Raw genomic sequence first — 72,089 nt, 5'->3', positions numbered from 1 at the left:
CCCAGCTGATACGGGGGTGCCAGGGAATCTTAACCTCCTTAGCAGTAATCCAGAGTCAGGCTTGGTACAGAAATCCACAACTTAGAGTGGTAATACTGTGCCCAAGTGAGTTTTATGCAGGTGCTGCTGCAGATCTCTGTGGTATGTTTTTAGGGTCTAAAAGCTTAAAAAAAAAAAAAAAAAAAAAACTACACCAGGGAGGTTAAGGTGTTGGGACATTCTAACTTTTAAGCATTAGTATACTTTATGTACACCAGGGATGCACTTTAAACTCAGGATCTCTCTATAGAGTTGCTGTTAAAGTTACACCCATACTAACTTAGAAACAAGTAGATAAATACTTGCTCTACTTGCATAACAGATGTATTACACTGTCCACATTAGGATTCCTTTATAAAAAATTCTCAGGAATCCTATTCTAGAACAGTTTCCGATCTTGGTTACCTTTGAATGAAGCTAATCCTGTCATAACATTTCCTCACTCTTTTCTCCTCTTGTTAATTGTGTATTTGTTACCCACCCTCCTCCCAGAGTCTTTAGACACTCACTGAGGAAGTGCACAGTTTTATGTCAGAATGAGGGGGGAATAAATGGAAGGGGAATATATTATGAGCTTTTAGGTTCCTGGCATCAAAGTTGTGTGAATGGAAGCAGTTTATCCAGCAAAAAAAAAAAAATCTATTTTTGGCTTCGACCCTTTAGTGAATTTGAACCCCAATAACTTAATGACCGTCTGTAGCAGGTTTGAGGCCTCTGCCATTAACAGTGTAAGACTATCAGCAGTTTCAATATTCCCCTTGAAAATCAATTGGCTGTTGTAGGCTCCACCCACTTTTCTGATTATTAATCCCAGTCACACAGTGAACAACTGTCAAGTTTGAGAACCCTTCCATTAACAGTCTAAGGCCTCTTGCACACTGCAAGCAATTCAGATTCAGATTCCGCTTTTTAATCAGTTTTTACCTCCGATTCAGATTCAGATTTGCAGTGTGCAAGGAGCAAACTGCAAATCTGAATCTGAATCGGAAGTAAAAACAGATTAAAAAGCGGAATCTGAATCTGAATTGCTTGCAGTGTGCAAGAGGCCTAAGAAGGGCTGCAGTTTTAAAAAAGTTTTTCTCCGCCCACTGTTTCTAACCTTGGTACAGTCACCCAATGACCAGGTTTATGAGTTTGGGGGTCGTTGGCATCAGTTACATTTTTCCATTGACGTTAATTAAATCTGATTGGCTGTTTGTGGCCCACCCCCTTCTCAGAATTTAAACCCCAGTCTCCCAGTGACCAACTGTACCAGATTTGAGGCCTCTGCCATTAAGAGTAACAATGGTAGCAATGTAAAAATTCCCTTTGAAAATCAATAGGTGAATTCTGATTGGCTGTCGGCTCCACCCACTACCCTGAATATTAATCCCAGTCACCCAGTGACCAACTGTCAAGTTTGAGAACCCTGCCATTAACAATGTGAGGCACCCTGCACACTACAAATCCGTTTTGCGATTCCGATTTTCCCTGAATGCAATCAGAAAAACTGAGGGGAAAAAAAAAAAAAAAAGTTGGTGCTGCCCACTTTCTAACCTTGACATGCAGTCACTCAATTACCAAGTTTGAGCCTTCGGGTCCTTGATATCAGTAATTTGTATATTCCCATTGAAATTAAACAAATCTGATTGGCTGTTTGTGGCTCCACCCCCTTTCTGAATTTGAAACCCAGTCACCAACTGTACCAGGTTTGAGGCCTCTGCTATTAACAGTGTAAAAATGGCAGCAGTTTAAATATTCCCCTTGATAAACAAACATGTGAATTTTTAGGCCCAAGTTGTGGCTTTTTGCTAGGTTTACAGTGGGCGTTCCTTTCCCTGTTATAGAGAGATGATCAATGAAATGCAAATACTTCCAAAATTATGCACAATTTTTAACAAATCTATGCAGCTTGAAAAGGACCAATCAATTTAACCCTGGGTTTAAATTGGTCAATTTTCAAACTGCATACATTTGCAATATTTACAGTATGCTTTACTGTCACTGGTAATGTGCACAATTCACAGTAACACTGCATGCAGCACGTTGGGATGCCACACGTGGCATTGGATTTGCAATGTAGAAAGCCATGGTACAATACAGCCGTTATACCACACTAATCCAAATGTTAAAGAACAAATCCGAGCAAGATAAAAACAAATCTACTTACCCGAGTCTTCCTCCAGCCCCTTGCAGCCGTCCTGTGCCCTTGCTGCAGCTCTGCCGGTGGCCCGTAGGTCCCCTCCAGGTAAAGGCACAGGACGGCTGGCAAGGGCACAGGACGGCTGCAAGGGGCTAGAGGAAGCCCCGGGTGAGTAGCTTTGTTTTTCCATCGGAAATCGAAATCGCGATCACCAAGATCACAATTTCAGAATCGTGAAAGCGGCGAATATCGCGATCACGTCATTTCCACATGAGGAAGTTTGAAGAAGCGCCTTCAAACTTTACCAAAGTCCCAGTGCGTGCGGCCCGCAGCGTTGGACATACCTTCCGTCCTCTATCGCCCTCTGCCGCCTCTTGTGCTTGGCAAAACTTCGGGTTCCTGTATGTCACATGACATACAGGAAGTATGCCGTGCATTAGTGCCTGCAGGAGGTGAAGTGGATAGATGGGCATTGCTGGACTCGTGCTTGAAGCTATGTCCAGAACTGATGTAGCTTGGGGGACAGAGGAGGCACAGATAGAGACAGCGTGGGCACAGAGAGAGAGAGACACACACAGAGGGGCCACAGAGAGAAACAGAGCGGGCACAGAGACACAAAGGAGGCAAGAGAGAGACCCAGAGGAGGCATGAAGAGGCAAAGGGGACACAAAGACGGGGACAGAGGGGGAACAGACAGGCACAAAGGGGGGGAACAAAGCTTGATTTGAAGGAAATCGTGAATCGAATAGAAATCGTAATTTTGGACAGAAATCGCTCAATTCAATTTTTTCCTAAAATCGTTCAGGCCTAGAACACATACCTGCAGGGGGGCCGCCATATTTCCTCTGGCCATTGACTTGTACGAGATGAATGTTACAGTTCTCCATCCACTGCAGCAGCAAGATTTTATTCTCTAGATTCACTGCGCCGGCCCTGGCCTGCGACATGGAGAGAGGGGGGGAAAGAAATGGGAGAAGTTTATTAAACTCCTATAATAAATAGGAATAATAAACCCATAGTGAGTCCATGCAGAGATTTAAAATGTAAAACCGCACAAGTTTCCAGTGTGGTGTAGTGTAAGGGCCGGTTTCCACTAGAGCGGAAACCAGGCCGGATTCAGAGAGTTTCCCTGCAGTTAAACTCTGCCATAGGAAACTATGGTGCCACCGGCCGAATTGCTGTCAGTTTCCGTGCGGGAGGCTGCGAATGCCATAGCCATGCATGGCTTCTGGGATTCGTCAGCATTCCCACTGTCCAGGAAGTGCCACCGCGCGTCTCACATCCGCGCGCGGTGGCAAGTGAAAACGGCCCTAAACCCAGCTTATGGAGCATTTAAAGAGAACCCGAGGTGGGTTTGAAGATTATTATCTGCATACAGAGGCTGGATCTGCCTATACAGTCCAGCCTCTGTTGCTATCCCAAACCCCCCTAAGGTCCCCCTGCACTCTGCAATCCCTCATAAATCACAGTCACGCTGCTGACACACAGCTTGTCAGAGCTGGCTGTGTTTATCTCTATAGTGTCAGTCTGCTGCTCTCCCCGCCTCCTGCAGAACTCCAGTCCCCGCCTGCATCCCTTCCCTCCCTGCTGATTGGAGGGAAGGGACGGGGGCAGGGACCGGAGCTATGCAGGAGGCGGGGGAGCAGCTGAGACTGACACTACAGATGTTAACACAGCCTCACTGCACGGCTGTGATTTATGAGGGATTGCAGAGTGCAGGGGGACCTTAGTGGGGTTTGGGATAGCAACAGAGGCTGGGCTGTATAGGCAGATCCAGCCTCTGTATGCAGATAACATTCTTTAAACACACCTCGGGTTCTCTTTAAAGAGCCCGAGGTGGGAAATATACAGTGGTTTGCAAAAGTATTCAGCCCCTTGAAGTTTTCCACATTTTGTCATATTACTGCCACAAACATGAATCAATTTTATTGGAGTTCCACGTGAAAGACTAATACAAAGTGGTGTACATGTAAGAGGTGGAATGAAAATCATACACGATTCCAAACATTTAAAAGAATAAATAGCTAAGTGAGGTGTGCGTAATTATTCAGCCCCCTGAGGCAATACTGGAACCAGACTTCTCATAGGCTGCACTTTGTAGAACCACCTTTTGCTGCAATTACAGCTGCCAGTCTTTTAGGGTATGTCTCTACCAGCTTTGCACATCTAGAGACTGAAATCCTTACCCATTCTTTGCAAAACAGCTCCAGCTCTGTCAGATTAGATGGACAGCGTTTGTGAACAGCAGTTTTCAGATCTTGCCATAGATTCTCGATTGGATTTAGATCTGGACTTTGAATGGGCCATTCTAACACAGATATGTTTTAAACTATTCCATTGTTGCCCTGGCTTTATGTTTAGGGTCATTGTCCTGCTGGAAGGTGAACCTCCGCCCCAGTCTCAAGTCTTTTGCAGACTCCAAGAGTCCAGCAGAGCAGCTGTATTTGTACTGACATTCGATTACACACAGGTGCACTCGAGTCATAGTGCAGTGGCGGGAAAGATCAGCATTGTGGGGACACAGAGGCATGTTATGTGGCAGAGAACATGCCTCTTTGCACCATCTGCGACACCCGTGGAAGACTACAGTTTAGATATAAGCAGCACATATCAGTTAGGGCTTGTTCCCACTCAGGCATTTTCAGCACTTTGCTGATCGCCAGCATACAACAAAGCGCTGTAACTAATGTATCCCTATGGGACGATTCTCACTGCAGCATTTGCAGTGAGATTGCGATGAGATTCTCCGTCTATTGAACAGGAACCAAACAAATTACTTAATTTTGCGTTGCAAAGTTTGCGATCCACGTGTGAACCAGCCCCGATCACTTCAGCACCACTTGCAATATATATATTCAATACCATATATGCAATATGACACCAGGCACTACAACACAGAATAAGTGCCTGCCTTGTCCTACTTTTCCCTAGTAAGTAGCAGATGTGAACTTGAGACTATTTTTTTCTCCACTGGAACCAGACTTCTCATAGGCTGCACCAGAATCTTTACACATAGCTAAAAATCAAGTATAAGTGAGCAACCACTGTTTTTAAACAGTATGGGCTTTCCTTGTCATTGGCGCAAACAGTAGATTCTGGTGTCCGGTTGTGGCCACTAAATGTAGCAATCCCCCCCCCCCCCTCCTTATTGACTGCTTGTGGCAGTCTTGTGTACCCCTTAAAAATTGCAACAATACTCCAGTAAACAATGCCAGAGGATGTCAATTGCTTTCTCACTCAGCAGCAGAGCATTTAGCATCGGCTATACGATGAACAAAAAAAAAAAAAAAAAAAAAAAAAAAAAAAAAAAAGTACCCATAGACCTGACTATTATGGGCAGATTTGACGGACAAATTTATCTCTAATTCGAATCTGATTAGACATAAATTTGTCTGTTAATTCTTCCCATACACTACAGGACGATTCTCGATTTCAGCATAAAATCTTCAGGGAATCGGCCGAGTCCACGCCGCCGCCCCTACACCCCCCCCCCCCCCCCCCCGTGTGCATTTATACGTTATCTGTCCTGTAGCAGCCTCCGTGCACTGTCCATAATCCTCCAGGCAGCTCTCCATACATGCCACTGGCGCATATCAGACACTATGCACTAGTAGTGTGTACGGAGAGCCGCCCGGATGTTACAGACACCGCACAGAGGCTGCTACAGGACAGATAACGTCTAAATACACACAGTGCACATTTATACATTGCAATGGTAGCGGCGGGGGTTTCGTCACCTCATCGCTCGTTCACACCCAACCAACTTCAGCCTAATGGCCCATACACACGGGCTACAACTGTCGCCACAACCACGTGGCATGCGCATTGCGGCGACAGGTCACCCGTGTGTATGACGCATGCCCCAAACCGTCACTACTTAGAGCTGTCGCCAGGTGATTAACTTGGTCAATCGCCGGTAACAGCCGTCGCTGCAACTGTCGCTAGTCCGCCATGTGTAGGGGGGGGGGGGGGGGAGGGGGGTGTTTGGGACCTTTGGCAACAGCTTCTGCAGAACCTGTGTCCCTCTGTGCGCCGTGTGTACAGAGGGTCCTGGCGACGAGCGGTCGCTGGGTTTTTTTTTGTTTGTGCGACTTGCAACATTTGTGCCTCGTGAGTACAAGGCTTAACATGCGCAATCGACCACGCAACCAAGTTCCAACCCAAAATTGGTCGGTCATGCACTTGGCAGTTTCACTTTTCATCCAAATGCGATTATAATAACCAAATTGGATGGTCGATTGGCCGCCAAGTCACCTGATGTATGGCCACCTTATGCATATGAATTAAGCTTTAAAGGCAAACACAGATGGTTTTACCCCTTCCATGTATTATGAGGGTACACAAATCTTGAGCATTATGAAACTACTGTGTAGGAAGACACAAACAACATGGAAGAGGTAAGTGAATGTGTGTAAAAAAAAAAAAAAAAAAAAAAAAAAACGCATCTGCCCCACATTACTTTTAAAATATGCGTTCAATTGAAGAAGCATCAATTTTTCTAAAACGATTGCAAGATTAGAAAAATCTCACCACCACATCATATAATATTGACATATCACAATTATTAAGGGGTGGGGGTTGTTTAACAAGCAACAAATACATACATACATACATGCAATCTTCTTTGGCTTGAACACAGTGATCAGCCTCAGCAGACCAGTCACGTTAGACACAGATGAATAAACCTCAAACTTCATCAAAACTTCCGCACGTGCTACACATCCTGCGATGCAGGCAGAGCACACATACCAGCTCGCAGCCCTGACATGTAGTAGAATCACTCCTGCAAATCTAAATATACTTCAACCCGTTCTTCTCAACGCCACAAATCTGGCCCAGACTATAAATGCAGCAGGAGTTTTACCTTGTAATTAGCAGCGATGGGGCTCTCCATTTGTTGACGATGAACTTCTGCTGCAGCACTCCAGACAGACAAATTACTAATATGCTGTGTCGGGCTCGGCTCCCATATACAGGCATCATCCAATCACAGCACAGCTCATAGTACCGCCTACTTGGAGCTGGACAGAACAGCCAATGGGCTGCGTGCTGTCAGCAGGTGGGTTTGGCCTTCAAATATTGGATAGTGGTTTAAAAAAGAACTAAAAGTGATCGGGTGGTGAAAACAGGAGTGAAAAATGTCTTCACAAATTTGTTCCGAGGTTTAAGAGTACTGTAAAAAAAAAAAAAAAAAAAAAAAAAAAATGTTTAAAGGAGTTCTGTGGAGGCTATAAAAAACAAAAAAGTAACACTGAGGCCTGGAACCCACTGTAAAACGCAATCGCAAGCGCTAGCATTTTGTATGAGCAGTTTGTAAGCGGTTAAGGCCCGGTTCACATTAGCGGTCGCCGTCCGGAATCGCCGTACCGGAGCCGGACCGCATGCAGAACGGACGGAACGGACGCACGGCATAGCAATGAAAGCCTATGCGTCCGTTCACATGCGTCCGTTTCGTCCGGATCCGGACTCCGGCATAAGACCCAACATGCGCTATTTTTTGGTCCGGCTCCTCCGGCAGCCGTATCTGGAGCGGAGCCGGACTGCACCATCCGGCCAATACAAACCAATGAGAACCGGAGAGCGCACAACACACTGGCTAAAAATCCGGATGTTCTACCCCACTTCCTATGCGTATTGAAGCGGCGATTTTGGATGGGGACACATGGGCAAGCATTTTGGAGTGGAGCAGCAGTGATTTTAAACGTGCTGGAGATGTTGGCAGTATGTCGGAGGTGGAGGTGAGTGCTAAACAGCGGAGGGCCTGATTCCACAGGTCCACCTTCTGCTGACCTCCCAGACCCCAACATTTTTATTCTATTTCTACTATCTTTTGCCAAACGGATCCGGATCGCATCCTGATGAACACCTGATGCAACCTGACCGGATCCGGATCGGATCCGGATCAGAACCGTACGGTTCCGATCCGGTCCGGATCCGGTCAGGTCATCCGGTCCGTTTGGCAGAGAACCGCAAGTGTGAACCGGGCCTAAATGAGCGTTTTAGGGAGCGATTTTAAAAAATGTATCAATTTGCCAGCGGTTGTGTAGCGATTAGCGTTTTAAAGTCTGATTGGTCCTTTCAATTAATTTTAATTTTGTTACAGTGTGCAGTAACTTGAGAACGCTAGCAAAATCACTCCGTGCAGGTTTTGCTGAGCGATTACGCCAGCGATGATATACTTTACATTGAAACGCTAACGCTCCCAAAATGCTGCATGTCCTGTGCTTGCGATTTTCTGAATCGCAATCGCTCCAGTTGAAGTTGCTCTATCTATTAACAGTAGATGAGCATTTTTACAAAACGCTAGCATTTTCAAACGCTCCAAAAATGCTCTGAAAATCGCCCTTGTGGGTTCCAGCCCTTAGGCCCCTTTTACACTTAATCAGTTGGTGTGCGTTAGTGTGCGTTAGTATGCATTAGTGTGCGTTGGTACGCGTTTTTTTGCATAGCAGTGCATTGGGAAGAAGATTTCAGTTAAAACGCGTTAAGTGTAAAAGAGGCCATAGGAAAACGGGCATTACTTTGAAAATCAGTTTTCTGTCAGGCACCTTTCTCACTTAAAGCGGTTTTTAATTGAAATCTTCTTCCCAATACACTGCTATGGAAAAAACGCGCACTTACGCATACCAACTGATTAAGTGTAAACGGGGCCTAAGGCCTCGTTCACATCTGCTGCTCTGAGAAACGTGTGAAAGCGCGTGGTAAAAATCGCTTGTGCGCGCTTTAGTGCGCTTTTCTGTGCGTTGCGCTGCGCTTCTTTAAAGCACATTTTGCTTATTGCAGCAGTAGCAGTTGTCAATAAAGCTTTGTTTTTCTATGTAAATGTATTTTTTTTCCAAATAGGGGTAAAAAACCCCATGCACTTCTATGTGCTTTTATGCGCTTAAAAAGCACACCCATTCACTTGCACTGATGTGCGCTTTACAGCTCAACACACAGAAATGCATGCAACCCTACGTTTTTGTAACATAGATGTGAACCAGCTACATTTACTTACATGGGAAAATCAATACCTTGCTGAACGCACAGGGCACTGCGCTGTGAAAAGCGCACAGAAACGGCCCTGATGTGAACAAGGCCTTACCTGGGGCTTCTATTGGCCCCCTGCAGCTGTCATGTCCCACGCCGTCCTCCGTTCCCTTCTGCCGGTTCCGGTCTAATTATGCTGCCACGCACGGGAGCGAGCACACGCGCGGTCGCATTTTAGTTATTTAGTTACTGTCAACAGGAGCTTTTTGCACAGGCGCAGTATAAGAAAACTTAGTACTGTGTCTGCGCAGTAAGCTCCTGATGATGCGCGTGGGAGCGAGCAGTATTCATCTAGTTAGACAAATAATTAGACTGGACCGGTGGCAGGGAACGGAGAATCGTAGGAGGACGACGCGGGACATGACAGCTGCAGGGGGCCGATAGAAGCCCCAGGTAAGTGTTCGTTTTTTGTTTTTATTAGCCTCCACAGAACCCCTTTAAAGAGACCCCGAGGTGGGTTCTAAGAATCCTAATAGCAGACAGAGGCTGGCTGTGCATATAATCACTAGCCTCTGTTGCTATACAGCGTCCCTCCAGGGCCCCTTTGCGCTCTGCTCTGCCCCCCATAAATTACAGCCGAGCTGTCGACACGAAGCGTGTCACCAGCTGACTGTTTACAATTGCCTATCAATCTCCGCCGCTCCCCCGCCTCCTCCATAGCTCCGGTCCCCGCCCGCGTCCCTCCAATCAGCTGGGAATGGGATAAATATCTCCATGGGGTGCCTGTTCTTACAACGACTATCTCCGTACACACACTAGGGATCACAGGCCGACAGCGAGGGATCAGGAAGACTTCAGGGGGCTGGAAGAAGACCCAGGTAAGGAAATGGGCATTTTATAAAATCATATTGCTCAAGTGGAATCACACCCATAGATTTGCATTAGCAAGAGCTTTTCAAATCACCAAGCGATCAGAAAAGCGCTCCTAGTGGGTTCCAGGCCTTAAGGTGGCCACTAACGGTCAAATATCTAGCGAAAAATCGTTTGAGACCTATATCTATTAGGTAGCTGGGTGTCCCTAGTTGAAGGTAGATCTTGTCAGTGGTGAGAGCTGAGTGAGTAACCTCTCACTTACACTTTCATCAGGACTCTGCATAGGGAATGAGGGAGGGAGGTACTAGGGAAGGAAAGTGAGGCACCTTTCTGGCTGCATTTCCACTTGTGCGGTGCGAATCGCTGCGGTAAAAATTCGCATGAAGTCTATGAGAATTTTCATGCAGATTCGCATGAAAATTCGCATGGATGACGATGTATGCGAATTTAATCATGGCAGTGCTGGTGTGCTTTTCCATTGTTTCTATGCGAATTTTCCTGCGAATTCGCATGAAAATTTGCATACCCAAACCTCATGCGAATTTCCCATTAAATACATTGTATGCGATTCGCATAGCGGTATGCGATATGCGAATTCTGATGGCTCTGCCATGCGAATTTTTTCTGCACAGAAAAACGCAAAGGAATCCTGACAAATGGAAACAGTCCCATTCACTTGTATTGCTATGCGAATTTGCATGCGAAAAACGCATGCGAATTCGTGATAGTGGAAATGGGCCCTTAAACATCAGGCGCCTGTAGGCAGTAGTGATGTCGCGAACCTCCGATTTTTCGGTTCGCGGAAAAGTTCGCGAACCGCAATAGACTTCAATGGGGAGGCGAACTTTAAACATTAGACAAAATTATGTTGGCCACAAAAGTGGTGGAAAACATATTTCAAGGGGTCTAACACCCGGGGGAGGGGGGGGGGGGGGGTGCATGGCGGAGTGGGATACATGCCCAAAGTCCCGGGGAAAAATCTGGATTTGACACAAAGCAGCGTTTTAAGGGCAGAAATCACATTGAATGCTAAATTGCAGGCCTAAACTGCTTTAAAACATCTTGCATGTGTATACATCAATCAGGGAGTGTAATTAGAGTTCTGCTTCACACTGACGCACCAAACTCACTGTGTAACGCACCGCAAACAGCTGTTTGCGTAGTGGCGGCCGAGCTGGACTGGTGCGCACCGTGGCGAGAGTGTAGGCCGTGGCGGTTTTCAAGGCCATATGGTAGCCGGGCTGAGGTAGCTCAATGATAGAACAACAGTGACTGTCCAGCTGATCAAATTTGGTCTGACCACAATGAAGCAACAACCTTACCTTATTATCTTTTGTGTGCCACCCCCACCCGAGACACTCAAATAGCCGGCGGTCATTGCTTCATTGTGATACGCAAGCCCCTTCACCGCGGCAAGGTAATGATCACGAAGGGGGATGGGCACATGTACATGCCTTTTGTTTTTTTTGTTGCAGCCGCCCGCAGTGCAGCCAGAAAAATTAGGCAGGCATGTACACGCACCAGAAAAATTAGTGTAGCTGCCGCTGCTAGCAGCGGCCTTAAAAATTCAGGAGTCCGCCTAGAGTCCTGGACCCTGTTGGTGGTGGCGGAGAAGGCAAGTGGCCTGCAGGCAGAGATGCTGTGTGTGGGGACTGACTTAGTCTTCGGTCGTGCAGTAGCCCTCCGTAATCCATGCCTCATTCATTTTGATAAAGGTTAGGTACTGAACACTGTCGTGACTTAGGCGACTTCTCTTCTCAGTGACAATGCCTCCAGCTGCACTGAAGGTCCATTCTGACAGGACGCTTGCGGCAGGGCAAGAGAGAAGTTGTATGGCAAATTGGGACAGCTCTGGCCACAGGTCAAGCCTGCGCAACCAGTAGTCCAAGGGTTCATCGTCGCTGCTCGCAGTGTCTACATCCACACTCAAGGCCAGGTAGTCGGCTACCTGCTGGTCCATGCGTTGGTGGAGGGTGGATCCGGAAGTACTATGGCGAGGAGTAGGACTAAAGAATGTCCGCATGTCCGACATCACCCTGAGATCGCTGGAGCGTCCTGTCCTTGCCTGCGGGGACTTGGGAGGAGGAGGGTTACTGCCAGTGGTACCTTGATTGCGTTGTGCTGCCACATCACCCTTAAACGCATTGTAAAGCATCATTGACAGCTTGTTCTGCAAGTGCTGCATCCTTTCCGCCTTGTGTTGAGCTGGTAACAGGTCCGCCACTTTGTGCCTGTACCGAGGGACTAGTAGCGTAGCCACCCAGTACAGGTCATTCCCCTTGAGTTTTTTGATACGGGGGTCCCTCAACAGGCTGGACAACATGAAAGAGGCCATCTGCACAAAGCTGGATGCAGACGTACTCTCCATCTCCTCTTGCTCTTCCTCAGTGATGGCACGCAACTCCTCTTCCTCCCCCCAGCCACGAACAATACCACGGGAACGTGGAGCAGCAGAAGCCCCCTGTGACGGCTGCTGCGGTTGTTCTTTTTCTGCCGCCTCTTCCTCCTCCACAGAAACACCTTCCATCATCAGTCTGACTCCTCTCCTTCCCCACACGACTCCTCTTCTTCCTCCTCCTCCCCCCTCTGTGCTGCCGCAGGTGTTTAGGAAACATCTGGTTCAGATGAAAATCGCTTCCACGACTCCTCCTGCCGTTACTGTTCTCGTTCACGCTCCTCCACAGCTGTATCCACCACTCTACGCACGGCACGCTCCAGGAAGTAAGCGTAGGGGATCAAGTCGCTGATGGTGCCCTCAGCGCGACTCACCAGTTTGGTCACCTCCTCAAAGGGCTCCATGACCCTGCATGCATTTCGCATCAGTGTCTAGTTGTTGGGCCACAACATCCCCATCTTCCCAGATTGTGTCCTTGTACTGTAATTATACAGGTACTGGGTGACGGCTTTCTCCTGGTCTAGCAGGCGACAGAACATCAGCAGGGTGGAATTCCAGCGAGTCGGGCTATCGCAAATCAGGCGTCTCACCCGCAAGTTGTTTCTACGCTGAATGTCCGCAAAGCGTGCCATGGCCGTGTAAGATCGCCTGAAATGCCCACACAACTTCCTGGCCTCTTCGGGACGTCCTCTAAGCCTGGGTACTTGGACACAAATCTTTGCACGACCAGATTCAGCACATGTGCCATGCAGGGTACATGTGTCAGCTTTCCCAAATTCAACGCGGAAATGAGATTGCTGCCGTTGTCACACACCACGTTGCCGACCTCCAGTTTGTGCGGGGTCAGCCATTGCTCCACCTGTTTGTTAAGAGCAGCCAGGAGAGCTGTTCCAGTGTGATTCTCCGCTTTGAGGCAAGACATGTCTAAGACTGCGTGACACCGTCGTACTTGGCATGCAGCATAGGCCCTGAGGTGCGGGGGCTGTGTAGCTGGAGAGGACTTGGAGATCGCGGCACCAGCCAAGGAGGAGGAGGAGGAGGATGACGACAGCGAAGAGGATGTAGCAGGCAGAGAGGAGGTGGCAGGAGGCCTGCCTGCAAGCCGTGGAGGTGTGACAAGTCGGTCCACTGCGCAGCCACGTACTCCCTGCTTGCTGCCATCAGTCAGGCATCCGTGGTCAGGTGGACCCTTGACCCAACGCTCTTCGCAATAGATGACACTACTTGCCTCTCAATTGCACGGTACAGTTTGAGTATGGCCTTTTGTGAAAAATAATTGCGGCCTGGTATCTTCCACTGTGGTGTACCAATGGCCACAAACTTACGGAAAGCCTCTGACTCCACCAGCTTGTATGGTAATAGCTGGCGAGCTAATAGTTCCGCCACTCCAGCTGTCAGACGCCGGGCAAGAGGGTGACTGGCAGACATTTGCTTCTTACACTCAAATACTTCCTTTACGGACAGCTGGGTACTGCTGTGGGCAGAGGAGAAGGAACTGCTCAAGGGCAGAGTCGGTGTGGAGGAGGGTGGCTGTGAAGGTGCAAGGGAGAAAGCGGATGAAGACGATGCACCGGAAGGAGGAAGAGGAGAAGGAGGGTGGCTTGTCTTTTGGGTGCTGCTTTTCCTCAGGTGTTCTTGCCATAGCCGTTTGTGCCTTTTCTCCAGGTGCCTTCGTAAGGCACTTGTCCCTACGTGAGAGTTGGCCTTTCCACGGCTCAATTTTTGCTGGCAGAGAGAACATATGGCTTTGCTCCGATCTGAGACACACATGTTAAAAAATTTCCAAACCGCTGAGCCCCCCTGGGGTGATGGCGCTACGGTGGCATCAGCAGCTGACGTTGAAGGGCATGTTGGCTGGGTGTCCATAGCTGGCGATACATGGCGCCAGACACTACCCCCAGCTGTTTCTGAGGACGAGCTCCCTCTGCTTCTATCATGGACATGGAGTCGTCTCCTCCTACTCCTCTCTGACTCCCCCTCTGAACTGTCCCCCTGGTTATCTCCTCTACTGGGAACATACGTGGCATCCGTATAATCGTCATCATAATCCTCCTGCCCAGCTTCGCTTTCCTCAGACACCTCCACAACTGCACCAACTTCAAATGGTTCATCATCCCCCACCTCACACGTTACGTCCATACTATCGCCACCTAACTCAGACGTATGAGGTGGTGTACCTGCGCCTTCTTCTTGTTGTTGCAGTAGTGGCTGTGAATCTGTGATTTCACCACCACCAAATAACTCCTGCGAAGTGTCAAATGCAGCGGATGTGGTGCTTGTACTAGCGCTGGTGGCACTGGCTGCGGGAGATGAGGTGTTCTGTGTTAAATACTCAACCACGTCCTCACAATTTTGGGAAGTGATGGCACGTGCCTTCTTCTGAGCACTGTATTTTGGGCCAGGTCCGCATGAAATCACAGCAACACCACCTCGCACAGACCTGCCGGTGCCAAGTGGCCTTCCTCTGGGTCTGCCTCTACCTCTTCCTCTACCTGGTTTGTCCATTTTGTCCATCTCTGGGGGATTCTAGGTATATGCAGTGAGGTGGGTTCACTGAACAGTAAAGGTAGTTATATGCAGTGAGGTGGGTTCACTGAACAGTAAAGGTAGTTATATGCAGTGAGGTGGGTTCACTGAACAATAAAGGTAGTTATATGCAGTGAGGTGGGTTCACTCAACACAACAGGTAGTTATATGCAGTGAGCTGGGTTCACTCAACACAACAGGTAGTTACAGTGCCTTGCAAAAGTATTCGGCCCCCTTGAAGTTTTCCACATTTTGTCACATTACTGCCACAAACATGAATCAATTTTATTGGAATTCCACATGAAAGACCAATACAAAGTGGTCTACACGTGAGAAGTGGAACGAAAATCATACATGATTCCAAACATTTTTTACAATTCAATAACTGCAAAGTGGGGTGTGCGTAATTATTTAGCCTCTGAGTCAATACTTTGTAGAACCACCTTTTGCTGCAATTTCAGCTGCCAGTCTTTTAGGGTATGTCTCTACCAGCTTTGCACATCTAGAGACTGAAATCCTTGCCCATTCTTCTTTGCTAAACAGCTCCAGCTCACTCAGATTAGATGGACAGCATTTGTGAACAGCAGTTTTCAGATCTTGCCACAGATTCTCGATTGGAATTAGATCTGGACTTTGACTGGGCCATTCTAACACATGAATATGTTTTGTTTTAAACCATTCCATTGTTGCCCTGGCTTTATGTTTAGGGTCATTGTCCTGCTGGAAGGTGAACCTCCGCCCCAGTCTCAAGTCTTTTGCAGACTCCAAGAGGTTTTCTTCCAAGATTGCCCTGTATTTGGCTCTATCTATATTCCCATCAACTCTGACCAGCTTCCCTGTCCCTGCTGAAGAGAAGCACCCCCAGAGCATGATGCTGCCACCACCATATTTGACAGTGGAGACGGTGCATTCTAAGTGATGTGCAGTGTTAGTGTTCCGCGACACATAGCGTTTTTCATTTTAGCCAAAAAGTTCCATTTTGGTCTCATCTGACCACATGTTTGCTGTGTCCCCCACATGGCTTGTGAAAAACTGCAAACAGGACTTCTTATGCTTTTCTGTTAACAATGGCTTTCTTCTTGCCACTCTTCCATAAAGGCCAACTTTGTGCAGTGCATGACTAATAGTTGTCCTATGGACAGATTCCCTCACCTGTGCTGTAGATGTCTGCAGCTCGTCCAGAGTCACCATGGGCCTCTTGACTGCATTTCTGATCAGCGCTCTCCTTGTTCAGCCTGTGAGTTTAGGTGGACGGCCTTGTCTTGGTAGGTTTACAGTTGTGTCATACTCCTTCCATTTCTGAATGATCGCTTGAACAGTGCTCTCTGGGATGTTCAAGGCTTTGGGAATCTTTTTGTAGCCTAAGCCTGCTTTAAATTTCTCAATAACTTGATCCCTAACCTGTCTGGTGTGTTCTTTGGACTTCATGGTGTTGTTGCTCCCAATATTCTCTTAGACAACCTCTGAGGCCGTCACAGAGCAGCTGTATTTGTACTGACATTAGATTACACAAAGGTGCACTTTATTTAGTCATTAGCACTCATCAGGCAATGTCTATGGGCAACTGACTACACTCAGACCAAAGGGGGCTGAATAATTACGCACACCCCACTTTGCAGTTATTGAATTGTAAAAAATGTTTGGAATCATGTATGATTTTCGTTCCACTTCTCACGTGTACACCACTTTGTATTGGTCTTTCACGTGGAATTCCAATAAAATTGATTCATGTTTGTGGCAGTAATATGACAAAATGTGGAAAACTTCAAGGGGGCCGAATACTTTTGCAAGCCACTGTATATGCAGTGAGGTAGGTTCACTCAACAGTAAAGGTAGTTATATGCAGTGAGCTGGGTTCACTCAACATAACAGGTAGTTATATGCAGTGAGGTGGGTTCACTCAACAATAAAGGTAGTTATATGCAGTGAGGTGGGTTCACTGAACAATAAAGGTAGTTATATGCAGTGAGCTGGGTTCACTCAACACAACAGGTAGTTAGATGCAGTGAGCTGGGTTCACTCAACACAACAGGGTGTTAGATGCAGTGAGGTGGGTTCACTGAACAGTAAAGGTAGTTATATGCAGTGAGGTGGGTTCACTGAACAATAAAGGTAGTTATATGCAGTGAGGTGGGTTCACTCAACAGTAAAGGTAGTTATATGCAGTGAGCTGGGTTCACTCAACACAACAGGTAGTTAGATGCAGTGAGCTGGGTTCACTCAACACAGCAGGTAACACGTGTGCTATGCGGTAATGCACTGCATGACAGCTGCACTGCACAACATCACAGTGTGGTGCATTGCAGTGCGAAAAGCTGGAGTTGCAAAGCAGCCATTGTGCTGCACTGCACCACTGTGAACGTAGCCTTGCCCTTAGGCCAGGGTCACACTTAGGCCAGGGTGTGCTATGGAGAAAACCTTAGGCCAGGGTGTGCTATGGAGAAAACGCATGCAGAATTGCATGTGTTTTCTCCATAGCACACATTGGAAAACAAAAGGGATTCTGAGAAGTGTGACCCCGGCCTTAGAGTACTTTAATCCTGCTGAGCATACATACAAGCACTCAGCACATGGACATCGGAATTCACAAGCCATATGGGGTTCATTGTGTGCCTGGCTGCTGTGTTCTAAGTGTGGTTCAAAGTAACAGATGGATGCTGGGTGCATTTTTGCATCCATTTTTCCGCTGTCTATAGAAACGGTTTTACACTAATCAAAAATACAGAATATTAACTACCTTATGCTGGAGAGTGTACTGGTTAAAGGACAACTGAAGTGAGAGGTATATCTAAGCTGCAATATTTATTTCCTTTTAAAGTGTACCAGAGATGAACAATAGTCAACGTTTTATACATATTTGGGGCTTCCTCCAGCCCCATCTGCACGGATCGCTCCCACACCACCGTACTCAGCCTTCTCCAGGTCTGGTACCGGGTCTCATAACTTCGGCCAGTCGTAGCATGCGTAGTGAGCTCTCTCTGGCAGAGAATAGTACTGCGCCGGAGAGAGCATGCTCAGACTGGCTGCGACTGGCCGAAGTTACTGGACCCTGTACCGGAGCTGCAGGCAGTGGAGGACGGTGGCGTGGGAGCGATCCGTGCAGATGGGGCTGGAGTAAGCCCCAAATATGTATAAAACTTTTACTATTGTTCGTCTCTGGTTTCCTTTAAACAATACCAGTTGCATGGAAGTCCTGCTGATCCTCTCCCTCTAATATGTTTAGCCACAGATCCTGCACAAGCATGCAGCAGATCAGATGTTTCTGACATTGGGCTCTATTCTCAAAGACTTCCCGCATGCGGTAAAGTACATGCGGGAAGTTTGCGACCAAAATACCGTCAAGTTGACATTCTCAAAATGTTCCGCATGTTTTTACCGCATGCAGAAAAGGTGCGGTAAAAGTGCGGGATTCATGTGGAAAAATTTCCGCAAAAGTCGGTATTTTCTGCAATAAAAAATCAATTCCCAAAAATGTTCAGGCGCATCATTTCGTCGTTATTTACCGATTTTTTTCATCACCTACAAGTGGTAGGTGATATATTCCGCATCCCATTGACTTTAATGAAGTCTGGAGGCTTAAGGGCTGCGCTTGCTGGACTTTAATTTTTTTTTAAACACTTTTTCATGCGACCTTTTTACCGCATGATTCCCGCATGAATAATAGCCGTTTCCGCATCTTTTTTCCCGCATGCGGAAAACATGCGGAAAATATTAGTGAATGTGGAAAAAATGCGGGGTTTACCGCTGGCGGAAATATAGCGGTAACATTTTGCGGAAATGTTTGCTCTTTGAGAATAGAGCCCATTGTTGTCAGATTTGACAAGATTACCAGCATGCTTGTTTCTGGTGTCATTCAGACACTACTGTAGTTAAATAGATCAGCAGGGCTGACAGGCAACTGGTATTGCTAAAAAACGAATAAATATGACAGCCTCTATATCCCTCTCATTACAGTTGTCCTTTAAGTGCTCTGCCCCTGACCCAGGAGACCGTGGTTTGAATCTCGGCTCTTTCTGTTAAGTAAGCCAGCACACACACACTATAAACGCTGATTTACATAAAAATTGCAGTAAAATTGTGTGATTGTAGTGAGATCGCGATTTTACCACAATTTTAATGTAAGTCAATGGGAGTGTTTTTTTTAAAATGCTCTCCGAAAGCTCCGATGGCTGAAAAGTGCTCAGAAAAACGCTTGTAGTGTGTCTGAGCCCTAATTCAGTAGGAGACCTTGGGCAAGACTCCCTAACACTGCTACTGCCTACAGAAGGCATCCTAATGGCTGCAGCTCTGGCGCTTTGTGTCCACCAGGAGAAAAGTGCAATATGCTGTAAATGTTCTGTGTGTCTAAAGGCCCATTCCCAACCAGTGATTTTTCGCAGACGATTTTGCGTGACGAGTGGTTTTTCGTGATATTGCACAACATCATTTAACAAAAATTCAAACGATGGTTATAGACACATGACTCGCAGTGATCGGTCGTTTTTGAACGACTGACATGTCTGATTAAGTTGTTGAGGATTGTTCAGATCCTCATTGACATTGTAAATGATTGTTCACACGATTGTTTATTTCCATCGCCGCTTCCCACTTCGGCCAGATGGATAGTTCATCGGCGGAAATCCCGGATCCATCTAAATACAATGGTCTGCTTGTGGGTATTTACCTTTATGCCAATTGTTAATCAAAAGCTTTTTTTTTTTTTTTTATTGATGTGTTTCAGCAAGAACTGTCTGATCTTAGTTATTGCAGCTGGACAAGTTGTTATAGCAGCCCTGACATTGGAGATAAGCAGAAGGGTTTCCAGACTGTGATTTACAACAAGATGATGTTCCCCTTGAGGGGAGCTGGATATGGGTCGCTGCACATCTGTGAGGCCTGAAGTGTGGTGACTCCCAGATCACAGAATGCCATAAAACCTTCTTTCTCCCATAGGACCAGTTAAACAAAAGTTTGCTTTCCTAAAACAGAAAGTATTTGCGATAATTCAGGTTGGAGTGAGCTCGAGATGTCTCCCAGGCACCACTGCTGAATATATGCAAATTAACCATTGTACCCTTAGAAGCTAAACACACCTCCAGAACCGCTGGAATGCAATGATGTGTCAGCTTGTTAATATGTACAGAGCCATAATAATCCAACATGCATACAGACTGTTTCGGATTGTTTGATCCTCATCAGTGCATGGCATGGATTAATTTGGCTCTATGGAGTAGGGCTTGTAAATCCGAGAGGCACAGACTAACCAGCAAGCTCATGGTGACCCAGAACTCATTGGGGTGTGTAAGGGACTACAATGGTCCTAAAAGCCCCCTTACTAAGATAGTAGTCCCTTACACACCCCAATGAGTAATTTAGGAAAGCAAACTTTTGTTTTTCTTAACATCTTAGTAAGGGGGCTTTTAGGACCATTGTAGTCCCTTACACACCCCAATGAGTTCTGGGTCACCATGAGCTTGCTGGTTAGTCTGTGCCTCTCGGATTTACAAGCCCTACTCCATAGAGCCAAATTAATCCATGCCATGCACTGATGAGGATCAAACAATCCGAAACAGTCTGTATGCATGTTGGATTATTATGGCTCTGTACATATTAACAAGCTGACACATCATTGCATTCCAGCGGTTCTGGAGGTGTGTTTAGCTTCTAAGGGTACAATGGTTAATTTGCATATATTCAGCAGTGGTGCCTGTGAGACATCTCGAGCTCACTCCAACCTGAATTATCGCGAATTCTTTCTGTTTTAGGAAAGCAAACTTTTGTTTTTCTCCCATAGGACCCAAAGCGTATAGATATGTCTCAGATCAATACAGGGTTGCAGCCTGCACTGTGTTACAGAGGAAATATTCAGGTACTCATAAATGTCAGGCTAAGGCCTCTTGCACACTACATGTGATTCCGATTTTTTTTTATCTGATCCGATTTTGGATTCCGATTTAAAAACGTATTGTATGCTGCTAAGATTTTTAATCGGAAACCAAAATCGGACGTATAAAAAATTGGAATCGCATGCAGTGTGCAAGAGGCCTAAACAGGTGGCTTTTCAGTTGGGACTTAAAGGATACCAGAGCTCAAAAAGTTTGGAGAAACGCTCCCCTGTTCTCCTCTCCCCGTAGCTCACCTAAAAGCCCCCCAAGATCCTCTTCCGGTCGGCAGGGTCGGGACTTACTGCGCAGGCGCAGTAAGTCCCGAAACTGCCGACTGGGGCTACTAGGTGAGATACGGGGGGGGGGGGGGGCAGAGAGGAGAATGGGGAGGAGCAGTGGGCATAAGGACAGGTGATAGTATATGCCAGCTCCCCCATTTCTCCAAACATTTTGAGCTCTGGTATCCTTTAAATGGTTCCAGGGATGGAGATGTCCTGATTGGGTGTAGCATGGAGGTCCAAAGTGTAAGGGCAGCATGACAGAAGGCTCTGTCTCCAAAGGTTTTGAGGTGGAGTCTGGGGGTGACCAAATTATTAGATCCTTTTGTGCTAACATTGTTGGGATGTGATGCAGTTGCAACAAGTCCTTCAGGTATCCAGTGCCCAGGATTTGAATGTCAACACAGAATTCTCCATTTTATCAGCAGCCAGCGGAGCGAGCGAAGGGTTTATTTATTGTATTTATAAAGCGCCAACTTATGCAGCGCTGGAAGGGTTGATGTTATGTGGTAATGACGGGATTGGCTAGTTAAAGGGGAACATCAGCCTAAACAAATATACTGTCATTAAGTTACATTAGTTATGTTAATTAGAATAGATAGGTAATATAATTTTGTACCCACCCTGTTTTAAAAGAACAGGCAAATGTTTGTAATTCATGGGGGCAGCCATCTTTTTGGTTGAAAGGAGGTGACAGGGAGCATAAGACACAGTTCCAACTGTCCTTTGTCCTGATAACCCCTCCCAGCTGCACACACTAGGCTTCAAATGTCAAATTCAAAATGTTAAAAAAAAAAATTGCACCAAAACAGCAGAACGAGACCAACAACATCAGAAATCCCATCATGCTTTACACAGCATCAGGGGAAAAATGCCCAGGCAGTTTTCTTATGTGCAGCTAAAAATGAGGGTGTATAAGAGAAACAAAGTTCTGATGCTGTGAAACTGTTAAAGAAACTGTGTTTACTCATAATTGCTACACAAACTACCCAAATGGCGTATGTATCATAACGTCGCCGGTGAGCCAAGTAACGGCTCACCCTGCTGCCGTTCTAATTCCCGTTGGCGTTAAACACTTTTCCCCTTCCGAATCATTGCACCTCAGAGGGACAAGTAGTTTGTGGATTGGTAATTGCTGGAATCTTGAATTACCCTTGTGCGGAGCACACTAGAGCATTAGTGCTATTGCAATGCCCAGCTTCAACGCTGAGTGCCGTGCTCCGAAAGACCTACTTCGCCTAAATGACCCTTATCAACGGTTACATACCCCAGTTGGTAATACCATGAACAGTATTGCCCCCTTTAGCATCAATGACAGCTTGAAGACTTTTGTGGTAGTTGTGGATGAGGCTTTTTATATTTTCAGAAGTACAGCTGCCCATTCTTCCTGACAAAAAGCCTCTCAGTTCTCATGCAAGACAGCCCATGAAATTATGGGGTTTCCAGGTTTCCCCAGAGTGGCTCAATGATATTGAGGGCAGGAGACTGAGATGGTCACTCCAGAACAACACTTTAATTTTGCTGTAGCCAATGGCAGGTTGACTTGGCCTTGTGTTTTGGATCATTGTCACGTTGGAATGTCCAAATACATCCCATGTTCAGCTTCCTGGCTGATGAGTGCAAATTTTCCTCCAGAGTTTTTTGATAACTTACTGCATTCATATTGCCATCAATTCTGACCAAATTTCCTGTGCCTTTGTAGCTCTAACATCCCTAAAACATCAGCCATCCACCACGTTTCACAGTAGGAACAGTGTAACTTTCATCATAAGCTTTGTCGACTCCCCCAAATGTAGTGTTTATGGTTGAGACCAAAGAGTTTAAATTTTGGGTATCATTCATAAAGCATTTCCGCATGCGGAAATGCTAAAAACAGCTGACTTTACCGACCACTCGGCAAAGTCAGCATTCATAAAGGCTCTTTCCGCATGAAAAAATGACATTCCCGTGCAGAGCTATACATTTTCGCCTTGTGCGGAGTTTTTCTAGATTAATCTAGAAAAAGTAACAAACACATCCATTCATAAACATTAGAGCAAGCGGTATACGGAAGGAAAATACCGCTTGCTCGACAGCAGCGATAGGCGGGCGGATTACATGTAAATGAATGGGACGGACCTCCCAAGCAGCATCAGGCAGAGGAGCGCACGGAGGGAATCGGGCAGCTTTTATGTTTCCGCATGTCTTCCGCCACGCTACCGCCAGCTTCCTCCAGAAAACCTCTGCACTTGTATCGCAACAGGCAACTTCTTTATGAATGCCCACCCAGAAGTCTTAATTACCGGTTGCGGAGAAGAACGGTGTTTTCCCGCACTACCGTCAGCCTCTTTATGAATGATACCCTTAGGGCCGGTTCACACGGACGGCAGGCGGCGTTGGGGTGGCCAGGAAGTCGCGTCGTCCTGCGACGTCCCATTCGGTGGCGGCGGTACAGAGATCGTCGCGATCGGCGTTTCTCGTCCCCGCAGGGGGACATATAGCCGCGCCGGCTAGCCGTCCCTGGACGTTGCATGCGGCTTCTAGGGACGGCCGAAACGATGCGTTAAATCGGGATCAGAACGCCGCGTTTATGCAATCGACGGTAATCGACGGTAACCGCGCAATGCTAAACGCTCCTATTCACTTGAATGGGAGAGTTTAGCCGATGGGTCCCGAACGCTTGACGGTAGACGCCGCCAAGCGTCCGTGTGAACCGGCCCTTAGTCTCATCACTCCAAACCACTTTGTGCCAGAAGCAGGGTATTTTGTGGTATTTGAGTATTAATGGCTTTCTTCTGTCAACTCAACCAAAAAATGCAGCTTATCTTTCTTCAAGTGCCTCCTTATTGAGCATCTTGAAACTGCCAAACCACATTTTCTTTTGATTCCTGTATTTCACCTTAAGTTGTTTGTGGGTTTTTCCTTGCATTCCAATTTTTCTAGCAGTTGTGGCAGAAATTTTATTTGGTCTACCTGACTATGGTTTGGTTTCATTGGAACAATTTTCCACTTCTTAGAGTTTAAACATTGCTGATCGTCATTCTCAATATTTTTCCAGCAGATCCTTTGATAGTCCTTTTGCTTTCCCCATGACTTAGAATACAATAACATCAGTGCAGCACAGGATGAAAGATGGAAGGGTCTCTCAGGAGTCCAGAAACTCATTGGCCTTTCTACACACCCTTAATTACAAGGAAACAGATCACATATGAAGATGGTTACCTTTAATAGCCATTCAAACCCGTTTGAGGCCAAATCACCAGGGTATGTAAACTTTTGATCAGGGTCATTTGGGTAGTTTGTGTAGTAAATATGAATCAAAAAGTGTAAACACAGTTTACTTCAGCCAACCACTAATCATGAGTGAAAGAAAAGTTTTTGTGTTAACATTCATATTCTCTGAAAAACAGTTAAGAAATCATACATTCTCCCAGGTATGTCAACTTATGAGCACAACTGTATGTATTTCGTACATGAGCTGCAAATCAGTTCTGACTTGTTAAGGCCTGGACTCAGTTCTAAGTCTTGCAGTCTCTGGCACTAAAGGCTGGGGCTGCTCCCACTGCCACCTGCAAGAAATACAGAGATGCTTTTCTAGGAGTTCCTACCGGTACTATTTTTCTGGACAGTGCATTCTGTTGCCATTGATCAGATGTATGGCAGCCTCCACTCTGAGCAGGCTAGTCTTCAGAGTGGTTCAACCCATCTGTACACAATATAGATACAGTACTGCTCCAGTATAGTGTAAACCCAACCTAAGGGTACGCCAACACCTGCCCATTGTGTGGCCCCACCCATACCTAGTTTTAGAGGTGGCATGCCTCCTCTTTGGTCTACTGTACAGTATATCCTCGATTTTAAGTCTAGAAATGTATGTCTGATTTACTAAATAAAAGTATAGTGGTCGACTTATACACGAGTCATAAGCAACAGTGAGTAATATGTGTATCCATTAGTGACATTCCCAACTACAGCAATTTACCCTTGATAAAGTATACTGGGCTGCAGGAAGGTGGGGGTGGGGTTAATAATTGCCGCACTTGGGAGCTTGGAGGAGTTATTAGCTGCACTTAAGGGACAGGAGGTGTTAATGGCTGCAATACTGTATGCAATGCAGTCATTAACCTGTACTGGGCCCCAAGTGTAGCCATTAAATTTGCTGGGTAGACTTATACTTGAGTCAATAAAAAATTCCAGCTTAAGAGGGTCAAATGTTGGGAGTCTACTTATACACGAAGTTGACTTAGATTTGAGGATAGTGTGTGTGTGTGTGTGTGTGCGTGCGTGCGTGCGTGTGAGTAAGTGTGTGTGTGTAATATTCTGGGATCCTGGCAACATTTCAGAGAATATTGTATGTTTAGGGCAAAGTACTTTTGTTCAGTTTTTAACCTCAGAGTACTTTAGAGATTTCAAACACAAGCATTTATATTTGCCTGTGCCTTCTTCCAACCCCGTGCAGGTCGTGGGCTCCTGCACCGTCTTTTCGAGCTGCTCCATTGTCCTGGGGTCGGCTCCGGTAGATTGTCCAGTCGTGGGTTGGCTGTGCACGCATCCTGCAGGTACAGAACATTCCTGGCTACGAGAGCACAATGGGGGTATGCATGCGGCCGGGAATGCACAGTAAGTGCGACTGGCCAATTTCCAACAGGACAAAGTGGCCAGGAAGGGAGCCAATGGCCTGCATGGGCAGGGCCGTTTCTTGCCCCGTTCAGCCAGTTCTGCTGAACGGGGCGCCGATGAGAGACAGATTGGGGGGGCGCCAGGCAGAAAGGTGTGACGTCACAGGTCACATGACCAGAGGTCTCCTCTCCTCTTTCTCCTATGGGCCAGCGGCAGCGTGACTGACAGTAACAGGAGCCAGTCAGTCATGCTGCAAGTTGAAGTTAGTGCTGGTTCTTCCTGCTCCTCCTCCCTCCCCTCGGCTTAGTCACATGACAGTGACGTCTTTCTGGGCTCTGGAGTCTGGCGCGTAGTTCGAACCTGCACAGCTGCTGGTCTTACACACATTTCGCACACACTGTGCTTGAAGTGTGGGGCAGCGACAGAAGACAAGACAAGACAAATAACATTTATATTGCGCTTTTCTCCTTGCGGACTCAAAGCGCCAGAGCAGAGCAGCAGCCACTAGGGCGCGCTCTATTGGCAGTAGCAGTGTAAGGGAGACTTGCCAAAGGTCTCCTACTGAATTAGTGCTGGCTTACTGAACAGGCAGAGCCGAGATTCGAACCCTGGTCTCCTGTGTCAGAGGCAGAGCCCTTAACCATTACACCATCAGCCAGAAGAGAGACTGCTAGGAGCACCCAGCCATGACGAGGAGGAGGGAGAGAGCCAGCCCGGCAAGAGAGAGAGGGGGGCCTGGAGACACCGAGACAGCACACAGAGCCTGTCATCAATAATCCTGTGGCAGCAGGAGCCTGAGCCAAGCAGGAGGAATGGACTGTACACACTGCAAAGAGCCAGAGCCAGGCCAGGGGGAGACAGTAAAACACACTAAGGTACAATCATAGGGCAGCAAATCTATTACTGTCTGAAATAGAGACTGACAAACTCTGTCATACCCTGTGATAATAGCCTTTGAGGTGTGGGTAATATTTATTTTTCACATTTATTCATATTACTTATGCTTTGTTTGTGCGGGTTGCTTGTGTGTGTTATGGCTGTTTTGGAGGGAGATGGTTAGGTGACACTGACAAGGTCTTTGACATTTGAGCACTGAGCCCAGAAGTCTGTGTGTCCCCCACTGCAGCTTCGATCCTGGTCCCACTGTCAGTCCCGTAGTGATACGTTAGCAGCTTTCACAATCACACCCAGGAGCATTATGCGCTGTGCAGAGAAGGCTTCTGGCTGTGGGATCATGAGAAGCACCTGCGCATGCACTATGGGACTGACAGCGGTACCTAGGAGAAGACCAGAGCTGCAGCAAGGGACACACAGACCTCTAGCGGCTGAATGAAGCCCCGGGTAATTTTCAGTTATCTAAGGTTTTTCTGGGCGGAACTTTGGGTCTGCCCATGATCCATCATCACCATGCTCATGTTCCAGTGCATGGCCACACCCCTTTTATTTTATTTTTTTTGCTGCGCGTGCCGCATATGGCAGTCTCCCATGCCAGTGAACCCAGGACCTGCATAGCCACCCTACCACCCTCTGGGGCAGCCCCTGCATAGTCATGCCATAGACTGTCCTTAGAAGAGCTCACAATCTATTCCCTGCCGTAATCATAGTCCAAATAAAATTATTTTGTAGTTGTATAGCACTGACATATTTGTGAATCCGGGGGGGGGGGAGGGAGGGGGAAGGTTGGAGGCGGGGGGTGGGCCCCAGGTTGAAACTTCCCTGGTGGGCCCTTAGTGTCCCAGTCCGACCATGATGTGACGTCACGTCACTGCTAGGCAGGGCCGCGCCTGGGCGGGTGCATTGCACCCAGGCGCCGGCCTCTGACAGGCGCTGGCGGGTCTACCGTCCTAACTTATCTCCCCGGGATGAGGATCTCCCCACTCCATTCCCAGCGACACACTGTGCGGGGCAGGCGGCTGTGCCTGACGTCACATGTAGACGTCGGCGCAGCCCAGTGGGGAAACAGGCAGCCCACCTGACCTCATGTCACGCTTGATGGGGGGAGGAGCCACAGCCTCAGCGTGTGAGACTGCTGCCCGCCCGACCCGTGGTGTGTGCGTGGACAGAGCCAGAGTAGAGTCTAGAGAGACTCACTCTGAGAGAGCGACTAGCAGCGCCACCACAGACACAGTGAGTGCCCGCAGCCCGGCCAGCTCCTCCTAATGCCGCCCGCCACCGTGGTCACAGTCAGCTGCAGCCGCCTGCCTGCCTGTCTGCCTGCCTATATCCTCCTACCTCCTCCACCCAGACCCAGCCAGAGGTGAGTGAATTGCTGTGCTGCCAATAAGATTGCATTTGTGGGGAAATCTGGCTACCATTAAGATTGCATTTGTGGGTAAATCTGGCTGCCATTAAGATTGCATTTGTGGGGAAATCTGGCTGCCATTAAGTCTTAATGGCAGCAGATTTCCCCACAAAGGCAATCTTAATGGCAGCAGATTTCCCCACAAAGGCAATCTTTATGGCAGTAGATTTCCCCACAAAGGCAATCTTTATGGCAGCAGATTTCCCCACAAAGGCAATCTTTATGGCAGCAGATTTCCCCACAAAGGCAATCTTAATGGCAGCAGATTTCCCCACAAAGGCAATCTTATTGGCAGCAGTCGATTTCCCCACAAAGGCAGTCTTATTGGCAGCAGTCGATTTCCCCACAAATTGTGGGGAAATCGACTGCTGCCAATAAGATTGCCTTTGTGGGTAAATCTGCAGGACATGGGTGTGGTTATGTGGTTGGGCGCGGTTAATTTAACCACTCCCATAGGCGCCAGAGAAAATCTTGCACCCAGGTGCCAGGCACCCCAGGCTCACCCCTGCTGCTAGGAGTCAGTGACGCGCGGACACGGTGCAGCAAGACTGAGGCAGGAGGAGCTGTGCGCACCAGCATTTGAAAAAAAATAAAAATGGTGAGTTGGTTTCAAGAAGCCTTTTGACATGATTTCACTTAGCAGCTCTGATTTTGGGGAAGGGGGGGGGGGGGGGGGCATATTTTTGGACTCTCGAACTGGGTGAAATTTAGCCTAGAAACTGCCCTGTGCATGGGGATGAAGGAAGCTACAGTAAGTATAAAGGTTTCTGTTGTACACCTCTCAGAATTCCTTTAAGTGATTATCCTGTATTTATAGCATATTGTTAATGTGTGTGTGTAGTGGTGTGGTATATCTGTTTGTATGTATGATGTGGTGGTGGTGGTGGTGGGGGTGACTGCCTGCAGTTCACAATAAACCAGAAATGGCCCTGCTGAGCACAGTATCAGACTGTGTGGGTGGAGCTGCTGCTTGGATTTCATCATCCACACAGTTACCTTTTGAATTTGTGTCAGAAGTCTACAGCAATGGCAGTCTGTGAAGCAGGAAGTGGGCAGTGTTCCAGATGATTTAAAAGGGGTTTATTTCACACCAAGAGCTGATCTGGGAAACATTTATGCTTGAAGATAGACTATAAAGAAGACTTTCATGGAAAGTAATACATATTCACCAGCAATGACCAGAAGAGATGTGACCCAGTAACACATGCTTTATTGAACCTCCTATGAAATGAGATGTGAAAGAAATATACAATGTATTCAGGTGTTGTCCATAAATAAGTGCAGCAGACCACAGGACGTTGGAGACAAGTGGACTCGGATATCTATTGACCTCGGTGTCCCTCAGAGTCTTATGACCGGCTCGTCCTCCTCTGAATTTCCTCCACTAAATTCTGTCTTGCAACGTCAACCTTGAAAAGGAAAGAGAGTTATGAGCACCATTTCAATCGTTCAACATAAAAACATAATGGCCACGCTAGTATCTGTCTCCAGCTATGCTCCAGACTGATTCCTAAAGCATAAGGCATTGTTCTCACCACAATATGATGAACGTTTAAGCAAAACACCCCCCCCCCCCCCACCCAAAAAAACAAAAAATAAAGAATGTACTGCATTTGTTAACACTTTCTCCTTCATGCCAGCAGGCATTTTTCAGTACATTAACAACCATGTGAACGCGGCGGCTCCCCCAGGACCACGTAACGACAATTGGCGTTAAGTCCTGGGGGCGAAGATTGCAGGGGGTGATCCTGATGCTATGATCTGATCCGATGCGCATACATCCCCGCTTGAATCTGTCATCAGTCTCCCAGTGGCGATCTACTGGGGACAGCTGTGTCACTCCGCTGTCCCCTTGGGAGGCTCAGAGCGCGATTGGCTCTCATAGGCTGATGCCCAGGAGAGCTGATCGCTGTGATTGGCTGGCGGGGGGAGGGAGGGAACTATAAAAATAAAAATAGCAAAATGTATTAAAAAAAAATCCCAAATAAATAAAATAAATAAACAAGGCAGCAGCGATCAGAGCCCACGAAGAGAAAGCTCTGTTTGTGGGCAGAAAAAAAGGGGTGGGGGGAATCACTACTGTGCTGAGTTGTATGGCCCTGCAGTGAGCCCTTAAAGCTGCAGTGGCCTGAATTGTAAAAAAATAGCCTGGTCACTTGGTGGGTGTAAGCCTGTGGTCCTGAAGTGGTTAAAGTGTACCTGTGACGGGGAAATAGAAAAAAAAATTATACATACCTGGGGCTACTTCCAGCCCCCTTCAATCTGATCGCTCCCTCGCCGTCCTGCACCGCCTGGATCCTCTGATCTTTGGCCTGGTAATTACTTCAGTTGAGACCAGTCAGGCTGTGCGCTCCCGTCCATCACGTTCCTATCATTAATAGCGCTCTGCGCCTGCAAAGAACGCTCCCGGCAACGGGAGCGTGATGGCGGTGCATGTGCAGCCTGGCCACTCATGCACACTACAACACATACAGGACTAGAAGAATTACTGGGCCGCCAAGAAGGGGATCCTGAAGGGGGCTGGAGGAAGCCCCAGGTATGATTTTTTTCTATCCAGCCTGTCTTAGGTTTCCTTTAAATTGCACATGAACAGCGTTGAAAATGCGATTAGTGCATCAAAAGAACACATTGGCCAGAACATTATAAGCCTTTCATGTGGAAACACATAAGCGGCATGGTGACATAGTGGATAGCACTCTCGGCTGGGTATCCGGTTCAAATTCCACTATCTGCACAGTTTGAATGTTCTCCCCGTTTCTGTGTCGTCTTCCTCCTGGCACTCCGGTTTCCTCCCACATCCCCAAAACATATAGATAAGTTTATTGCCTTTCCCCTTAAAAAATTGGCCTTAAACGTACCTGAGACAGGGAGGATATAAAAAAAATAAATTATACCCGGGTCTTCCTTCAGCCCCCCTCCAGGCTGATTGTTCTCTCACTGTGCAGTACGCCCCAGACTGAAGGACTTTACTGGACGGAGAGCGGAGGAGATCCAGGTGGCCCAGGAGGAGGGCGAGGGAGCGATGGGCCTGAAAGGGGTTGGAGGAAGCCCCACGTAAGTATAATTTTTCTATTCCCACCATCTCAGGTTTCCTTTTTAACTAGGATGAACATATGACTATAGTAGGGATTAGATTTTCAGCTCCTCTGAAGGACAGTTAGTGACACGACCATTTATACTCTATATAAAGTATAAACTTTATAAAATCTCTGCAGAGGAGGTCAGTACTATATAAATAGTAAATAATAATAGTTTGTGAATTGCATAGCATGTGCCTTTTAACCTTCCTGGCGGTAACCCCGAACGTAGCAGGAGGATTTCTCAGGCCCTGCTGGGCCGATTTACATAATTTTTTGGGGGGGAAGCCCGTTCAGAACGGGATTTCCAGACGGGCTTTATCGCCGGAGGTGATCGAAGAGGGTGGGGGGATGCCGCTGCACAGCGGCTATCATGTATCTAGCGCCAGGCTCGCTACATGATTTAAAAAAAACCAAACAAACAAAAAACAAAACTGCTGCTCTGCCCCCTGGCGGTTTTTAATAGACCGCCAGGAGGGTTGAAAAGCTTATAAAAAGGGAAGCTAATTAAAACAAGCCCTAAAACAGCCTAAAAAAATCTGCAGCTGAAAAAAACAAAACAAATATTGTGCAATAACCACAGCAATCTGTAACCTCCACCGGTACTGTATCTATAGTGTACCTGACTGTAGTTTTTTCCCAGCAGTGTCATTTGAAAAAAAAAAAACATCTTCCTGTGTTTTGTCTAAAAGGATACTGTCCTCTTGCTTGTGATGCGGTTACTATATACAGCTGCTTGACAAGATCCTGGGCATGCTCTCTCTGTATATGGCTATCATTCTGTTGTATGAAACATTTCAAAGATTTGTTTTCTTACACATGGTTTGTAGCATGGGGATAAGCTGAATGGAAAAAAAAAATGATGAAACTAGCATTAATAGAGAGTGCATCTCTCTATCAACTAGCCATCTCTGCACAGGGTTTTCAGCAATGGTAAGCTATGCATCTCTGCAGTCAGGCTGCGGTCTTATTTAATACAATTTCGGTTAAAGGTGTACTTCAATACACTGAGGTGTGTGCAAAATATAATAAGCATGAAACACAAACCTCTTCCCTTGTAGACACCACTCTCAGCTTCACTACTCCCTCTTTCAGCTCCTGTTCCCCTAGGATGGCCACCAGTGGAATGCCCGTCTCTTCACAGTACTGCAGCTGACTCAGTAACTTGGGGTTCTTCTTGTATAACATTTCCGCCTGCGTGGACAGAGAACAGTGCAGATTTTACAAGGGGTTAAAGCCTCATACATGCTATAGATTGTTCCACTTCCCCATTCATAGTGGTGAAAGGAAGCATTATGAGGGCATTTATCTATTTACTGGCCATGTTGTGCACTGCGCTCCCTCTCCTCTCAGCCTTCTCACCCTCTAGCCAGCTTTCCTTACATTAGTTATGCTCTTCTCCCTCCAGTGCTTGTGTGACGTGAAGGTGGCCGCAGGGAGAGTAAACATCTGGGAGGAGAGGGAGTTCAGTCTGCACCACCACATGTAAGTATTATACACAACAGGATGCCTCCCTGTACTGCATTGCATGGTGGCCAGTAGGTGGATACATGGCAATACGGACGTCACATGGCTATACTCAGGGGAACAGATCAATACATATTGCTGGGGAATACAGCAATTGTGGGGTCAAGATTTAGAGGGTATGATGGAGGGACGACAAGCGGCACATGCGTGACATCACACGGTGGGGGAGCGGTGCGAACAATGCAATCAGCATGGAATCGGGGTCGCAGGCGGCAAATAGATCCGCCCAGCTAACGGGTTGCAGTACACAAGCCTGATTATTGGCTGAGGTGGTAATTATCAACAGACTTTAGTCAGGCGTGTGTGCGAGCCTTGAAGGATACCCGAGGTGACATGATGAGCTAGACATGTGAATGTACAGTGCCTAGCACACAAATAACTATGCTGTGTTCCTTTTTTTTCTTTCTCTGCCTGAAAGAGTTAAACATCAGGTATGTAAGTGGCAGTTCCTGTCTGAGTCAGGACTGGGTCAGACTACAGTGTGACCCTCACTGATAAGAAATTACAACTACAAAACACTTTCCTAGCAGAAAATGGCTTCAGAGAGGAGGAAAGAGATAAAAGGGTCCATAGTTTATAGATTTTAGCTCTGGCATACTTCAATGAATGTGTCATTGAGCAAAAACAGTAAAAACTTAGAAGATTGAAATATAAAATTAAACTGTGGAATATCTTAAAAAGTTGTTTTTAGGAGAAGGAGGATAGATAGTTACAATTGTTTATTTCATTAGTTTCTTTTCACCTCGGGTGTCCTTTAAACAAAAGCACTAAAACCAGCAAAAAATCAACAGCTAAAACCATCCGACTTGTTTTCAGGGGTTAAAACTCATGTTTATTTCAGGACAATACCACTTTCAAGGACACCTGAAGTGAGAGGGATATGGAGGCTGCCATATTTATTTCCATTTAAACAATACTGTGCACGCATGAACCCACTAGCTCATACACAGAGGGGAATAAAGAGGGTCCCGGCCAGCAGTGTTGGGGTCTAGGAGGATCGGGGGAACAGCCTCTGGTGGATCACCACACCTAAAGTGAAAATAAAAATTGCCCATTTACTTACCTGGTGCTTCTTCCAGCCCCCCTGAAGTACTCTGGGTCCCTTGCCGTAATTCCGCAATCCGCTGTCCTGCTCCATCTAATGGCAACTTTTACTTACTGCACAAGCACTGAGCGCTCCCGACTATGGTAGCACATTGGGGGAGAAGCGCAGCACAGAGCTGCACATCCAGCATTAGAGGGGGGTGCCGGATGATGGCGAGGGACAAGAGAGACTTCAGGGGGCTGAAAGAAACCCCGGGTAAGTACATGGGCAATTTTTTTTCTATGGAAGTTTCTAACATTTTCTTTTTTAATATTACTTTCCTGTATTCTTTATTTTAGCACATTTTTATTTGCTGGGTGCCAACTATAAAAAATTTAGATAACGGGAGAAAATTAAACACAAGAGAAAAAAAGGTTATTGAATCCGTGCCATGCATTCTGTGGAATGAATGGAGTGTAAATGAAGCTTTGGTAATGAGCCTCCATAAATACCTTGATCCCGCCATTCCAGAACTCTGCTATCAGCTTCATCCTTTCTTCTAGAAGCTTCTTCTGTGCAGCAGCCACTAAGACTTGTGTTTCTGTGGTCCGAATCTTTGCCTCTGAAGCCTGGGGAGAAACAGAATACAATGTGAGCTGAGCACTTTGCAGCTCGAGGGTCCTGGGATCCATTCCAGCCAATGGTACAATATTTTAATTTTAAAATATTAACAAAATATGTATTAGACAGTAAAACAAGTGCACAAGCATATGCACAAACAAGAGGCTAGTGATGGGAATTCCGGCTCTTCTTGGAGAATCGGCTCTTCTGAATCGGCTCCCATTAAAGAGCCGGCTCTTACGGCTCTCAATCGGCTCTTCATTACATATCACTAGACGCCACTCAGAATCGGAGTAAAAGCCCCGCCCCCATCTCCATGACAACTCGACTGCTTCTCTCGCTCGGGCAATCCCTCCTGCTACTGCTCTGCCCCATACACTCCTACAAGCTGCACGAGGAGGACTACATCTCCCAGCATGCCTCAGCGCCCTTTATTACACAGAAAACCAGAGCTGTGTGGGGCGGCTGAGGCATCGGCTCTTTCAAAACTGAGAGCCGGCTCTTGTCGTTCGCAGCAAAGAGCCGGCTCTTAGAGCCGGCTCGTTCACGAACGACCCATCACTACAAGAGGCACAAATGACCAGGTGGCAGTCAAATCAAGAGTGTCACTAACATCACATACTAGAAAGCAGCGCTGTGGAGTCTGAGTCGAGGAGTCGGAGCAATTTTGGGTACCCGGAGTTGGAGGTTTCAATAAACCGAGTCGTCAGATGATTTTGTACCGACTTCACAGCCCAGGTGGAAAGGGTGGTAACTTCAGTGCAAATCAGTACATAATGACAATAAAGCACACTTGAACTAAGAGGGATTTGGAGTCCAACACATTTATTTCATTTTTAACACAGATTGCCTGGTTGCTGATCCTCTGTCTCTAATACAGCAAGACCCCTGGCATGTGGCAACAGCAGGGATCACCTTATGCCGGGATACATGTGCTTGCCAGTTGGTTGAGCAACCTGCCAAAAAAACAAAACAAAAAGCACAAACCTCCCCCATGTGCACCTGAGAAGTAAACTATTGCAGCATTCATACTTACCTGGGGTTTCCTCCAGCACCATGCATGCTGAGAGTTCACCCAGCATCCTCCCGGGCCCCTGCGCTGTCAGCTTCGGTAATTTGTCCTATTGCTCTGCACTGTGCATGTGTGGCCCGGCCATGCGCCTCCTGTCGCGTTTTATGTCTATGGAGTGATAGGGGGCGTGCACGGCCAGGCCGCACATGCGTGTCTGGACAATTTACAGGAGCTTCCTGCAGGACACCGGAGCAGCCGTGGAGGGCGGCCTGCATGGGGCTGGAGGAAGGTGCAGGTAAGTTTCAATGCTGCAGTAGTATACATCTCAGGTACATTTGAAGATCCATTTGGGCTATTCCTTAAATTAGCCTTTCTTCTGTTCACTTATGTCAGGAACCGGCCCGCGGCACGCCTGCGTATACGGTTCCCGACTGCGGGTTTGACCAGATTAAGCGGGGAACAGCCTTATTTAAGCTACAACCAAGGCTGTAACCCCTCAAACACTTCCCACTGCCACCACTAGCGTTGCTAGACACGTTCACTCAGCTATCGAGTGCTCAATACGCAATCTGCGTTTTCGTATTTGGGTCAGCTTTGCACTTAGGCCAAACACGGGAACGCCACGCACCCACACACACACACAGTTGCAATCTTACACTGTCGTGAAGCAAAGACCCACTAACAGTCGTTCCGAACGATACTGTTAGCCACTCTGCTGTCGCTACTTGCACTGGCGTTGTTCGTACGTTGGGTCAGCTGCGCGCTTAGGCCAACGTATGACAAATGCCCCCACACACAATGCAATTACAATTTCATACGGTAGTGTTGCTCAAGCGTACAATTAGGCATGAACTTATACACGGTTACACTTCAGTCTCTTCTAGGCTATGAGTGTTAGTTTAGTACGGCAGAAGTCAAACTTATTAAATAATAATTTAATATTCTAGAAAAACATAGAACAATGCAGAACTTAATATATACAAAAAGATTACAAAAAACAAAGTAAAAATAGGTACAAGATAAAAGTTACAAAGATAACACACAAAGCGATTTTGCTTACCAAAATAAACGGGAAATAAACGTACCAGCGTATCGATCTGGTGTTGTTGCGGGGGGTTCGCACTTCTGGTCAGGAACCAGGTTAGTTCTAGCCGTGTGAGCTACCTCCAAGAACTACAAGTTGTGGCTATCCTAGCTGCGGTTTTATACTATGAAATACGCCTGGAGGCTGTAAGCCTGTGTGGACGGGGGGAGCTAGATTTAATTACATCCTCAGTCATAATTGGATCTCCAGAGATCTAACATCCACCTGCGAAAAATGTACAATAGCCCACATACATGAAAAGATTTCCCTAGTCCACGTTACAGGTGACAACCCCATTGTTGACAGTACTTCCTAGCTGATCAAAGATAAGGAGGTTGCACCTCCACCAATAATTCAATTTCCACAGGTAGCAAATGGTATCAAAAGGACTTCAACACACTTCACTTCTGCCATTGTCTTATTACCCCAAGCATTATTCACTGAAGTCCTCTTTAGATGCAAATGTAGGTCTTTGAAGTTCCCTGACTATGTCCTGATTGGTATAATGGGACAATAGGGCTTCTAATTAGCTCCCTGCTCTCCCAGGAACTGAGGGTAATTGTATTCCACACTGTCACACAGACAAGTACAGCTTCCCCCAAAGCCAGATGATGACCCATACATACGCATCTGAAGTACAGTACATAGCAGTCAGACAGGCAAATTAAAATATTATCCTTACATCATAAGCACCTCAGTATATTCCTGACAACTTACATCCGAATTAACAATATAAACTGGCCGGAATATGCCTATAAATTTCAAACCTAAATAAAAAAAAAAAAAAAAACCTTCACACCATAACTGTCCCTTGATTTCTGTACCTTGAGGATTCTTATTATGCAAGACTACATATAGGTACTTTGAAAGGCTGTAGCGGAGTAAAACGCCCCAGCTGCAGTGTTCTCCCCAGAAATTGTTTCCAGTTGGGCAACATGTAAAAGTAGCCATGTTGGGTGCAATGGCTAAATGTAGGGTTGGCGCAACTCTACTAACAGCATAGGAGGAGGATAAGGAGGACAACCGGGTCACAGCCAGGTGGAACACCTGACTAGTAAAGCCAGTGGAGAACACTGAGCAGTTTTAATTCATCCTGACCATTTTCAGTTTACTGGTTATTAGGCAGTAAAAAAAAAATCTCAAGTTAAAACTGCCATTATTCGCTCCCTATCCATTACTAGGAAACTAATACTGCAGTTTTGGGGGGGAAAAAAGGAAAGGAACAATGCGAATAGTTAAGGTGGGCCATACATCAGGCGACTTGGCAGCCGATCAACCATCCAATGTGATTATTATAACTGGATGAAAATTGGTACTGGCAAGAGCATACCTGATCGTCCAATTTCGGGCCAAAACTGTTCGCATGTATGATCAGACATGCTACAATATGTAGGATCAACTTGCTTGTTCGAGTGTGTGCGTTGGTAACGGTGTACAATATCAGGAAGAGCAACAAACGCGACGGAATCCCCGGCACTGTCCCCCTCAATGTAAAATGTTGCCCCCCCCGTGCAGTATACTTTGCCTGTCCATCATTGGCTCCAGGCTTCTTCCACATAAACGTGCCCCACCTGTCTGCGCGTGTGGTGTCACACATAAACACGGACACTTAGGGAACACATGTATGCGGACCGATCCCAGAGCTAGTGACGGACAGGTTAAGTATACCGCACCATTTTGTTATGGTGGGACTGTTTTGCTCCTTATTGTTGCTATAGGTACAATTCCTCCGTGTACCTGTTTGCTTAAAGTCCTCTAACTTATTCCACGGACTCTTAATAGAACTATACAGGATGTCTCATAAATATATACTTGTATCTCGCAATTCTTGTATGTAGCCATATAATCTGTATAATTGTGTTTTGCATCTACTGTCATTGAGTGGGAACTTTGTTTTATCTGTTATTATGTTTAAGAAAATCAATAAAAAGAATTAAAGAAAAAAAAGTATACTGCACCAGGCACCGGAAAGCGGGGTGCACGCATTTTACATTGGAGGGACAGCGCGGGGGCAGCAAATGCGGCATCACAAGGCCAATTCCTGAGATATTTCATGCTGAAATTGATCGGGAATCGGCCTCCGATGTATGAACAGAGAGAGGTCCGTCTCTTGGTGGATCAGCCCATACATCTTCTGATGTACAGCCACCGGAATTGCTCTTTTCTCTGGGAAAGTCATGCATGTCAACATTCATTATTGTTAACTCATTTGCAACTGGTAGTTTTATGCTTATTTTGTGATAGTTCGTGTTATTACATTGCTCGCTATACAATCTTTTCCCTAATTGCAATAAACTTTTTTCTTTGTTGATAAAATAAATAATCTCTAACCTCTGCTTTTTGTTCCATAATGGAGAATATGCGCTCAATTCCAATGCTGACTCCCACGCAGGGAACCTTCCTGCCTTTGGGGTCAAACATGCCCACCAAGCCATCGTAGCGTCCTCCTCCGGCCACACTGCCGACACTGACTGCCTCCTCTGTGTGGTCATTCTGCTGATGAGGCTCTGCTTGGTTCTGGACCAGAACTGCTTCATAAATAACTCCTGTATAATAGTCCAAGCCCCGGGCCAAACTCAGGTCAAATAATATCTGCAGGAGACAATCAAAAGGAGGTAAACACAAGAAATTTACAACCTCCACAATAGTTAAACACAAGATAAACTTAACTACAATCACCAGATGGTGTCCACTACACAGGCAGTCCTCCACTAATTCCCGGTACACACCATGCAATTTCCTATCAGATAGAATTGATTTCCGACAGGTCCGATCTTATTTCTGATTTCTAAACAATGTCGATTAGAAAAAGGATCGGAAATCAGATCGGACCTGTCGGAGAGAATCAATTTGACCCTCCTATCTAATGGGAAATTGCATGGTGGGTACTAGGCATAGAGTTTTTTGTAAGTTGAATTTGTTTATAAGTGGAGTAGTGTTATATATAGTGAAAAGTTGTTCAATTATATTCTCTGACATTTCTGGATTTGACTCTTTAGTTTAAAGAAAGTTTGTTAGTAGGTTGTAAAGCACTTTTAATTTTTCAACTACTTACAGCAGTTTATACAATACTGTAACAGGTAACAACAAAAATGTTCACCGCACTGAAAATCTGCATTTCAACTGAATCTGAGTCGTTTCATTTAAAATTCATAGTGGTAATATACAAAAAACAAAAAATTGTCTCTGTCCAAATATTTATGGACCTAAATGCATAGGGATTTGCATGTGTTCTCCATTTTTTTTGTTGCACGCCGTTTGATTTTTTTTTTCCCCACAAGCAAATCAGACGACGTGGACCTGGACAAAAGCCCCAGCGACATAACATCATTGCTGCTAGAAATTTAGTTGGGGGGGCTTGGTGGGAGGCTGACAAATATAAACGTTTAAATGGATTTGAATTGCAATCCTGTGTACTGTTCAGGTTGAAAAAATACTGCACAATCTATGAGGGTTTATTTCCACAGGAGGTGCACACAGCCCAGCATGCTGATGTCTGCGGTGGGATATGAAGTGGCACAACCCCAATTATTGCATGCAAATTAAACTGCTAGTTTCCACTACTAGGAAATGCAACTAAACCATGGTGCTTTGGTCAATATTATTATTGAATTATAAAGTGCCAATATATTTCTTATGTTTTATGGACACAACAGCAGTTGTTTATTGATACAGTCACTGCATGGTGTTTTTATTATAGACACCTATAGAATGCCATCTACTTCCTATATACAGGATGTAAAGCATAGCACAGTGCGGGCACTCATAGGACACATGGCTCACTTACATGTAGTGTGTTTTCATTTAATATGATACGTGCCTTATTTTAACATGGTATGTATCTGTTTCATGCCTGTTTTAGATTAATCACGCACTGAATATGTATGACCCTCCTGGGCCCTTTCTTGGGGCATTCACGTCTGTGGTGACGAGCGCACAAGCAGTTTTGTGTTATTCACGGCACGGGTTAGGAAGCATTAAGGTGTAAATTACTTGTTGTTGCTTGTCTTTATTGTAGATTATTGCCTTGATAAAAAGGCCCTGTGGGGCCTCAAATGTTGGCTTATCATTGTCTTTTTGAGCAATAAAGTTGAAATATTGAAGAGGAAGTGGCGCCTCTTACCACTAGTTACATGAAGAGATGACAAGGTACGAAGCAACTTGTCAGTGTTGATAGATCATTTTATAGATGATTAAAAACAAAGACTTTTTTAATGTATTATTGATCAGATTATATGGAGCATAAAAGCAACTAATGCCTACAATCATAGTGGGTTTCTATTGGTTATTGTGTACCTTATCTGTCACGCCAAACAGCTCCAGATACTCGAACAGGGTCTTCATATCATTTAATCCCTCCAGGGCCAGCTTGTTCTGAGACAGTTTGGGGTCTTTCAGCAGTCTTTCGATCAGATCCAGCCCACCTGCAGCATGTACAAATATTTAGCATGCATTAAAATATAGCCTTTTATAGCAGCATCACTGTAGGGCTCAGATGTACAATCACAAAGACAAAACCGAGCCAATTGGCCACAACATGCAAAGCATTTAGAGCTCCATACACTCTCCCCTCACAAGTGTCTTTGCAGTCCCTCAAGGAAAACAAAAGTTTGCTTTCTTAGAACAGAAAGAATTTGCGATAATTCAGGTTGGAGTGAGCTTGAGATGCCTCCCAGTGCATCACTGCTGAATATATGCAAAATAACCATTGTTGCCCTTAGAAGCTAAACACGCCTCCAGAACCGCTGGAATGCAATGATGTGTCAGTTTGTTAATTTGTACAGAGCCATAATAATCCAACATGCATACAGACGGGTTTCGGATTGTTTGATCCTCATCAGTGCATGGCATGGATTAATTTGGCTCTATGGAGTAGGGCTTGTAACACAGAGAGGTACAGACTAATCAGCAAGCTCATGGTGACCCAGAACTCATTGGAGTGTGTGAGGGGCTACAATGGTCCTAAAAGCCCCTTACTAAAATGCTATGGAAAACAAAAGTTTGCTTTCTTAGAACAGAAAGAATTTGCGATAATTCAGGTTGGAGTGAGCTTGAGATGTCTCCCAGTGCATCACTGCTGAATATATGCAAATTAAAGGAGCCATTTCAATGGCTTAAAAAACTGAAATGAAATTAAAGAGAACCTAAACTGAGAAGGATATGGATTTTACATTTTAAAATAATACCAGTTGCCTGACTCTCCTGCTGATCCTTGGTCTCTAATACTTTTAGCCACAGCCCCTCAACAAGCATGCAGATCAGGTGCTTTGGCTGAAGTCAGACTGGATTAGCTGCATGCTTGTTTCAGGTGTGTGATTCAGCCACTACTGCAGCCAAAGAGATCAGCAGGGCTGCCAAGCAACTCGTATTGTTTAAAAGGTAACATCCATATCCCTCTCAGTAAAGGTTCCCTTTAAATGTATAACATAATTGTACGTGTAGAATAAATGGTAACTAGGACTTTCCTGGAGTCTGATGTTATTATCTTCATTTTATGGGCTGAAGCTCTCAGAATTAATTCTAAACAGCACCCATGTCAGTGTGACGCCAAATCTGAGTCATTCAGCTTCTAAACAAAAAGAAAAAACATCCATTGGAACTTTCCTGCCCTGTGTGTGTTTTGGCTTCTGTTTGTGTTGAGGTTAGGCACCACTGGTGGAGGAAGGGGGTTAAGGTTAGGCACCACCAGTGTGTGTGTGTGTGTGTGTGTGTGTGTGTGTGTGTGTGTGTGTGTGTGTGTGTGTGTGTGTGTGTGTGTGTGTGTGTGTGTGTGTGTGTGTGTGTGTGTGTGTGTGTTAAAGGTTAGACCCCACCAGGGTGTTGGGTTAGGATTCAGCATCCTTAACCCCCCATTACCATTATTAAGGATAGGCACCACCAGGGGGTCTTAGGGTTAGGCATCAGTAGAGGGAGGGTTCTGGGTGAGAGAAGCATTAGGTCAAAGTAAATTATTAGTAAAGATTACCAATATTTTAATATCGTAATTTAGTAGTAGAATATCAGTAATTGTACCAATATTCTACTAGCGCCATCTCCGGCGCCCTTTTTACCATCTTTTTTTTTGGATGCATGCCATATAAATCCTACACTACAGGAATTGGAGCACATGCAGGAAAGCACTAGCCCTGCTGGTTTTTGTTTATTATTTAGCTTTTAGTTGAGCTTTGACACTTGCTTTGTAACTGAATAATGCTTAATGTGTGCCTCAGCAATGATGCCTTGACAGGCCTGTTACTCACCATTATTCTGCACATATTCTCCAATCAGATCAGCGGCCTCAGGAGCCAGGCCCTTCTCTCCCACCATTTCATTCTTCACCTCTTCCCAGGGAGTCTGGAAAAGACAAGTGCAGTGAACGGGAGCTTTCTTGGTTTCTTATTAGATGTGTTTGGGAAACAGCAGGTTGTATGAACGACCAATACAAACTGCTTTACAGCACTGAGTAAGGTTCACGATTAGGATAGTGGAGGATGACTTTTTTCACTGCAGAATTTTTGTAAATGTCCATTCATATATTTTACTGTATATGATTTACTAAACAAAAGGTTTGTACTCAAAAAATGTATATTATTGCAGCACAGTGGAGTAGTGACTCACACTCCTGCCTGGCAGCACCATGGTCCCTGGGTCAGGACACCATCTGTAAGGAGTATGCATGTTCCCCCTGTGTTTACATGGGTATCTTCAGGCACTCGACCATGTGAAACTAAATTCCCACCACAAAGACAGCAGAAGATGGATCGGAGGATAAGCGGCGACGAACGCTCTTTCCCTGATTTATCTTCCGCAATTTCATACTGTGGGAACAAATGATGGGCGCGAACGTGGTGTTGAACGATAGCAGTGATTAGTGCGGGGGTCAATGGAGATTGAAGCGACCGTCCATGATGGGATCTGTGATGGCGGTTGTTCAAAGCAAATGATTACTGTGTGTAATTGGCCATCATTGAACATCGTTTAACGAACTTTTGTTATGGTCGATCGTCAACGATTCAGTGTGAAAATCTTCTGCTGGGTATGGGGCCTTTTGAGACATTTACTATGACTGTGGTAGGGATCAGATTGTGAGCTTCTCTGAGAGAACGTTTAGGACGTATCTATGGACTCTGTAATGCTAGGTACACACCATGCAATTGCCAGTCAGATGATGAATCAGGCCCATTAATTACAGTCTTCAAAAGGTACAGCACAGCTATGACAGAACCATATCAATCTATACCATGCGCCGATGACCAGAAAGTCTGAACCAGCTGTATGTATGTAGGAATGGTGTGACTCTGTACAATTTATATCTATAGGCTCACTATACTCCAGCGGTTCTGGATGTGCAGCCTTGCTTTGAGGGGCATAAAGAGAGGATTTTCATATCCAGGAGTGATGCATCATGGGAAACCACTGTTGTTCAGTTAAAGCTGAATAATCACAAATATCTTCTGTTTTAAGAAGGCAAGATTACATTTAGCTAGAGTTCAGGGTCTCAGCTGTTGGCACTGCAAAACGGCAATAAAGACTTTATGACCCAAGGCAAGTGTTTAGAAGGGCAGGCAGACTAATCCTGGGTCACACAGCATTTATTGCTGCATTAAGGGAGAATAAATCAGTCAGAGAAAGATTTACTATTCCTAAATTTTATGACTAGTATCTGGTTCTTATCAGGTGGACTTATCTTGGGTCATAAAGGTTTATTACTGAGGCCGACAGGAGGCATCCCATGCTGCTCACACTATCTCAGCTCTTCCTTATAAACTGTAGAAGCTTCATTATTTCTATCTTTTATACAGTACAAATCCCCTCTCTAATATTACATATCTGCTTGATGTGAAAGACCTGATACTTATAATTACAGATTACCCAGCAAGCTCATGGTGAACCAGAACTCCCAGGAGCTACAAAGCCCTCTTACTAAAATGTTATGCAAAACAAAAGTTTGCCTTCTTAAAACAGAACATATTTGTGATTATTCAGAATGGAGTGTGCATAAGTCTCCCATGATGCATCACTGGGGCAGTGATGCATTGTGGGAGAATTCTTTTGCTCACTCCAAACTGAATAATTGCAAATACCTTCTGTTTTAAGAAGGCAAACTTTTATAACATAATACAACACTACACAGGCTCAGACATATCCTGCTGCGGAATCTCAGAAACTTTCAAGGGAAGAACGGCTTTAAATAACTAAAAGGGAACCCGAGGTGAGAGGGGTATGGAGGCTGACATGTTTATTTCTTTTTAAAGGGCAACTGAAGTGAGAAGAATATGGAGGCTGACTTAGTTATTTCCTTTTAAACTATACCAGTTACCTGGCAGTCCTGCTGGTCTATTGTGCTGCAGTAGTGTCTGAATCACATCAGAAACAAGCATGCAGCTAATCTTGTCTGATTTGACAATACTGTCAGAAATACCTGATCTGCTGCATGCTTGTTCAGGGTCTATGCCTAAAAGTATTAGAGGCAGAGGATCAGCAGGATAGTCAGGCAATTGGTATTGCTTAAAAGGAAATAAATACGGCAGCCTCCTTATCCTTCTAACGTCAGTTGTCCTTTAAATAATGCACATTGCCTGGCTATCCAGCTGAATCTCTGCGTCTAATACTTTTAGCCATAGACCCTGAACAAGCATGTATGCCAGATGTTTCTGACAAAATTAGCTGCATGCTTCTTTTAGGTGTGTGATTTAGACTCTACTGACCAGAAAGATCAGAAGGGCTGCCAGGAAACCTGTATTTAAAAGGAAATAGATATGGCAGCGTCAATAGGTTTCCCCTTCCATGGGTTCCTTTGAAGTCAGCCAATCAGACTCAACCTTTCATTCTCCAGAGCATATAAGAATCTGAGCGTTAAATACGCCAGTTCTTCCCCTAGTTTTCTAAATACATAGAATTTGCATAGAAAACCTGATCCCAAGGCTGACACAGTTACCAAGAGAAACCAGCGTAAAGGTGGCTATACATTGTTCAATCTACTACCAGATCGACCATAACGCTAGGTACACACTGAGATTTTCTGGCATATTTACTCTCAGATCGATTATTTCCAACATGTTCGATATGCTTTCCGATCCATTTTTTTAAAATCATTTTCCCGTTGAATTCCAACTGCTTTCCATTCACTCTTATCGGAAATTGATCAGAAATCGATCGCAAATAAGAGTTGACATGTTGGAAATAATTGATCTGACAGTAAATCTCATAGTGTGTACCTAGCATAGATAGATCCCTCTCTGATTGAATGTGGTTAGAGAAAGATCTATTGCCTGCCCACACACTGATCACAGATTTCCAAAGGATTTCAGCATGAAATCTATTGGAAAGTGCTCTGCTCCGCCGCCCCCCCCTTCCCAAATGCACGTGTCCACCCCGTGCCCATGTGCAGCACTGAAGGCTTTCCTTCCACACGCCAATGTGAATCCTGGCCTCCTCTGGTGTCATTGAAAGCGCCTGTACCATGTGACGTTGGTGCATGTAGTGACGTCCTACATACACCGGCGTCATGTGGTACAGGCGCTTGCAGGGATAGACACTGGGCGGGGCGGGGTTTCACACTGGTGTGACAGGTCAGCCTTCAACACTTCACATGGGCAATGGACACACACACTTGTGGGAGGATACCGGGCAGAAGTCTGTCAGTTGTCCCGATATCTAACGCCATTATCGCTGTGCACCTGATCAAGCACTAACAACTGAAATTATCCAGCATTCCCAATTGATCCTATTGACCAATTTCAGCCAGAAATCGAAACAGATCGATCAGGTGGCCATGCTGCGCCACAGCTCCTCCTCCAATTCAATAAATTATCGTAACAGAAGGTCGATTGGCCAGCAAAATCAAATAATGTAATGGGAACCCTAACAACACTACTTTATAGGAATTATGGAGTTAAAGGGAGTCTGAAGCAATCCCCCCCCCCCCCCCCAAAAAAAAAAACCTAAGGAGAGAGAAGGCTCAAGGTACCTTAGTCTCCCTTTTCCTGTCATGGTCTGCTCGTTCCAGCGCTGGCTCTCCTATTCTAATCCCCCGCTGTGGGAGGCTTTTGGAGCCCGAGTGCTCCCGAAGACAGGGGTGGCTCTATACTGCGAGAATGGGTGCTTGCGTAGACACAGTACGTATACACTGTACGTCGTTCCAGCGCTGGCGGCATGTCTACGGGAGCCTTCTGAAGCCTCCCACAGCGGCAGAGAGCAATTTCCGACCCATCGGTTGGAGACTGCTAATGGGGGACACATCGCTAGAACAAAAGGACCGTACGAGGAAAAACGGGAAGGCTCAATAGGATAGGTCATCTAATGTTTACTACTGGTAAATAACACATGTTCTCGACATACCTTTACCTTTTTTTTTTTGTATAGTGCTTTTCTCCTGTCGGACTCAAAGCGCTTGCGAGGCAGCCACTTGAGCGCACTCAGTAGGCAGTGGCAGTGTTAGGGAGTCTCGCCCAAAGAACTCCTTACTGAATTACTGGCTGAGGGCCCTTTTTCACCAGCGCGTTTGCGTTGGCTGAATCGCAAAAACGCAAACCGCTAGCGATTTTACAATCGCTACGGTTTGCTTTTTAACATGGGAATCGCGGTAGGTCATTTCCACTACCGCGATTCGTTTTTGCCGGGAACGCGAACCCGCGGCGGAGCGATAATTGCCGCGATTTTGCTATGCAGTGCATAGCATAGCAAAATCGCGGCCGCGAACGTCGGGGAATCGCCAGTAATTGCGATTCAGCAATCGCTAGCGTTCAGCGTGAACGCTAGCGATTGCTAGTGGAAAAGGGCCCTCACTGAACAGGCAGAGCCGAGATTCGAACCCAGGTCTCCTGTGTCAGAGGCAGAGCCCTTAACCAGTACACCATCCAGCCACATCAAATCACAAACATTTTAGCAGGCTTATAACAACCCAAGAACACTAGGCTGCCTAGCTTCCTAGCAGATAAACACACATGCCAGTGCTACAGAATATTCCTACGCACAGAGCAGGGAGGGATAAATAAGTAACAATGGTACAACATTATACGACAATACAATTTTCAAGAGTTGTTACCTTATCCAGCTTGTCCACAGAAGAGCAGATTGTACGGAATTTACTGTCCGGCACGCCACAAACTGCAAACATGCCGTCTAATATCCTCCGGTCATTCACCTGCATAAAAGCCACACATTAAAGGTCAGGATGGTCAAACAGTAACATCATGCATCACAATGACGCTGTGGATATCACTATCATCATGCAGCTCTAGGGTGGTTCAAATATGGGCCAGGATGACACTATTTGCATGGAGGTTGTATGTTCTTGTATGCGAGCTTCCTCCGGGCATGCTAGTTTCCTCCCATGTCCTAAAATATACTAATGTAAATTGGATCCCGAAAAGTGGCATAAGGCCTTGATCTTGCTATGCAGTGCAGAAGGCTATGTGCCTAGATGGCAACTGTGTTGCCATGGTGATGCCACTCACCCTGATCTAACTATGCCTGCCCTTGTTCCAAACTATTACCCTACTGACTACCTAATTATATATCTACCCATGTAATTAGCCTGGTTTTAATCGTAAATTGGGCTTTATTTCTGGCGCCCAAACGTCAGTAGCTTCGCTCCCCGGCATCAGTGAGTGAAGCTACAGCCGTAATTCATATTACGGCCCACGGCAGCGCCAAAATCCTGGCTGCCACGATGCCCCCAATTTAGCTGTCTGGCTAAACTGACCCAGCCCTCTGGCAGACACATTAAACTGAGCTACTCAAGGAAAAGTTACTGACTGTCAACTGTTTAACTACCTGCGGCCCGCCGCAGTATAAATCTATAGCGAGCAGGGGGCACTGCGGTTCTGACCGAACGTAAACTCTATGTCCCATTCACCGGGCGCCCCCGCCTGTCTCCGCCGCTTGGTCTCCGCAGAAATGTGCTGCCCTGCCACCTCTATGACGGCAGAGCACTGTGAGCCGGGCAGGAGCCGTTTTCATTGGCTCCTGGCCCTGCCATTCATGTAAGCCGTTCCCATTGGCTTACATGGAGTGACAGGGTCAGGAGCCAATGAAAGTGGCTCCTGACCGGCGCACAGCGCTCTGCCGTCATAGCGACGGCAGAGAGAGCAGCCTGCGGCGGGGACAGAGCGGCGTGACCAGTGGAAGCGGCGGATTTTAGCGGCAATTTGTCGGGAAGCGGCAGTTTACTGGACCAGCACCCTCTGGTCCTTAAGGGGGCAGAGGGTGCTGGTCCCGAAGTGGTTAATGATTATTTTTTTTAAAATGCCTCAGAACTATATACATGTATGAAATAAAACAAAAACACACAAAGTAAACATGTAAATAACTCAACATGGGCTGGTCAATATACCTTAATGAGAAACTCTCCCAGTTCCAGCTCACTGAGGATTTCATGCACAATCTTCAGACACTCAGCATCAGGAATCATGGGGTCATACTGTCCAGCAATGTCAAAATCCTGCAGGAAGAGGAAAATCTTCTTTACACAGCTCTGTGTCACATACTACATGTGGCAGTGTCATGTGGTAGAGGGGCTTGTAGCATCAACTCAAAAAGATACTGAACAAAGGAGGAGGTGAGGAGTTGGGCCATTGTGACGTGCGTGTGCGTGCGTGCGTGTTCGTTACATGGGCCAGTTGGTGCTACTACGATTTACAATAGATTTCATGCTGAAATATATTGGAAATCTGTCTGCAGTGCGTGGCGGAAATAGATCCCTCTTTGATCTGATTTGATGGTCAATCTGGAGGCAGATCAATGGGTGATGGGCAGCTTAATTGGTAGCAAAATGTTAAGTAACAACTGTAATATTCCTGTATGTGTGTGAGGGATTGTAGACTGCACTGTGGGCAAATTCAAATGTAATTTGTGAAAATCTGACATGTGTGGAGCAGAGTGTAATATCACTGTATAAGTACAGTATATGAACTCACCGCTGACATCTAGTGGCATAGTTGAGAACTGCAAGGGAAATAGGAAGTGGCTCCCCAGGACAAGAAGGATGTGAAACCTGGAAATCTAGCAAGGAGAGCCGCTTGGGAGATGCTGCCTGGAACGAGGAGAGGTAACTATCCCCACACACACCCACATAGGACTCACTTATAAGCTGACCACCCAACTTTTGTGTGCATATATACGGTACATACATATAGCTACAATATGTATCCCTTAACCATAAATACGAGTAGAAAAAAGGTATACCATAAATATGAATGGGCATCTCAGGATGCCAAACTGGGTGGCAAGTAACCAGCAGCTGATACATTGCCACAGCTGCTAGCTGATTTTGGATGATTGGCCCTCAATTCTTATAAGATGGTATTGTCAATTTCTGTAAAAATTTTATCCCATTCAGTGTACACATTGAGAATATTTCCTTCACTTCCAATCTCAAGGACAGGGTCACAGAACAGAATCTCTCCAGTGAGGACACAGACAGCAATAAAAACATACAGAGGTTCCAACAATGCCAACAACAGCTAACACTTAAAATATGGGAGTGCCACCGATCTGGCAGGTGCAGCCAGATATCTGCTGTGGTATCATCAAAAGAAGTTCCTGAAGCAACAGATATCAGGCGTCGTTGGAGTGGATGCCAATGACAGTAGGGGACACCTATACATAGTCTATAATTATCAAATGAGGGAAATCAAAAAATTATTTTGTGTGAGAAAAATAGTGTGTATGTAGCTTTAAGCCCTGAACACATACCAGATGAAACCTAGCTGAGGCAGCCGATAACGCATCTGCCAGGAATGCAGTGTGTGTTCAGCAGCCCTGGACCCTCCTTGGCCATTGTTGTGCCTGGTGATCAATTCGGCTGAGGGCATTGTACCTACCCAGCTACTGCGTGACGTCACCTCGTGGCGCTCTATTGAGCCTCTGACCCCCATCCAGCATTGCAACAGACACCACCGCTAGCCTGCAGGCTAGCGATGCATCTGTATAGTGTGCGCTATGCAGTGCAGATCAAGGGATGTGTGTGTGGCTTGAGCTACCATGCATGAAACCCTCTGGTGCCAGCACCTAGCTGACCAGCTAAGTTCCCACAGTGATTATAAAACACATGGAAGCAGAACTTGGCTTAAAATAACAAGTTCCAGAGCTATGCTAATAATGTGCAACACAGACTCCCCAGATGCTCGGAAACTGATCTGAGGATTACGTCTGGTACAAGAGGACAATAAAAGGGGCTAGTCTGGTCGTCCATACTCTATTTTTACTTCTAAGCACTGTATACAATTATGTCAGAGAGGAAGAAAATGGATCCAACCGAGGAGAGCGGTGCCAGTCATACTCACACATTGGTAGAACTCCCGGTAACGGCCCCTGGTCATAGCTGGGTTGTCCCTCCTGTAGACTTTAGCAATGTGATAGCGCTTAATATTTGTGATTTTATTCATTGCTAAGTAACGGGCGAATGGAACCTACCAGCAGCGTTAAGGAATACAACAAATACATTTCTTCCTCAGCAATGTCACTGTTCGTTTTACCACTTTTCCCCCTAATATCAGATGTAAAGACGGTTAGAACAGTGCATCTCAACACCAGTCCTCAGTATCCTTCCATAGTTGAAAACTCACCTCTTCAGCCAAGAATATATTTCCTGCATACGTAAAGATACCTTAGAGCTGACAGAAATGTAAAAACGGTGGGAGCAGGCATGTGTCATATGTTCTCCTTATGCTCTCCCCACCCCCAGTTGTCATCTGTCCCCCTCCGTTACATTTTAATAGGCACCCAAAGCTTCTTTAGGGTCAGGGTGGTTGGTGGCAAGAGCGCAGGCGCGATCAAGGACGTGCGTCACCGACCACCCCGATCCGGAAAAAGCTTTGGATGCCTATTAAAAAGTAACGAATGGGGATTGAGGACAACCGGAGGAGGGGAGGGCATCCTACACATGCCTGCTCCCTCCGTTTTAAAATTTGTGCCAGCACTAAGGTAGCCCTTAATTTTCCTATGGAGCCTTAAAGGCATGCGTTTTCATGTGTTTTAGTAAAAATGGATCTAGTAATGCATTTCTTTTCCACTTGCTGAAAATACAGGTTATCAAAACGCTAAATGTGAAAAACATATGCAAAACACAAAGGTATACCAAAACAAATCCAAAAACGTGACTACAGAGACAAATACAGAAACGCACAAGCCTTAGGGCCCATTTACACTTGGGTGAGTAGCGGGCGTTTACCGCTAATCACAGAATGCCCGCTAATTACCAAATCGCTGGTGATCACTAGCGCTTTCTAGCTTCGCAATCGGTGGCGATTGGGACTAAACACAAAGGTGCTACATGCAGCATTTTTTCCCAGTTTTAGAGGGATTGCGATTACAATGTATTTCAATAGCGAATTGCAATTGCTTAAAAATCGTGACAATGTCCAGTAAAAAATACGCAATTACCACATAGAAATTGCTGCAACAAAATGCTAGCGCTTATTGTTAGCGTTTGGCAATCGTACGTGTGAATGGGTCCTTTATTTTTTGCGCAGACAAGTGTGCTCCCAGCCTTAAAGAGACTCAGAGATCAAATTAACTAAAGCTCTGATACTTACCCAGGGCTTCCACCCACCACATAAACGTGTCCAAGTCCCACGCCGTCCTCCCGCGGTCTGCCGTTCAGCCGCAGTGAGCTCCGGTAACAGGCTCAGTGACGTCAGTCCGGGTCTACTGCACATGGGTGGGAGGTCTGCGCGTGCGCAGTAGATCCTGACTGGCATCGACTGAGCCTATTACCGGGGCTCACTGCGGCTGAACGGCAGACCGCGGGAGGACGGCATGGGACGTGTTTATGGGGTGGGAGGAAGCCCCAGGTAAGTATCAGAGCTGTAGTTTGTTTGATCTCCGAGTCTCTTTAAGGATTCAAAAACATCAAATATTTCCAGGGTGACCTAGTTTACAATCATCATGTCTTTTTGTAGATAAAAAACACATAACTAAACGCCAAAAGCATTATCAGGCCTTCTCTCCATGAGAAAAAAATACATATATCCAGGCACATCGCCTCTAGTTAGGACATTAAATAAGTTATTAAGGAAAGGGAGGTGCTGAAGGGGGTGTGGCTAGAAAACAGCAAAAATCTATTAACCCTTCGCACTCTCGCATGCAAATGTTCAAACAAATGCATTCACAGATTCACTCATCCAGGCACAACTGTTATCCCTACAGCTAAGTTAAAAGCTGAGTGAATCTGTGAATGCATTTGTTTGAACATTTGCATGCGAGAGTGCGAAGGGTTAATAGATTTTTGCTGTTTTCTAGCCACACCCCCTTCAGCACCTCCCTTTCCTTAATAACTTATTTAATGTCCTAACTAGAGGAGATGTGCCTGGATATATGTATTTTTTTCTTGTTACTGACCCCTGTGGCTAGGGTCTAATCCAGTGCACTCCCTCCTTCCCCTGTATGTGTTTGCCAGCATGCACACAGCTTATGCTGGTGTATGTGCATGGTGCACATGGACACATAACGTTAGCTCCCTTGTGCGATTGGTAAGATGCACTGTCTGTCCCAGGAGAGGACGTCAGGATGTGTGCTCCTAATCCATTGATAGGTTTGATGCAATGAATGTGTTTGCATGTCCGCACTATGCATGTTACAGGGCCAGAGTTAGGACGCCTATGTTTACCTGGGTACTTCTGCGCAGTATAGGTGACTAAGCATAAGAATGCATTCTTCTGTGAACTAAAACCCCGGCTTTTAACTTAGCTGTAGGGATAACAGTTGTGCCTGGATGAGTGAATCTGTGAATGCATTTGTTTGAACATTTGCATGCGAGAGTGCGAAGGGTTAATAGATTTTTGCTTCTCTCCATGAGAACTGATATAATGGAAATATTGTTCACTGCAAGGGCTGGAACCTCCCCTTAGTGTTTCCAGTTTGTTGCATTTTATCAGATGAACCAGTCAGGGCTGTGGAGTCGGTCCAAAAATCCACCGACTCCGACTCCTCAGTTTAGGATTCCACGACTCCGACTCCTCGACTCCGACTCCTCTAATTTGCATATTACAATTTTGTTGATTAAAAGTATGTAACATGAAATTCGTCTCTTAACTGCCAACGCTTAGGAATTTTACAAGTAAACTGAAGTGAGAAGGATATGTAGACTACTATATTTATTCCCTTTAGACTAAAACTAGTCCTTGGTAAGAGTATTTGTAAAAGGTACAAACCGGAACAAAGAACATATATCAGGCCCTAGGCAATGTAAGTGTGGGTACATGTAAGAATGATGTGCAGGTACTCTGCAGGGGAATGAGGAGATTCTTCCTCTATTACACATTCTTCATGCACAATCTGAACAAGGTTTATGGGTGACAGACAACACCTCTGTGTTCAATGTGCACAGCATTCTCAGTGGATTCCCTGCAGCTCTGTGGAGAGTGCATATGTAGAGTATAGTACTACGGTGTAACAAAGTAAACCTGAGACAGATGAAATTAAAGTTGTATACATACCTGGGGCTTCCTCCAGCCGCCTTCAGGATAATCAGTCCCTCGTTGTCCTCCTCCACCACCTGGATCTTCTGCTATGAGTCCAGGTACTTGAGCCAGTCGGGCGTAGTGCGCATGCACACACTCCGCCGCCGGGAGCATACTACACCTGTGCAGCACTATTGCGCAGGTGCAGAATGTTCCTGGCTGTGGGAGCGGCATGCGGCCGGACAGCACTGACTGGCTGAATTACCAGGACTCATATCAGAAGATACGGGTGGTGGAGGACAGCGAGGGACTAATTAGCCCGAAGGGGGCTGGAGGAAGCCTCAGGTATGTATAACACTTTACTTTTCATCCGTCTCAGGTACCCTTTAATTTGTAGTCACCAAACCAAATTTTAACATATCAAATTATTTGATTTCATCAGCAAAGGGAGTGCATACATTTGCATAAATCAGCATCAGTGCAGAATTATTTCCATCGCATTGACCATCTCTATTAGTGACACAGCTACACATCAGGCTTTATTCTTACAGCATAGATGTTATTTAGTATATATAAGAGATTCCTGTGTACACATCATATATACAGTCACAATCAGATGTGTATATCTGACCTTAAAAATACGGGGACTGTTTTATTGAAGCAGCACAAGTAACTAACTTTGATTGGTTTATTTCATTTTTGTGGACTAAGCACAGCTATTACTGTATATATACTGTATATATACATTATTTTTAATGACTATTATCTGAAAAATAGAAAATTTTTATCATATTTTCTATTTTAATTACAGTTACAAATTCATTAGGAGTCGGTGCATTTTTTCCCGACTCCGACTCCAGGCACCCAAAATTGCCTGACTCCACGACTCCAACTCCACAGCCCTGGAACCAGTATTAGTGATGTCTCAAACTACACATTTGTATTTAATAGTACTTGTGTTGCTGTTTGTCCTGACTGTACAATGTGTTGAACTTCTCATGCATCTTTGCTCCCCACTATTGTAGGTTTTGTAGTATATACAGAGCTATGAAAGATTTTGGTGCTATATAGATAAAACATAATAATAATCCAGCAAAGTCAGAGGAGCAATGATAAACTGTAATAGTAACATGGTTCCAGCTGGGAAGACAGAGGCCTGTGCATGTCTGATAAAGCACTGTCACTGTTACACACAGAATGATGCACACATGAAATCAATGTGTGATAAGGCGGCAGGAGCCTCTGAAGGTCCAGCAGCTATATCTGGTGCTAACATGTTCATTCAAAAACACTGACCTAGCAATTCCACCAGGTTGGGTGGTCAGTTAGTGAAGCAAAGTCAATATAAAAAGACATTCAACTATGGATGAACTGTAGGTCCATATACAGTTTTCATTCAATAGAATTTTTAGTATTTTCTGATAACCCATTGACCTTTTACTGTCGAAATCATTCACAACATAAAAAAAAAAACCACTGACAAATATTGTATGTGCAGCTGGATAGTGCACTGGATAAAGACACCAACGTTAAAGTGTACCAGAGGCGGGTAAACTTAAACGTTTTATACATACCTGGGGCTTCCTCCGACCCCATGCGCACAGATCGCTCCCACACCACCGTCCTCAGTCTTCGTTAACGGGTCCCGTAAGTTCGTCCAGTCGGAGCATGCACAGTGCGCGCCCTCCGTCGGAGAATAGTACTGTGCCTGCGTGAGACGGCACTGTGCTCGCGCAGGCTGGCCGAACTTGTGTGACCCGGTACCTAAGAGGGACCTGACTGAGGACGGCGGTGTGGGAGCAATCTGTGTGGATGGAGCTGGAGGAAGCCCAGGTATATATAAAACGTTTAAAGTTTACTTGTCTCTGGTTTACGTTATAAGGCCGGTTTTACAGCTATGTTTTGCATTACGGTGGGGATGGGAAGCTCCTGACGCATCTCACCGCAACGCAAAAATTGACAAACATATGACCCTGTGGCAGAGTTTGCTGACAGGGTCATATGCATAGCGCTACTGCCCCTCCCCCCCCCCCGCTCAGTGACGTACTGAGTGGGAGCGCGCTCCCGCCGATTAAATTCTTGCGTCACCCATTGACTTTCGCTGCTGTTGCGTCGCCATGGAAGTCATAAGCTAACGCGCTGCAGACTTTGCATCGGTTCAAGGGCGATTCGGAAGCTTCCGGTGCCAACAGGGCGCGGTAAGTGTGCTAGGCCCCATACACCTTCATTGTCGTTGTGTTACCCTGAGGTAAAATAGGGTCATGTATTGCCAGTGTAAAGCGGGCCTGAAGAGAAACTTTAAAAATAAAAGAGAAAAACGTGAAAAATAAAATTAAAAACAATATTTATTCATAAACTATTTAGTATTTGCGCATTGTAAAATCTTTTCACACCCTGATCTACATTCAGAAATATATCACACATGCGGAAACATGTTTAGTCCTGTCAGGTAATCTCTAGGAATGTTTGTTTACTGAGAGATCTGAAGCCAGCCAAAATAATACAAGAGTCTCCCAGAATGCTCTGAGGGTGAGAATTCTACACATCTAATCAGCCTAGGCCAAGCCTCACTGGGAGGGCAGGGGTTATATACCAATAAACAGCAATGTACAGATATGGGAAGTGTTTCTGATAAACCAGGAAAATTACAATAAAAGTAGGTATACAGAATGATTTACTGCATTCTACTATAGGTCACTACAGTTCCTCTTTAATGTTGGAGACCAAGGTTAAATTTCTGGCTGGTTCCAGTACCTACAGTAAACAACCCACATTCAGTAGGCCACAATTAATTATGTTCCAAAAGTGATCAAGGAGCCAAGACCGATCTGCAAGGGCAACTGTAGTTCAAACCTTGGGGAATATTCCCATGTATTACACTATTGGCAGCAGAGTATACCAACAACAGACAGCACAACTGCTATAGGAATCTTCCCCAAGGTCTGAGCTAGAGTCATCTGTGTGAATTTGCCTTGAAGCCAGTACCAATAAGTAGTCATTGGGCAAGAGTTGGCCCCCTAAATCTCCAGGGTGGCCTACTGAGTGTGCCCTTAGTGGCTGCAGAAAAGCTCTATACAAAAGTGTTAGCATTTCGTTTTTCCTTTTCATTTCAATACAGTGATTTGTCCACACAGGTAAAAATGTACATCTTGTGTATCTCACTGCTGATCCCTCCTCATCCATCAGGATTCTAGTTTATTCAGCTATAAAAGGATACAGTGAGATCATAACGAAGAGACAGCAGTTCACCACCCTGGTCCTTCAGGTCATAAATAAGTTTGGAATCTTCTCCGTATTTTCCAGTAAGAGTTTCCTGAAATGCAAAACCAGACCGCATATAAATACAAACAAAGCGTTAATAAAGCCAAATACCTAAAATAATTATTTCTCTAGATGGGAGCTTGAGTAGAACAAAATGCCAGGTCATGTGTACCTGGTGCTTCTGTTAGAGCTGCTGGGATGCCAGAATACTGTCTGCCGTTTACAATAGTTTGTAACCTGCAGCTTACAGCTACTCTTTAGATTACTTGAATTTAAAATGACTATCACAGGAATAGGAATGTCAAACTCCGGTCCTCACACATTTTTTGGCACAGCTCAAATTACTAGATGGGACTGAATCAGGAAAGGTGTGGTTCATCAAGTAGAAAACATTGTTCCATTTCTCAGTCAGTCTGGAAACAGCTGTGCCCGATCGGATCCCCTCTACTGCACAGATTTGAGCCACCTGCGCAGTAGAACAGACCCAATGGGACTTGGCTATTTCCGCGGGAGCTCAAGCGGAGAGCAGCTAGTGCGCTTGTGCAAGGCAGGCAATGTAAATATTGTTGCGGCTCTGTGTTCGGGGCTGCCAGTACTGCATCGGACAGGCGGAGGGAGATGGGGAAGCCTCATTAGGATCCAGAGGCTTCCCCCTCCTGAGGTAAGTACCCTCCAGGGGCTCTTATTTTCCCTACAGGCCTACTTTAAAAAAGATACCTGAGCTGTATAGTGAGGGGTGAAGATGAGGCCATACATAGGTGAGGACATACTTGCTGACCCTTACGTATGTTTCATATTACTCCCGAGAGGCCCGAATTATAACAGTAGTGGTTGCAACTTTAGTAAGTTGCCAACCTTTGACCCGGAGGTAGTAGCTCGGCGCATGCGCAGTCTGTTAATTCTGAATGCTGTGACCACGCCTCTGTTCTCCTGCACCCTACCGTCACACATAAGGTTGCTAAAGAATGGAGACCGTCGTCACAGAGTTCAGAATTGACAGACTGCATGCGTAGAGTTACTACCTCCAGGTTAAAGGTTGGCGACTTACTAAAGTTGCACCCACTACTGTAGCAAAATGGAGCCTCACGGGAGAAATCTGAAACATAGGTAAGGTTCAGCATACATGCTCAATTATAAACCGGGGATTGCGGTTGCCAAAACTAACATTTCGGTCTATGGCAGTGAAAAAAATACTAGTCTCTAAAGTGTACCTGAGATGGGAGGAAGCCAGAGGATTTTTACTTACCTAGGGCTTCTTCTAAGGTCCCTTCTAAGGTCCCTGGAGTCTGTCACCTCCCTCACTGTCCTCCCGGTGTGATCCGTTGTGCCGCTACAGATTGGCTCACTTGTCTACTAATGCCTCCTTGATTGTGCTCCTGTGGCTGGGAGCACTCTGTACATGGGCAGTTCACACAGAATTGTAACTGGGCATGCACAGAACGCTCCTGGCCATCAAGGAGGCACCCAGAAAAGTGCAGTAGCCCGAGGCCGCGGACTTTAATTTGGCTGTAGCAGTCCAATGGATCGGACTGGGAGGACACCAAGGGAGCTGACAAGATACAGGGGCATGGAGAAGCCTTAGGTAAGTGAAAATTGTCTTGCCATCTCAGGTTTACGGTACTTTAAGGTACCAGTGAAGGAGTTCCATAAAGCACACCACACGGACCAGTCAATTAGTTAATCTAAGTGATCAATAATGAGCAATGTGGGTACTTTTATATAAGCATGCTAACCAGTTTACCTTCAGTTCAAACACAGGTGTGTCTATGGTCTCTGCACCGTGACGCTTGAAACAGTTAATAATAGTGCTGAAAACCTTTTCTCGAATGGCCATTTGTTTGGGGTTATAATCCCTTGTTCCCTGCAAAAAACAACAGAGCAGAATTATCAATATGACCTTAAAACAGCCTCGATTCACAACAACCACAAGGAATACAGTATGTATTAGAAGCCTACTAGAACCAACATGTGATATGATGAGCTAAACATACTGTAGGTACATTTAGCACTAATCCTACTAAGAACGTGCCTGTTTTTCCTTTTTGTGCTTTTACCTATGCAAATTAGGCAGTGAAACAGCAAAGAGAAGCCAAAACATTTCTATTAAGCTGCCAAACACCTATGAACAGGAGAGTTCTGACAAGTTCAAAAGGTTATTATTTCTTTTGTTTTGCAGCTGAATGAAGCAGATTTTGCATCACACTAACATGCCTGTTGTTAGAATTCAGTCTTCGAAATTCAGTCTTTAAATAAAAAATAAGAATATGATACTCCAGGAACGTTCTATTTACAATAAGTACTACACACACAATTAACTTTCTTATAAGTTTATTTTCAGTTCATGTTTTCTTCATTTTTTGTATAAACGGTTATATATTACCATCATAGTATTGTAAATTAATAGTATTGCGTAGTACCGTAATTTCTACTTCTTTTATGATCTTCAAATTGTCCAAAATTCAAATTTAGCTCAGGCAAAACCATGCCAATAACATATATCATATGCAAAGGAGCTCAAACTCAAATGCAGTATATGCTGGTGTATCACTGCTAACAGTCTTCATGGTCTTGTGGATTATAGTGCAAGTACTCTAGTGAGGAAATGTACTGCAGAAGATGGTAGAACAGCCACCGGGCAGGACATTTAGATATACTGTGGCATCTCAAATACTTTACCTTGGGAGTCTTAAGAACAAACTTGTGTTTGCCATCATCTGGTCCTAACCGTGCCTTCAGTTCTAGAAGCCTCGCCACTTCTTCTGCGATCTAGTGAAAAAATAAATGATAAACAAAAAAAACAGTAAATACAAAGAATAACATAAAAACATTAAAAAGTGTATAATATTTGGCATTTATATAGCGCTGACATTTTCCGCAGTGTTTTACAGAGTATGTAGTCTTGTCCCTGAGAGGCGTTTACAATCTAATCCTTGCACTTCTTGTTATAATGGGATTTAATGACAGCTGCATCTGTTATATTGGGTTTGATGCACGTAAATGGGGTAAAATTGTTTGCACGGACAGCGGCAATATTACCTTTACTTCCACCAGCAGTACGGCGAGTTATGCCATTACCTAACTAATAGCGTAACTCACTGTACTGCTGGTGGAAGTAAGGGTAATAGTGCCGTGCACTGTCCGTGCATAACAATGGTATGTGCATCAACCCTAATGGGGAAAAAGACAGCTGCACTTGTTATAATGGGAAGGAAATGACAGCTGCACTTGTTATAATGGGAAGGAAATGACAGCTGCACTTGTTATAATCAGGGCTGTGGAGTCGGAGTTGGAGTCGGAGTCAGGGCAATTTTGGGCACCCGGAGTTGGAGTCGTTGATTTCATAAACAGAGTCGCATGATTTTTGTAAAAATCCACAGCCCTGTTAAGTATTAGACTAAGGACTCTGAGCCGAGGAGTGGGAGTCATTTTGGGTACCCGGAGTAAGAGTTGGAGTCGGAGTCGAGGTTCCATAAACTGAGGAGTCGGAAGATTTTTGTACCGACTCCACAGCCCTGGTTATAATGGAAAGGAAATGACAGCTGCCCTTGTGGGGAAGGAAATGACAGCTGCCCTTGTGGGGAAGGAAATGACAGCTGCCCTTGTGGGGAAGGAAATGACAGCTGCCCTTGTGGGGAAGGAAATGACAGCTGCCCTTGTGGGGAAGGAAATGACAGCTGCCCTTGTGGGGAAGGAAATGACAGCTGCACTTGTTGGGAAGGAAATGACAGCTGCACTTGTGGGGAAGGAAATGACAGCTGCACTTGTGGGGAAGGAAATGACAGCTGCACTCGTTATAATGGGAAGGAAATGACAGCTACACTTAAATGATAGCTGCACTGGAGAGGAGGTGGGTGAGGACAGGAGGTGTACAGAAAGTGCACAGAATCCCATAATGATCACAACTCATCATTCTGGGAGAGACAAGTCATCACACCACTTTTACAACAAAATCCATAAAGCAATATTTCTATTATTGACATGGACTGCTTCATAAAGCTTTCTGCCGAGAAGAATTCAAACAGTACGGTTATCTCTTCAGGACCTGTCCCCACTTTCACATTCTGCATGCATTGTAATGTGTTACATGTTTACATTACAGCATCTGTAAAGCACTTTTCTCAAATACACTCAAAGTGCATTACAAAAACAATGGCAGAGAGCACCCCATGCATTTTACAAGCAGTGATGGAAAATGCACCTTAATGAGTGGGGCCTATGAAAAGCATGGAGTGATTTTTGTCAGATAACTCTCAGCAGAGGCAATTGGTCAGCACAGTCAAGTGAGAATCCAGCATTTGAACAGCTGCCTCACAATTATTTTGGGACCTGCCATTAAGGATCATCAAACAAGCTTACTGCTCTAGTACTTACGTCATAGGACGTCACTCAATCATATGCCACTCTGCTGTTCTTCTTCCCATATCCATTAAGCAGAGCAGATGGGTCACCTACAGCTGAACAGAATTGCCTGTAAAGCCCTCATTTTCCAAACTATCCCCCTGATGATCGACCAGCAACGAGTGACAGTTACTGAGCGTGTGCACAGGCCATTAGACTCTAAAGGTGGCCACACCACACAATTTTCAAATATATGTTCAATTCAAGAATAGCAATCAATTTTTCTGACTGATTGCAACAATTCAAAAATCTAACCAATGTACCACACACCTATGACCAATTTTTCCCCAATAATGAATAAAAAATTGAAAGCTCAGAAAAAATTGATTGGAACTATACATCAAGTAATTGACAAGCTGGTCTAAAATTTCCAACATGTCCAATCTCCAAAAATCGAAAGAAAACGGGAAATTCAATCAGATTTATTGATCGAAAACCAAGAAAAGCTCACAAATTTTTTGGGACAACCAATCGAAATTATTGAATTGGTGAAAAAATTAGATCTTTTAATTGTTTGGTGTGTGGCTACCTTAAGACTTATCAGACTCCAAGAGGAAATTAAACTTCATCCCAATCAGCAGCCAAGACCCCCTTTCACACGAGACAGCTTTAAAGAACAACTGAAATGAGAGGGATATGGAGGCTGCCATATTTATTTCCTTTAAGCAATACTAGTTGCCTGGCTATCCTGCTGATCCTCTGCCTCTAACCATAGACCCTGAACAAGCATGCAGCAGATCAGGTGTTTCTGACGTTATTGTCAGATCAGACAAGATAGCTGCATGCTTGTTTCTGGTGTACTTCAGACACTTCTGCAACCGAATAGATCAGCAGGGCTGCCAGGCAACAGGTATGCTTTAACAGGAAACAAATACAGTATGTCAGCCTTCATATTCTTCTCCTTTCAGTTGCCCTTTAACTTTTCTCTTATAGTTCATCAGGGACATCTGTATGGCTTGACATTGTGGTGAAACCCCTCCCACAGTATGATGTCATGCAATGATGTCATGTTTCTGAAGACTGCCAAAGCTCTTCAGAAGCCTCCGCCTGCATTGCTGTGGTCTCCCCCCTTCCCCAGCCACCAATTAAGCTGCAGCTGCCACAGATGGGCGTGGTGAGAGGTGGGGAGGTGACAAGATAACGGTATCGTTCGTGTTATGGGCGGTGGTTTAGTCAGTGTGGCCTGGTCCGGTTGTGGTGCATGCGCAGGTGTGTCTATGTATAATTACATCCTTCGTTTAGTATATAGGATAATGTGATTCAAAGCTCCACTCCCTTTATGGAGCTCTGGATCACCTATTTTCCACTGAATTCCATTCTAGCCAATAGTGGCAACCATGTAATACCGGTAAATATGGCAATCAGACTCCTGCTGGGGGCAGCTAGTAACATTACTATGTATTCTGTATCGGTACCGAGGTAGAGGTCAGCTCTGTGTAAATGCATCATAATAAAGTGTTAATCTGCTGGGCTGCGTAAGCTATTTTCCCATTGTAAATTTAAATGAATACAAACGCTTTGGTGTTTTACGCTTAGCACACACCTACCACCAATACAGCAGACAAGTACAGTCCTTATTAACCTTTCATAAGCCTTCACTGATAGTATAATTACTACCTCCTCTCAGTGGAAGCATCACAGCAGTGCTCTGCTCAGCAACAGCCCTTCTCACAAGGCTGGACGGATGATGAAACTCCCAGCCTGCATTACACCACTGATAACCAGAGAACTGGAAAGTGAAAGAAGCCTGGATGACGCACTGCACAGACTATAAGCTAACATAACAAAGCAAAGGAATGAAGCACTGCAGTCTATAAGCTAACATGTAACAAAGCAAAGGAATGAAATCTAAACAGGTCTGCAGTGACTGCATTCACCCTGTTCTTTATCCTAGGTTTGCAATCAGTAAATACTGATCTTCTTTTACTGACACCGTTTCTGTCATATAAATAAAATATTGCTTGTCTATGGCATACTGTAAAAATACTTGTATTCCTGCTGGAACACAGTTTGCATTAAATAAGTATGATACTGCATTTTACTCCATTGAAAATGGAAGCTATTGAAAAAAAAAAGCAAACGCACCAAAAATGGAAACACAAACAAAAGTGCATCCAAAAAAGTAGAAGCACAAAATGTAGAAACCGCATGGTTTTCTTCACTGCCTAGTGTGATCCTAGCCTGACATAGATGTCTGCCCTTCCCCTGTCTTATTGATGTTGATGCTCCAGTTAGGGAGATTTCAGTTTCCTTCCTGTGACGTGGAAAGGCTTAAACGACAACTGTAATAAGAGGGATACAGAGGTTGCCATATTTCCTTTTAAAACAATACCAGTTGCATGGCAGCCCTGCTGGTCTATTTGGCTGCAGTAGTGTCTGACTTACACCAGAAACAAGCATGAAGATAATAGTGTCAGATCTGACAATGTCAGAAACATCTGATCTGCTTGTTCAGGGTCTATGGCTAAAAGTATTAGAGGCAGAGGATCAGCAGGGCAGTCAGGCAACTGGTATAGTTTAAAAAGAAATAAATATGGCAGCTTCCATATCACTCTCATTACAGTTGTCCTTTAACTAGTTACTGCACGGCATGCAGTATATCTACGCCCTGCAGGACTTCATCTGAAGTCATAAGTATGTAGATATTAGTCCGCCGTTGTGCACACTCTTGCACGCATTCTCGTCACCGTCCAAAAGTACAGAGATCGGTGAAGGGAACACAGCTCTCATTCACCAATTAAGTGCCAGTGCCAATGATCGCCAGCATCACTGAAATACCTGCGGTCATCATAACGAAAGCAACACATACACGCGTTACTATGTGTACTTTAGAGGGGACATCTAGTGGCCAAAAAGTACATTACACCCTAAACACATTACACTACACACTAAACATTTCACATTAAAATTAACCCCTTACCTCCCCCACTCTTCCATAGTTACCAAAATAAAATATTTTTAGATATTAAAAAAATGACATTTAAAGAAAAATACATAAATAGTTACCTCAGGGACCGAGCTTTTGTAATAAGTATGTCGTGAGGGTATATTACTGTTATTTTTGCAAACATGGGCTTGTAATTTGTGACGGACGTAAAACTGAAAGAATACACCTTAAAGGGGAACTGAAGAGAGAGGTATATGGAGGCTGTCATGTTTATTTCCTTTTAATCAATACCAGTTGCCTGGCAGCCCTGCTGGTCTATTTCTCTGCAGTAGTATCTGATTAAAACCAGAAACAAGCATGCAGCTAGTCTTGTCAGATCAGACTTATAAGTCTGAACCACTGAAACACCTGATCTGCTGCATGCTTGTTCAGGGGCTATGGCTAATAGTATTAGAGGCAGAGGATCAGCAGGGCTGCCAGGCAACTGGTATTGTCTAAAACGAAAATAAACATGACAGCCTCCATATACCTCTCTCTTCAGTTCCCCTTTAAAGAGAACCCGAGGTGGGATTTAATTATGTTAGTGGGGCACAGAGGCTGGTGGTGCACACTAACACCAGCCTCTGTTGCCCCATGGTGTGCCTCTAAGACCCCCTCCAATCAGCGGGAGGGAAGGGACGCGGGCGGGTAGCGCCGATACAGAGGAGGCGGGGGAGCGGCGCTAACAGACACGGCATAGGTAAACATTGTGCTGGCGACACGCTGTGTGTCGCTAGCACTGCGGGTGGTTTAGCCGCGCACAGGGGGGTCTTAGAGGCACACCATGGGGCAACAGAGGCTGGTGATAGTGTGCACAACCAGCCTTTGTGCCCCACTAACATAATTAAATCCCACCTCGGGTTCTCTTTAATTTTCAACTAAAACATTGTACTAGGGAAATATTTTTAACATTGTAATAACAGGGGCAAATAAAATGTGTGGGTTGTATCCACAGTAGAACGTTTTATTTTAAAATTCTAATGGCCAAAAACTAAGAAATAATACATTTTTCAATTTTGTTTCTTATTATTCCTGTTAAAATGCATTTAGGATAAAATGATTCTTAGCAAAATGTACCACCCAAAGAAAGCCTAACTGGTGGTGAAAAATGAAGATATAGATCATTTTGTTGTGATAAGTAGTGATAAAGTTATTAGCAAATCAAAGAGAAGCGCTGAAAGGTGAAAATTTCTCTGATCCTTAAAGGAAACCTGAACCAAGTAAAATGATTTAAAATAAACGCATGCTGTACCTGCAAATGAATATTACATACTTACCTCGCCATCAGTTCCTCTCAGAAGCCCATTTGGTACTTATCCGTTAGCCGGGCGCATCCGGCAGGTGGCGCTAATTACTATTCCCCCTCCAGGCCGACATGGATAGTAGGGAAAGATGTAACTCTGGTGGAGTTTTGTCGCCACCTAGAGGATGCGCCCGGCTAACGGATAAGTACCGCCCATTTTCTTCTAACAATGATTCTCAAATATATCAGTTGCTGTCAGTTATAGCTCAAAGGACAACTGATGGTAATGCCCATGTTTTCCTATGGATCAAGTGAGCGATATTACAGTTGAACAGTGTGCTGACCAGGAAGCGGTTATAGGGTAATGGCCATTTTCAAAATAGAGGAATGAGAATTACATTGATCATACTGGAAAACAGGACGCAAAAGAGAAGACTGATCAGTAGACTACACGATAAGTAAGTGTGATGTGTGTATGTTTATTTTGCCTTTTAATCTTCCGTTCAGGTTTGCTTTAAAGGGACTCCGTAACAAAAATTGCATCCTGTTTTTTATCATCCTACAAGTTCCAAAAGCTATTCTAATGTGTTCTGGCTTACTGCAGGACTTTCTGCTATCACAGTCTCTGTAATAAATCAACTTATCTCTCTCTTGTCAGACTTGTCAGCCTGTGTCTGGAAGGCTGCCAAGTTCTTCAGTGTTGTGGTTCTGTGATGCATCTCCCCCCTCCAAGCCCCTCTCTGCACACTGCCTGTGTATTATTTAGATTAGGACAGCTTCTCTCTTCTCTCTTATCTTTTACAAGCTGGATAAATCCTCCTCTGAGCTGGCTGGGCTTTCACATACTGAGGAATTACATACAGGCAGAGCTGTCTGCACTCTGCAGGAAGAAACAGCCTGACACTTCAGTGCATGAGAGCAGAAGGGGGAAAGAAACACACAAATGATCTCTTGAGATTCAAAAGGAAGGGTGTATACAGCCTGCTTGTGTATGAATGTATTTTCTATGTGTGGACATACTGTACATCAACCTACTTCCTGTTTTGGTGGCCATTTTGTTTGTTTACAAACAAACTTTTTAAAACTGTTTTTAACCACTTTTAATGCGGCGTGGTGCAGCGAAATTGTGACAGAGGGTAATAGGAGATGTCCCCTAACACACTGGTATGTTTACTTTTGTGCGATTTTAACAATACAGATTCTCTTTAAGGAAAAAAAACCCTTAAGTGGTTAACTAGTTAAAGGACTACCAAAGCGAAGCCCATAGAAGTCCTTTGGGTCGCTCGCTGCAGCTCCGGTCCTACCATCGGCGAGTCTGCGCGAGCACGGCACTAGGTGCATACTGTGCCTGCGCAGTACACGTCCAATGATGTGGTAACTGTAGTTAAAACAACATAATGAATTGCTTATTTTTTTTCTATAAATTATTTAGTCAGTGTTTGCCCATTGTAAAATCTTTCCTCTCCCTGATTAACTTTCTGAAATGTATCACTGGTGGTGACATCTTTAGTTTTGCCAGGTGATCTTTACGAAATGTTTGTTACTGAGAGTTCTCTGCACAGAGGGAGATATTGCTTGCCTGGCAGGTGGAAAAAGCCATTATTTCCCACAATGCAATGAGGTTCACAGACAGCAAACTGTCAGCATCATGGCACAGTTCAAACAGAGATGGGAGCTCATGGATGAGCTGTATAGGGGAAATTGTGGTGAAACCCCTCCCACAGTGTAATGTCATGACCTGACAGTTTGCGGTCTGTGAACCTTGTTGCATTATGGTAAATAACAGTTTTTTTTCCAACTGCCAAGTAGAGATGTGGCGAACAGTTCCCGAACCGTTCGCCAGCGAACATCTCTGAATCCCTGGGGGGTTTACGCTCATGCGCAGAGTGCCCGGAAAGAGGAGCGCGATCTAGGACGCGCTCCGCTGGGCAGCGCAGGCGTACTACTACGAGTCAGAGCGACCCGGAAGTAGTAAACCCCCCACAGATGTTCACCCGGCGAACCGTTCGCCACATCACTGCTGCCAAATAACCAGTATCTTCCTCTGTGCATAGAGCTCTCAGTAAACGAACATTCCATACAGATCTTGTTAGAGCTAAAGAGGTCACCACCAATGATAAATGTCAGAATGTAAATCAGGAAAAGGAGAGATTTTACAATGGGTAAACACTGACTAAATCTATAAATGAATATTGTAAAAAATAAGCAATTTTCTTCATGAAAAGGAATACTGTAGGGGGTCAGGGGAAAATGAGTTGAACTGACATGGGGGTGTCTGTGTGCCCGCATCTGTCTGTCTCTCTCTCTCTGTCCCCTCTGGGTTTCTCTGTCTTCCCTCGGGGTCTCTCTCTAAGCCCGCTGTGTCTGTGTGCCTGCCCTGTGTCTCTCTGTGCCCCCTTTGGGTGTCTCTGTCTCCCCTCTGTCTCTCTCTCTGTGTCTCTCTCTAAGCCTGCTGTGTGTGTGCCTGCTCTGTGTCTCTCTTTGCCTCCATGTGTCTGCCCAATCTGTCTCTCTCTGCACTCCCTCAGGGTCTCTCTCTGTGCTTGCGGTGTCTGTGTACCCGTTCTGCGTCTCTCTGTGCCTCCCTGTGTCTCTCTCTGTGCCTCCCTGTGTCTCTCTCTATGTGCCCCCTCTGTCCTCCAAGCTGCGGCAGTTCTGGACATACCTTCCAGCAGGCATCCAGCAATGCACATCTATTCACTTCGCCTCCTGCAGGCTCTAATGCACGGCATACTTCCTGTATGTCATGTGACGTACAGGAACCATGAGCCGGCAGACGCAAGAGAGGACGGACAGCGTTGGATTCGTATCCAACACTGCCGATGCTGCAGGCCACATGCACCGGGACTGGGGGAAGTTTGAAGCCGCTTCATCAAACTTCCCCTACGCGGAAATGACATCACAGCGAAAATTGCCGCTTTGACGATTCCAAAATCGTGGACATGGGAATCGCCATTTCGGTTCAAATTCAATATATCGTTCAGGCCTAGGAGGCAGCTTAGAGAAAACTGCTGTGAAATACGATATCGAGCTTAGCAATGCAGTAAAATAATACATTCCACAATTTTCGATCAGGGAAATGCGGACTGTTTCCCCGATCAAAACATGCATTGTATTGTGTAAGCCTGGCCTAAGTGAGCTCCTCAATATGGCCACAAACAGCAGTAACAACCCCAAAAGACTCTAAACAGAGAACATGAGAAATACACATTAACTATATAGTCATAGATCATAAATAATACATGAGTTTATTCTCTACATGGGACAAAATGATCACTTTTAAAGAGGGTGGACAGAGGTGCAAAGAACCAGAAAAGAAATATGAAGAAAATAGAACAAATATATTTATATAGATAGATAGATAGATAGTTTTTTTTTTTTTTTTTTTTTTTTTTTTTTACACCTGAGCTTCACTGTGAGAGAAAAATGAAAGAGCTGGATGTCCCTATGGCAGGATCTGCCCCTATTGTGAACCAGACATACATAATAGGACATGCATGTCAAACTCAAATCTGGCCCTCAGTTATCAAATTTAGCCTGCAAGTGCTAGGGAAGCAATAGACATCAGGGAACTGCATAAGGGCCCTTTTCCACTAGCAGTCGCTAGCGTTCACGCTGAACGCTAGCGATTGCTGAATCGCAAAGCCGGCAATTTCCCGACGTTTGCAGCCACGATTTTCGCGGCAAATATCGCTCCGCTGCGCGTTCGCGTTCCTGTAAAAAACGAATCGCAGTAGTGGAAATGACCTAACGCGATTCCTATGTTAAAAAGCAAACCGTAGCGATTGTAAAATCGCTAGCGGTTTGCGACTTTACGATTCAGCCAGCACAAGTGGAAAAGGGCCTTAAGGGATGGGTGTCAGTAGACACCACAGAGCTGTTAAGGGGTGCGAGGGCGACCACTAGACAGAAAGGAACTTTCCAGTGTTGCAAAAGAGGACCACTAGACACCAGGGAACTGTATAGAGGAGCATTAGACATCAGGGAACTGTATAGGGGAGGGAGGGGGCAACTAGATACCAGGCAACTGTATAAGGGAGGGAGGGGCCACTAGATACCAGGCAACTGTATAAGGAAGGGAGGGGGCCACTAGATACCAGGCAACTGTATAAGGGAGGGAGAGGGCCACTAGATACCAGGCAACTGTATAAGGGAGGGAGGGGGGCCACTAGATACCAGGCAACTGTATAAGGGAGGGAGGGGGGCCACTAGATACCAGGCAACTGTATAAGGGAGGGAGGGGGGCCACTAGATACCAGGCAACTGTATAAGGGAGGGAGGGGGGCCACTAGATACCAGGCAACTGTATAAGGGAGGGAGGGGGGCCACTAGATACCAGGCAACTGTATAAGGGAGGGAGGGGGGCCACTAGATACCAGGCAACTGTATAAGGGAGGGAGGGGGGCCACTAGATACCAGGCAACTGTATAAGGGAGGGAGGGGGGCCACTAGATACCAGGCAACTGTATAAGGGAGGGAGGGGGGCCACTAGATACCAGGCAACTGTATAAGGGAGGGAGGGGGGGCACTAGATACCAGGCACCTGTATAAGGGAGGGAGGGGGGCCACTAGATACCAGGCACCTGTATAAGGGAGGGAGGGGGGCCACTAGATACCAGGCACCTGTATAAGGGAGGGAGGGGGGCCACTAGATACCAGGCAGGTGTATAAGGGAGGGCGGGGGGGCCCTAGATACCAGGCACCTGTATAAAGGGGGGGGGGGGGGGGGGCTAGATACCAGGCACCTGTATAAGGGAGGGAGGAGGCCACTAGATGCCAGGCAACTGTATAGAGCAGGGACGGGACCACTAGACACCAGGGGACTGTATAGGTGAGGAGGCATTAGAGACAAGGCAACTGTATGGGGAGGGGGCCATTAGAGACCAGGCAACTGTATGAGGAGGGGGCATTAGAGACCAGGCAACTGTATGGGGAGGGGGCATTAGAGACCAGGCAACTGTATCGGGGAGGGGGCCACTAGATACCAGGCAACTTTATAGGAGAGGGGGCCACTAGATACTGGACAACTGTATAGGGGAGGGGGCTACTAGACACCGGACAACTGAATAGGGGAGGGGGCTACTAGACACCGGACAATTATATAGGAGAGGGGGGCCACTAGACACCAGGGAACTGTATAGGGGAGGAGGTGGGAAACAGACGTCAGGGAACTCTATAAGGAGGGAAGGGGCACTAGACACCAGGGAACAAGAGGAACTGTAAGGGCTCATTCACACTATGTGCTGCGCTGTCAGTTTTGACGCAACGCACATAGTGCACGATCCACATGGCAACATGAAAGTCCATAGACTTTCATGTTACCATTCACACTACAGGTGTGCGTTCTCATGCGTTACGATGTAACGCTTCTGGGGACATAAAATCGCACGACGCACACGTTTCCCGATGGGTACGGCTGCCAGCGTCCGCGCTCTAGCGATCCCTGACATGCATTCCGTGCGTTGACCATGCGATGGCAACGCAATCACTAAATCGTGTTCGTGCTTGCGTTGTGTAGTGTGAATGAGGGGGCCATTAGACAGCAGGGAACTTAGTACTGTATTTGAGTTTGACACAGCTGTAATAGGAAGAGGCTCCTACCCCCATCCAGCACAGCAGGGAGCAATGAATGGGCAGCACTGGAGACAGATGACAGCTCCTCTGACAGCCATGGTGGCCATAGGGAAGCCTCGCTATTCGGTAATACTGCCTCCTGTACTCTCTCCTCTGCTATTCTCAATACCAGGGGAGACACTGAGCACTTTCCTTCCCGGGCAGGGCCTGTGCATCCCCGGTGACTGGCAGAGCTCCCCGCGCCCCCCTCTGGCCCGCACACTCACTGCAGCCCCCGGCCTTTCACCTCACCTGCTCCGAGCTGGCCTTCTCCTGCTTCAGCTTCCTCACTTTCTCCCCCTGCAGCGCTACCTCCCGTTCCAACTCTGCTCTGTCCGCCATGCTCGCCGCTACAGAAGCCGGCGTGAGTGTCACACATGCGCAATGCTGCCGGGAGAGGGATGGCTGACGTCATGTACAGTGCTGCACTGGCTGAGGAGAATGTAGCTGCCATCCCTCTTCTCTCCAGCAGATGTGCGACCATTCTGGGATGTCCTGTATCTGCCCACTGACTTCCTAGCCTGATATTACATAGCTCCCAACTGTCCCTCGTTCCTCCTCATTTGTCCCTCTTTCAGGACTTTGTCCCTCTTTCTATGTAAATATATATATTTCTCTACGAAAAAAAAGTATTTGATTGACTCTAAACTTTATTTCCATCCTTTAAATTGATATATTACTAACTTTAAAATGTTAATATGAAGGAAAATGAACCAGATAGAAAGGACGAGTGTGGGTTGAATTATAAAACATATTTTTCTTATGAAATCTTCATGGTATGTGTGACAGGGGTGTGATCAGGGGGTGTGACAGGGCGTGGCTTAAGGGTCCCTCTTTGTCATCTCAAAAAGTTGGGAGCAGTGGCGTACCTAGGGCATTTGACACCCGGTGCTGATTATCCACAGACACCCCCCCCCCTCCCCCCCAAAAAAATAAATAAATAAATAAATAA

General features: G+C 45.6%; 2 protein-coding genes across 2 annotated transcripts in view; both read right to left on the bottom strand.

The window, feature by feature from the left end:
• The window catches only part of DND1 (DND microRNA-mediated repression inhibitor 1), a 15,414-nt gene extending 8,292 nt beyond the window's left edge, over positions 1 to 7,122 (bottom strand). Inside the window, exons 1-2 of the mRNA XM_068272963.1 lie at positions 7,026 to 7,122; positions 2,982 to 3,099 (exon numbers count right to left, since the gene is read on the bottom strand). Of these exons, the coding sequence (XP_068129064.1) occupies positions 2,982 to 3,099; positions 7,026 to 7,055 (148 nt within the window). The 5' untranslated portion in view covers positions 7,056 to 7,122. The remainder of the gene's footprint in view (positions 1 to 2,981; positions 3,100 to 7,025) is intronic.
• A 22,035-nt stretch (positions 7,123 to 29,157) lies between these two features.
• On the bottom strand, positions 29,158 to 71,526 carry HARS1 (histidyl-tRNA synthetase 1). Its single transcript, XM_068277805.1, has 13 exons — positions 71,390 to 71,526; positions 59,634 to 59,723; positions 58,699 to 58,818; positions 56,914 to 57,009; positions 50,580 to 50,705; positions 48,629 to 48,736; positions 47,339 to 47,437; positions 42,552 to 42,645; positions 40,609 to 40,736; positions 38,644 to 38,904; positions 34,108 to 34,224; positions 32,092 to 32,238; positions 29,158 to 29,376 (listed from the first exon to the last, which is right to left on the bottom strand). Exons 1-13 carry the CDS (start codon positions 71,477 to 71,479, stop codon positions 29,317 to 29,319), a joined length of 1,536 nt encoding a protein of 511 aa, XP_068133906.1. The 5' UTR covers positions 71,480 to 71,526; the 3' UTR covers positions 29,158 to 29,316.
• Positions 71,527 to 72,089: the final 563 nt, after the last annotated feature.

Source organism: Hyperolius riggenbachi, chromosome 3, assembly GCF_040937935.1.
Source record: "Hyperolius riggenbachi isolate aHypRig1 chromosome 3, aHypRig1.pri, whole genome shotgun sequence".
NCBI classification, from domain to species: domain Eukaryota; kingdom Metazoa; phylum Chordata; class Amphibia; order Anura; family Hyperoliidae; genus Hyperolius; species Hyperolius riggenbachi.
This window is presented reverse-complemented; position numbering and strand designations above follow the sequence as displayed.

Bases quoted from the DNA above. Each gene is read 5' to 3' on its own strand.
- HARS1 (XM_068277805.1), bottom strand. From the start codon at position 71,479: ATGGCGGACAGAGCAGAGTTGGAACGGGAGGTAGCGCTGCAGGGGGAG. The intron at 57,010-58,698 runs GTAAACTGGTTA...TTTGCATTTCAG, and splicing joins CACCTGTGTTTGAACTGAAG to GAAACTCTTACTGGAAAATA. The intron at 50,706-56,913 runs GTATCCTTTTAT...CGCTGCTGGTAG, and splicing joins CTCTTCGTTATGATCTCACT to GTTCCATTCGCCCGTTACTT.